At 38.1% G+C, this 62,091-nt stretch overlaps 3 protein-coding genes across 3 annotated transcripts; 2 read left to right on the forward strand and 1 right to left on the reverse strand.

The window, feature by feature from the left end:
- The first annotated feature begins 4,708 nt into the window (after nucleotides 1-4,708).
- On the forward strand, nucleotides 4,709-5,795 carry LOC103141944 (C-X-C motif chemokine 11-like). Its single transcript, XM_007557778.2, has 4 exons — nucleotides 4,709-4,883; nucleotides 5,038-5,167; nucleotides 5,271-5,348; nucleotides 5,458-5,795. The coding sequence occupies exons 1-4, from the start codon at nucleotides 4,829-4,831 to the stop codon at nucleotides 5,546-5,548; spliced, it is 354 nt and encodes a 117-aa protein (XP_007557840.1). The 5' UTR covers nucleotides 4,709-4,828; the 3' UTR covers nucleotides 5,549-5,795.
- Nucleotides 5,796-7,692: 1,897 nt separating this feature from the next.
- On the reverse strand, nucleotides 7,693-21,985 carry ppm1f (protein phosphatase, Mg2+/Mn2+ dependent, 1F). The gene is made up of 8 exons (XM_007557779.2): nucleotides 21,665-21,985; nucleotides 20,279-20,488; nucleotides 15,952-16,082; nucleotides 15,018-15,214; nucleotides 14,752-14,940; nucleotides 14,517-14,660; nucleotides 12,460-12,553; nucleotides 7,693-11,001 (listed from the first exon to the last, which is right to left on the reverse strand). The coding sequence occupies exons 2-8, from the start codon at nucleotides 20,443-20,445 to the stop codon at nucleotides 10,670-10,672; spliced, it is 1,254 nt and encodes a 417-aa protein (XP_007557841.1). The 5' UTR covers nucleotides 20,446-20,488; nucleotides 21,665-21,985; the 3' UTR covers nucleotides 7,693-10,669.
- Nucleotides 21,986-27,268: 5,283 nt separating this feature from the next.
- top3b (DNA topoisomerase III beta) lies at nucleotides 27,269-49,423 on the forward strand. The gene is made up of 17 exons (XM_007557781.2): nucleotides 27,269-27,580; nucleotides 29,155-29,286; nucleotides 30,469-30,650; nucleotides 30,821-31,017; nucleotides 31,345-31,501; nucleotides 31,836-31,949; nucleotides 33,675-33,765; nucleotides 35,688-35,842; nucleotides 35,999-36,104; nucleotides 36,642-36,788; nucleotides 38,233-38,406; nucleotides 38,848-38,976; nucleotides 39,495-39,644; nucleotides 43,568-43,668; nucleotides 45,484-45,685; nucleotides 47,338-47,525; nucleotides 49,058-49,423. Exons 1-17 carry the CDS (start codon nucleotides 27,511-27,513, stop codon nucleotides 49,337-49,339), a joined length of 2,577 nt encoding a protein of 858 aa, XP_007557843.1. The 5' UTR covers nucleotides 27,269-27,510; the 3' UTR covers nucleotides 49,340-49,423.
- Nucleotides 49,424-62,091: the final 12,668 nt, after the last annotated feature.

The raw sequence follows: 62,091 nt of genomic DNA on the forward strand, positions 1-62,091 counted from the left end.
AAATATTAGTAACAAGTGGTGATTTTTTGTTGCACTTGTCAATTTTTAGATGAAGTACTTGAAGTGCTATAGCCGAAGTGCTCCACTTAGCCAACCAATGCACTTTTTAAGCTATTCATGTCAACTTGAACTTATGTTTATCACAAATTATAGCTGATGTCAAGGATTCAGATGCTTCCACATACATTTTGCTGTAGCCACGTCCCCGAGTCAACAGTGCACTAAAACTGTTGAGTTCCAGAGACAGTCCATCATAGAAGAAAACATGTTTCTTTCTTCTATGAAGAAAAAAAAAGTTTTTTTTTTTCATTACCTATATTCACTGGCCACCTATTACTTTAGGACAAAAACCTCTGCTCATCAGAGAAAAGTTTAAAATCAAAAAAGGCAGAAATGTGTAATTGCCCAATGCAGATATTTGAATTCTTATTCAGAATTTACTGTTTACTACCATTTTAGATATGTTCAATTCAGTACACCTTAATGTTTGTGAACACTGGCTTCCTGATTGTTCTTTAGTAGTCAGGTGTTTCACTGCGTTACTAGATTAGCTACTTTGGCATTTTCTAAATATTGCTCTATTTTTGAGAATGGGTAGACTGCAAATGTTTATAGAAGTTATTTGTGGCTAAGAAGCACAAAAACCATCATTAGACTTAAAGAAATCCCCTGTCTGAAACATCATAAAGAAGAAGGAATACACTGCTGAGCGCTGTAATAACAGCGCATCTTTGTCGAAGTATTCATTGAACTTCAGAAACAGAAAGCTGCAAAAAAATAAAAAATAAATAAAGAAACAAACAAAACCTCTAGTTAGTCCCAAAAGGGTCAGTATACATTTTATGAAAAACATTATACAAGAATCCCACAAAATTCTGGGACAAAAAAGTGTTCTGGACAGACAAAGGAAAGCCCAACATCAGAGTGGTGGACAGAAAAAAAAAGCCAAAAGTCTAAAGTAGATGAGATCATCTGTTGAATTTGGTGGTAGTGATAAAACTTGGGCTGTTGGTCAGAAGTGCCCATGCTCTCACTTCTGTCAGACTGCCCCAGGGCAGCTGTAGCTGAAAATCAGTAGCTTTCATCATTAGTGTGTGAATGTGCCCTTTGAAATTCCCATTTGAGATTTAAAGGGCATTATAAATACTGCTTCTTCCAAACAGTTTTTTTCCTCAAATTGGGACATAAATATAGCCTCAACTAAAACTGCTGGGTGCATTAACACAACACTGCTTTGGCCCATTTTAAGACACAATACAAACAGTAAACTTTATTCTTGACAATTCATGTTTTATCAATAAAACTGCTGAATGATGATTTTTTTTTCCAGCCTGATTTCTGATTGCTACTTGTTCCATTTCTCCTAAATGAGGAGTTTATAGACAAAGAATGAACTCCGCCCTCTAAAGGCTGACAGGATTAACACTGCGGGTGGTGTTTTCCCTCCATTTACTTTTAGTTTCACATCCTATTTCTGTAAAACACTCTACAGAATTCACAGTGAGGGATGACAACAAACATTTTGGTGTTTGGAATGTGGAGTGGAGCCAGATTTGTGCTGACATTGAAAAAGTTATTCTTTTTAGTTGTTTTTTCTAAATATAAAACTTAACATGTATAAGTCACTTGTATGATAAATTTTGCATTTATTGCAAACCTGAGTAGAAATTAACCACACATGTTCATTTTCGTCACATCCTCTGTAGAAAGTCCTTGTGAATTGCAAAAAAGCATTATAGTACTTTGACATCTTACAGCTTTTTGAACATGCAGTTTAAAAAGACTCTTCTGGCTGTTTTGCTTGAGAATGAGTCACTACATTGCAGTTCTGTGGTTTATGTAGCAAATCAAACAAAACAGGTAAATCACTACTGGAAAAGGGAGATTTTCTGCAACATCAACATTCAGTAGGTATAGTTGTCCTTGCACTTCAATATAAATATCCGCTGTGGGGTATGGCCTTTCATCACCATGCACACATCGGATAGGGATTGTGTCAGATGTACAAATTATATTAGATGGAACCAGCTCTCTTTCAACAAGAGTCTGAACACTCCCAGTGTCAATTAAGGCCTTCACACTTTTCCCATTAACTTTAACATCACTCAGCTTCAGACTTTTCCAACACTGATGCAATTGTCACTTAAGTGGGACAACACACAGCTGAGTGAGTTTGGGAGGGTTTTTTGGACACATGGGTTTTGTATGGCCTTCCTGACCACACAAATAACAAACAGGCACTTTATTATATTGCTTGGGTGTTGTGCTTACTGACTGATTTTCCCTTAGGAAGGCCTTACCCACAGCAGATACACCCTTTTGGTGGTGTTGTACAGGTGCAGCTCCGCGTGTGTCTTTAGCTGCCTTCCAAGAGGAGCAACTCCTCTTTTGTCTTGCAGCCACAAACACCTCAGCCAGTGAAGCAGCTTTGGAAACTGTTGGAGGATCATGTTCCCGGACCCAAACCTGAAGCTCAGGAGACAGCATACGGAGATATTGCTCCAAAACAATAACTTCACCAATGGCTTTCACTGTTTTACCTCTAGGTTGGATCCATTTTTCATACAACTCTTTTAACCTTACATACAGCTCCTTGGGAGTTTCTCCAGGCTCCACTTCTGTAGAACGAAATCTCTGACAATAGGTTTCTGGATTAATGTCATATTTCTTAAGAATTGCCTCTTTAACAGATGTATAATCATCCACTTCATCAATGTCCATATGCACATAAGCGCTTCTGGCTTTACCAGTGAGCAAAGGAACCAGACGGAAGACCCAGTCATTCTCTGGCCAGTTACATGAAACTGCAATCCTCTCAAAAGTAATTAAAAAATGTTCAATATCAGTTTCTGTTAATTTTTCTAATTTAGGCTCCAAGAAGGAACGAAACTGACCTGAAGTGGAGATGACTTTGCGGTCCCCTGGCAGCAGATGTTTATCCTGTGGTTCTGGTTCGTCTGAATCAGAGTTTTCCAGCTTAGCAGGTTCAGGTGTTGGAGAAGTTTGGGCCTGCACTTCTGATTGCAAAAGAGAGATCTGAACCGTTGATCTTGGCGAGCTGCTTCCTCTCTCATCGTTCTATTCTGTTCCTCCTGCTGGCTCATGTGGGCACGAAGAATACTGACAAGATCTGTATATGTTGGTTCTTTTACCTCTTCACCCTCAGTGCCTACATGTCCTCCAGATGCTCCTGCTTCAGTGCAATCAGCCTGCTCATCAAGGTCTGCTGTTCCTTGAGACTCCACCAAATTGCCTCGTTTACTCCTTCCTCCACGCTGCATGTTTCAATCATCAGGGTTGGTAATGGGGGGGGGGGAACTTTGTCCTCCTGGCTAGTAAGATCCCACTTCTGACACCAACTGTGAGGGTTCTCACATTAACCAGCCAGAGAGACGCTGAATGGAATTCAAAAATAATCTTAATTTAAAGTTCAAAAATAATCAAACAATGAAGAATTGGGCCCAAAACTGAGGTCAACATAACAAACTACAACTCAGGTGGTAACACAAAGAACTTGAGCACAAAACTGACCTAACAAACAAGACATGAGGGGAACTTAAATAGTGGCTGATCAGACCACTGCTGACACACAAGGGGTAATTAAAACATACAAAAACTTAAACAAATACTAATCAATACAATACCAAATCTTTAAATTAAACAAACATTAGACTGAAACTACCAAATAGAAGAAACATTAAAGAAATGGCCAAAATAAATTAAAGAAAACCAAATTTCCTCGTCCCTTGGGAAACAAATGGAACGGCCTGCAGAGGAGGTTTTGCCAACCATATATGGATGTCAATTAGCTGGAGCTCTTCTGTGACCCTCCAGCAGCTCCAAAGGAAACTGGTAACTCAAAACAAATAAATTAATTTGTTGCTTTTAACAAAAATATAAAGAATTGACAAATAAAGTTAACTAAATGTGTGCACTGCAAATAGTTAACTAAAAGGTCAGACTAATGAAAATCATTTTTAATAAAAATCTAAACTATTCACCAATTAATGTCTAAATTAATGTAAAGGATAAACAAACAAAATGATCACCATTCAGGTCTGTGTGACAGTAGGGTCAGCTGTCACAGTCCTGTTTTGCTTTGTGATCTGCATAAACAACAAAATGTGACTTTGGGGTGACTGTATTCTCCAGCTCACTATATACAAACTATTTTAATCGTACAATTTCTTTGGACAGAATTGCAAAGAAGCATTATAGTACTTTGACATATCTTACAGCTTTTTGAACATGCAGTTTAAATTTTGTTGTGCAAGGATAAAAAATTACTGACAATAGATGCATGTCATGGATGACTTAAACCTTCCCATGTGGAAACTAATTACAGTAATGCATCTATGGAGAAACTTTATTTTTGAGTTTAATTTGCTTCATTGCTGCAGCTCCTGCTCCCTCAACAGCTCTTAATGATGATGCAAACAGTTTAAGCTGATCTCAAATCTCAGTAGGTTTGTGAAGTGTTATTAATCTCAGTGACTTACTGATTTTTAAGCTAAAGGCTTTAGACACAGCCTTTGCTTTGTTGGTAAATTGTATGTCTAACCAAAGAGTCATTGTGTAGGCAAAAGAGATTCACATCAGAGTTTGAAAGGAAGGTGCAGTTCTTGGAAACAGACTTTGTAAATGAAAAAGGAAGAGGCAAAGAAAGTGAAACCCAAAAGAGGAAAGTGAAACTGTTGCATCACGTTGTACAGCAGTGCTCATAGTGGCAATGCTGCTATAAAACAGGACTGCCTGCTGCATCAGAGCATCAGCAGCTCAAACCAAAGACAGACGCTGAGGCTGACCCTGAAGCTTCTAGACCCACAAGATGAAATCCGCTGTGATTGGATTTGTGGCCTGCCTGTTTCTCCTCTGTGCTCAAGGTACTTTGAGTTTTTTTTAGAATAATTGAGTAAGTGTGTGGTGGGAAAAAGGATAGCTTGCATGTATGAAATGTCACACTTTTGGGTTCTTTGTTTTTCTGACTGACAGAAGATCAGGATGTAATGAGACCATGCTTCTTCCTTTCTTCCACAGCTCAGCCAGCCAACAGGTCCAATAAATGCAAGTGTTCCAGCAGCTTCCTGAACAGGGTCCGACTGCAGAGCATCCTCACAGAGCCTGTTGTTTACCACCCAAGTACCTTCTGCCCCCGCACTGAGATCATGTAAGTTCTGTTTTACTTTCTGAGTGATGCAAAGCTCGGGTAAACCCACTCTGCACTGTTCATCCCTAATGTGGGTCCTTTGTTGTTTTTTTCTTTCCTCTAGTGTTACACTGGGAAACAAGGAAAAGTGTGTGGATCCAAAGTCACGAATTGGACAGCTTATCTTGAATCTGAAGAACAGGTAAGATCAAGTGAAATGCTCCGTCTCTGAGGAGATTCTGTGAAATTATTCAATGGGGTATGTTTCAGAAATCTGCTGTGTCGTCCTAACAGTCTGGTCTTTGTTTCAGATCCAGAAAAACTGGAGCTGTGTACACAACGATGGTTCCAGCTCACACTTCCACTTCAGGCTCAACACAGCAGGCGACATCCAGACTGTAGAACTCAGTTCTGAAAGCTGAAGGTGCCGAGCACCAACTGTGCTTTTCTGTTTCACAATAACACCACTCTAAATGCAGCAAATGTAGAAAATACCCAGTGATTATGATGGCCAGTTTCTTTACCTTCTGTATACTTTATTATTCCTTGTTAAAAAGTCTTTATATAGAGATACAACTGTACAGTTTTTATATACTCTACAGCTTTTAGAAATTTTTCTACTATGGGAAATAAAAACAACCTCATACTTTTTGTGTCAACTCTTTTTGCACTCCTCATGTTGAATGTGTTTTCAGCTGGAGTGGAACTGAGCTGCAAGGCCTCCAACGCTACTTGCAGCTTTAATTAAAATGTTATCGTTTTTAAGAAGTGACGGAGAGCAGAATGTCACACTGAGATCAAAGCAATGCAGTTTATAATTAGATCAATGATCTATTTGCTGAGGCATTCGAGGTCCAGTGAACATGCAGTAACAGCAGATGTTGCAAGACGTTCATTGCGCGTACTGTTTATACACATTACTTACTGTAAGTATTGGTTTCTTGAGTTTTATGTTTAAAAATTGACTTGTAGAAGCATTCCTGAATTTATTTTATAATTATTTGTATTATTTTTGGATTTCAGTCTTTAAAATATCAGAATGTACAAATAAATATATTTTTCTGTCTGTCCGGATCCATCATTTTCAAATACTAATCAGATATTATGATCAGTTATACAGTAACTAAGTAATTTCTTGGACAGACACTTTTTACCTTTACTTGAGTAAACGTATGTTGAAATAGTGCTACTCTTAGTTGAGTAGAACTTTTGAGTAGTCTACCAACCTCTGATCAGCAGCAACCAGTCATGAATTTTCAACCAAGACAACAAAAATAAGAATTAAAAGACTGTAACATAAGGGCAAATATACAGCATAAGAAAAAAATGTAGTTATTAGACAGGTGTCCAACAAGGATCATTTTCTGAGTCTTCATGCTAAATAATTTCTAAAAAGTACAAAATCTACCTGAATAATTGCACATAAAAACAATGAAATACAAAGAGTATGGTAGAAAATGTAGAGTGTAGTTGGTCATAAAGTCTAAAAGCTGCTGGAAGGATGCATCAGTCTGTCAGTAGATGGCGCTGCATCAGTAAACTCCTTTAAATCCAGAATGAGAAAAACTCCTTCCCAGGTTCATGGGAAACAACAGTTTCTTTTCAAAGGTAACTGCTGAGGTTCTGACATCGTCTTAGCACACCTGAATACCACAGCTGCAACCTGACAAAACTGCAGCATTTGTAAAATAGTTCATGAATGTTAATGCTTATTAATTAAAAAAATAATTACTTTCTCTCTTTTTCAATAGCAGTATGAACTTCAGACCTAGCTTTGGCTAAATAAACATTGACACATTTATGTTTTGCCGTTTCTGTCATACCCCCCTCAACCCCACCCTCACAGTTTCTTGGAAACACATCTGCTGGAGGAAAAACGAGAACAGAAAGTAAGATGAACTCAGTGAAAAAGCAAAACAGTTGTGTCAATTTTTCTTATGGCTCTGACACTTTCACCACCTGATAATAAAACAACAACCTGCTGTTATTTTGGATTAAAATAAAAAGTAAAACAAAGCAACTTCAGTCAACCACTTCAAATAGCCATATGGCACAAGCTTCTGAAATTCTTTCAAAAGGTAAATTACATGTTGAAGGAAGAAGACTGAAATGTTTTTTTCACAAGTCCCCTTAGTATTTTTCTAGGAGCAAAATATATTTTATCTTAATCAGCTGACTGCTTTGCTCTGTTTGCAAGGAAGAGCTAAATAGTTTTATCAGACATGTCAGATAAGAGGAAATATAACATAAATCTTTCATATAGTTTTGCATAAATTACACTGTACAACTGATATTCCTGTCTCTTTACATGCCCATATCTAGGCATGTATTATAAAGTTGACTGACAATGAGATTCTCTAAAATTCCTGCCAAATGGACAAAAAAAACTTATAAGGGTAAAAAAAGGGATTTTTATTTAACTTAACTGAGTTTCTTTTAACTCTGAGGAAACTTTACACCATTATACTCCCAGTCAAGCAGTGTCAGAGAGATTGAAGTTCTAGTCACACAAAGTGAGAACAGCAGCCAGATATAAAACTGATGAATGTCTTGTTTGGAGTCTTTTATTTAGTCATTAGTGAATACAAAACTGCAAAACCAACCATGTCAGTAATCCACAGTGTAAGAGAGTACAATGAGATTCTGACATCACATCCAGTTGGATATGGTTCAGAACCATTTCTAAAAATCATTCATTTTTTTATAAAAGAATCATCAAACAGGAGTAAATATTAGAATACCAACAGAGTGAGAATCAGTACACAATCCAACATGCTTAACATCAGCATTTTCTTAGTAGATAAAAGACGCATTTAATACTTTGTCTCAGAACACAGTTTGGAGTCTGGCCATCTTTTACACGATGGTTAAAAAAGTTGAGCATTCCTCACAACTGTAGCCCCTTTCAGGTCATAATTTCAATCTGTAATCTAGCAACTCTGATCTGAAAGAGGTTCCAACTGATCTATGTGGCACATGAGACTTTTAGTTTACTCACCTCCAAAACATACAAATCCATCAAGAAATAGCCATCAACACTGACAACACCAACAGAAAAGATTAAGTAGATGAAGTCTGAAAAGCATTCAGATTAAAAATGTAACAGTCTCACCACCACAGATATGACTAAGCCTTGGTAAAATAAAACTTTCTAAACTGTAACTTAACCTCCTCTAAATAAATCAATATATTAAATCTGATAAAGTTGGCTGAAGGTTATGTAGGTTAAATGTATATGTGTTGTATATAAGTGTGGCTGCAGGCCCAACATGCCTGTGTGGGCCTGTCAAAGCAGGAAGTCTCTGCTAATTCTGCCAGTTTTGCAAACAGCAGCAAACTGAAATACTGATCAAGCCTAAGCATGTTGGCTTTGGACCAACCATTAGCTGCTGGCATCACATTTCTTAAAGAGAAATCACATGGACACACACATGCATGCATCCTCTGACATGCTCAGACTGAACAAATGGGACTTCCTGTTTGGAAAGTCCCTGAAGAGAGTGAGATGTGTGTGAGCTGGACCGCTCAGCGCCTCCAGTGAGAGTCCACAGGACATTCAGAGGTCAGTGCTGCTTCCTGTCTGACTCACTGGAGTCAGACAGGAAGCAGCACTGTTAGTAACAGATATGTTAGCAACATTTCTGTGCCAACGGGTAGTTAGCCAACAGGTACAGATATTAAGTACCTGTTGGCACTTGGGTCTGCCAACAGGTACTGGTCACATCATCACCAGATCTGGTCAGAGCAGATCAGATCAGAACAGATCAGGTAAGGACCTGAAGGACTCCAGCAGGGGGCTGGTTAACACCAGTAGACCCTGCATCCAGAACCAACCAGGCCAAAGCGGTTTCTTTGGCCCAGTTAGTTTGGAACCTCAAGGCCGAGTCAGGACCGGACGGCCGAGTCGGACCCCAATGAAGGAGTCAGACTCTGAAGGTGGAGTTGGGACCCAGCGGCAAGTCGGACCCTGAGTCTGTCCCTAAAAGCCTAGTTGGACCCTGACAGCCCAGTCGGCAGGCAGCAGGCGGGACGCGGCCATCGGGACAGACCCTGACAGTTAAGTTGGGAGTGTGTTGGTCCCTACTGACCTGTCTGCAGTGGGTCGGCATGGTCTCCCTGTGCATACATGTTCTCACTGGGTACTCCAGGTTCCTCCCAATGTCTAAACACAAAACACTCTCAACTTTCCTCAGGTGTGCGTGCGTGCTTGCATGGGAATGTGTGTAAGTTCCTTTGTCTGTGTTGTCCAGCGACAACCTGATGACCAGTCCATCTTTCAGGCTGGGATGGCTTTTAATTATCTGGGTTTGATTTATGGGACTATTAGCACCAATATCCCTATATACAACACACAATACACACATCACCCGGCAAAATTAACAGCTGTGACTCTCAAAAGTTTACACGCTCCTGTTAAAAAGTTAAAATATCAAAATGAAACCATGATAAATTGTTTCAAAACCTTTTACATCTTCAATGTGACATAAGGCCTCTATAATGCAAATGTTATTTTGGTGGGGACAGGGATGGGAGTGGGGGGAATATAAAACTTAAAAAAGGACAAATAACCTAACATAAGTGGACACACGCTGACCTAATTCTTTTAATCCAACAGATGATGCGGTAGGACGACTCCTACCGCATCATCCAGTCTGCAGTAGGAGTCTCTACAGCAGCCACATCTTCACTTAGCAGTATTTACCCTGACAGCCTGGATCTGAACTCCGTCAGATCCAAAACGTTCTGTGTCTGATAGTTTACACTTCAGTTGATCTGGATCTTGGACTCACAGCGGGAAATCTTGGCAGCAGAGACCTGAAGTTTTTGGGTAAAGGTTGACTGCTAACTTGATCAGTCACCTTTTCAAAAATCCCTCTGCCATCTAAAGAAAAGCAGCCCCACAGTATGATGCTGCCACCTCCATGCTTCACTGGTGTTCTTTTGGTGATGCTCTCTGTCCATGGAAAATTCAAAAGACAGCTGAAGTCACAACATACAGCTCCAGTAGGGAGCTTCAGGTAAATGACGCAAATGTCAGGACACTCCTGCTAGGACAGCTGAGCTGCATCAGGTTCATCAGTGTTTGGTGGATCAAAAAGTGCACAAAACAAACATTTAGTTTAACAAGGTGCACACTTACAACCAAGCTACTGAAGATTTCTCCACTAACTGATGCATGTTTACCATTGAATTGTACAGTATGTATGTCTCATAGTGGTGGAAACAGTTTTATCATTATCTTTTTATATATGTGTTGATATAAATGTAAAACACTGTCAATTCCACAGGACTGTGTATATTTTGATATCAACAATAATTTCCACTTAGAGTGCACATAAGTTCATATAACATTGAATTTGCATGATTTCTTGAGTAAAAAGCCAAGTCATGTGCCAGTCTAGCACAGATATTAGCTGTGGATATGTCAGATGTGAGGATTCTGGGTTAGTCTGGCTGCCTGTAGAGGGCTGAGTGTGTCCTGAGGCGAGCTGCATGGTTCCTTTCCTCTGGATGCAGCTGGGTTTATGAGTTAGCCAGCAGCTGGCCAGGCGGACGCAGGAACACCACCATCACTGTGATGTTATCGCTGGACCCTGCCGCCTTGGCATCACCTACCAATCTCTCAGCAACTCTGTGTCCCACTCCATCTTCAGCATGTTCTGGTGGAAGACTCCCTCCAGTCTCAGAGTCATCAGCACCCCGGAGCGCCTCAGCAACCAGATCTGGGACCTCGGAAGGTTTGATGGCATCAAAGAAGCCATCACACGCCAGCAGCACATAGTCCTCGTCCCCTGACAGCTGGATGGTTGAAGAATCAGCGTCCCCAGACACATACGGCTTCTGGTCGAAGTCGCCTGGATTTAGGGATGTGAATGGGATTAGCAGGTCGGAGCAAACTCACAGCAGATCAGGCAGACAGAAAAGCCTCTTCACTAAGGAAGCTTTCAGTTGCTCTCTTTGTTTCCCACACAGAGCCTCTTCAGGCTTCTTCAGCAAAGAAAACTGGAGCAGTTCATTCTGAGGCTGGAAAAGCTCAGCAGTGCCACCTCCTGGTTATTATTAAAGGTTTTAGAATTAATGCATGGTTAATCGTTTGAAGGTGTTGTTCACTCCACTTTAACACTTCAGTTGCTGTTTAATTTGAAGTTATTTCTGTCTGAAGTTAATGAAATTATTTTTGTCTGAACTGCCCAAGTCCCAAATTGTTAAAGAGGAATACTTATAAAAATATACATAGTTTTACATCTTAAATAGCAAGTTTGTTGTTTATATCTCAGATTAAGACTTGACTCTAAATAGAAAGTTAAAGGATAGTTCAGACTTTTTGCTGTGAGATTCTGTGACGTCATTATTAGCAACTGTTCTACCTGATGTAAAAAAATGTCATTTTACTGCGAGCATGTTGGAAAGAAAATCCTTTTTCAGAGTGTTGAATGCCAACACATCATCTGTTTAATCTGACTTTTAAAACAACTCAAGATGACAAATTTCAGATCATTGGGATTTAACACTATGCTAACAGAGATTAACAGTCTACAATTTCACAGCAGAGCGTTGCTGCTGCATGTTAAGCCGAGTAATGTCTGTATTCCTGTGTGAAGCTCGGTTAGCTGAGGTTTCCGGCTGCATCAATCCACCAAACCAGATACAAACCGTCAGGAAAAACTGGGTTAACTTTTGTGCCAGTGGTGCAGCTACATTGAAAAAGTTTTGTTGCTGTACTTTTCTAGGTCTCATTTGAGGACTCGTGAGTAGTTCATTCATCAAGATTTCTTATTATCTTTATGTTCAACAAATCACAAAAAACAGTGTGGAAAAAACAACCAATCAGAGCCAAGAGGAGAGTTCATGAGTATGACGACATGTCCCTTTCTAAGGTTAACTGAATGAATGATGCTGGAAGTATTTTTGGGCTCAGGAGTTTCAGAGTCTCTGTAAAATCTGTTCATGAGATGCAAGGATGCTTTGGTTTTCTACCTTTGGCAAGTTTTCAACTTGGTATTTGGGCCTGGTTGTTTAAAAAAGGCCTTCATTTCAGACATCAGTGTTCTCACTAACATGTAGCTGCAGGAGAACAGCAAGTTTTACCTACTTAATGATTTTGATTCTTTTTATCACCTATCAAATAAAAATTGACTTTTAGTTATAAGGTTCCTAATGAATAAAAATATGCAACTAGATAAAAATATTAAATATTGCAAAGGGTACATTTTCAACAACATAGTCACAACCATAGCTAAAGCTTTTTCTAAGTGTATTGTAGCTTGGCACAATTCCGTGTTCTCCGTTCTGGTTGGTTGAGGATGTCTTACCAATGGCTCTGGAGACAGCATAGGTGCCATTAACTCGCCAGCAACCCATGAAGGTGATACAACCCCCAAGATCTTCTATTCTCTGTTTTTCATCCTGTAAAACAGAGAACAAAAATAACATGAACATCTGACTCCTGATTACTGCTGGATCAGCAGTAATGTGCTTTGATCCCAAACAGTTCAGAAAAAACAATGAGAAAATGTCGCCATTCAATGAGGCTTGAATGGCGTCTTTAGTTTATTCAGAAGTAAACACCTCGTCAATAATCAAATTGTGTTTTCCTGATGATGAAAATACTAAACATTGCAAGTTATTTTGTTTAATAAGATTACAGAGAAACCACCAACTTAATTTAATGATGATGTTTTGTTTTGAGAATGAGCTGGTAGAATCTTTGTCAAGTTATGTCAACTCTAGTTTATTTGTATAGTGTATTTCAGCAACAAGGCAGTTTAAGGTTCTTTACATCATAAAAACACAAAATACAAAGTCATAGAACACAATTGCAATTGAAACATTACATTTTGTCAAGTGCCATTGTTACACATCAGACTGTTGATAATGTTTCTGATGTTTCAAAGCAATCCCAAACAGGTGGGGTTTTAGTCTAGATTTAAAGTTCTTTTTAAATGGAAGGTTAATTGTGTTGACCTTTGGTAGCTTCATGTGGCACACGAGTCCTGCTAAAGGAGATATTATTATTATTATTATTAAATACACAAACAAAATTAAAAGCTAAATAGTGGAGTCATATCTATTAAAATGTGGTGAATCAAAAGTTAGCATAGCTGACATCTGAAAGTAACAATTGTCTCCTGTGAATGTTTCAAAAACTTTGCATCTCGGTTTTGACTAAGGAGATGCATGTTGACTGATTCTTCTCTAGATATTAGGGACGCCAAGGCAGGTAGAACAGGTTCCAGCAGTGACCAATTCCAGGCCAGAAAAGGCAAAGTTCTAACACTCAAGAGTTACACATAATTGTTGGTTCCATAACCATTTCCTGCCCTAAACAGATTCATACATAGAATAATCCATAGCATGCCATAATTGGTGGATGTTCCAATTAAATACTACATCATTATCAACATACATCGTCTGGGCACCATTCAGAACAATCTACACTGAGGGAGCCATCTTCTTTGTGCGCCTGCTGGTGTGAGGAGGCAGACAGATAAACTGGCCAGTTATCAGCTGAAGTCCTGTCTGGTCTGACCCTAATGGTCGTTATTATCTAAACAACAGAGTCACAGATGATTTTCTACACATTTCTGTCCTTTTAAACTAGCACTTAGCTTAAAGTGCTAGTGGTAGTTTAAAGGGGACTTGGACCAGGCATCCAGGACCCACTTCTGAATGATAACTTTCCTACCTCAACACCTCAAAAAGGGGATTTAATAACCAATATATTCATAAATCTAATAAATGTTGTTTAGATGTGGAACTACATGCTCTGTGTTTGTGTAGAAAACACATAGCTCAGTAAAAATGTGAGAGGAATTCAAAGACTTCTAAGGTCACTGTTGTTAGGAAGAGTGAAAAATAAATTCCTAATTGTTTCAAATTTAAAACCTGACTGATTCAGTGTTATTTAACTATATGACAACCAGAAACAGGCTGAGATAGTGTCAGTGACTTTGTCTCAGACATCATTGTTGGATCTGTCCCACATCCCATATTTGGAATATGAGCTCTTGCCTTCTTGAAGAAGGTACATAATCCCCAAAAAAATAAACTCAGTTTTTTAAAATTCTCTTCGGTACATCATTACTATTTAAATTTTAATCAAAATTTTAAATAGTATGAAAGGTGTGCAGTAACCTGGGTAATCTGTTGTTGTTTTCGATCTGTGTGTAGTCTACGTTTTTAGCTGTTTATATGTGTTGCATGTTATTGTTAGTTTGAGCAGCAGCAACTATTCAGTGCACACCCTTGAGTCCACTAAAAATTTCTCACAGGGAACAATAAAGTATATTCTATTCCATTCTATTGTACCAGTGTCATTTGTTGTTGGCAGAGCAGGAAACAAAGCAGGAAGAATTAGTAGAACAAGTACCTCTCTCTCTGGTTTGTGGGGGTCCATGAGTGTGACAACCTGTCCTTTTCTAACCAACATTGCCTGAGAGTCTCCGAGCCAAGCCACGGTCAACTGCTGGCCATGAATCAGCACGGCCACTCCTGTGCTCCCACTCCGCAGACGCTGTTGACACAAAACTCCACATATAGATTCATCTGAAGCATACAGTGTGGTTCATGGAGAGAAAACAACAGCTTGTAGAACATAACTATACCTCTCTCTTGGCTTTGTGTCTGAACATGTTGTCTGTTTTCTTGAAGGCAGTTTTAAAAGCCATGCTGGTGTTACTCTGCAGTGTCTCCTGTTTGCTCAGAGTAACATGGAGATGAGTGGCAGCGTAAATGGCAGCATCCACTCCCCCGTGACCGTCGAACACAGCGTAGTAGGCCCGCTCTACTCCATCCTAGATCAGGATCACAGCCAAGCTGAGTGACAATGGAGAACACTGGCAAAGCAGTGTTTACTTTTCAGGGTGTTTACCTGAATGCCAAAGAGCTGGTTGAATTCAGTCAGCGCCACATGCTTGTCCTCCATCTTCCTCCTTGTGTTCTTGATAGCATGAACAGAACACTGAAAGCTGGGAGGAGGCAGGGAGGAAGGGAGCTCCTGGTTCCATCTGAGTGCTACACCTATCAGATGGTTCAGGAAGAGCCGCTGGACTGCTTCCGACTCGAGCACTGGAAGTAGCGCAGAGCCAAAAATAAAAATTTGAATAAATAGCAGCAAACAAATATATTAGTAATTGATTATCCTATCAATTGTTATGTAGATTAATCGAGTAATCAGATAAAAAAATTTGACTGCAGATTTTTCATTTACCCAAACAAGTCTTTTCATACAGTATTAGAAATGCAAATAAACAAATAATTGAATTTTTTTTTTAAATAAGACAATAAACATTTTCCAACCTAAAATAAATAAATAAAAACAATGTGAATTCTTCACCTTTTGTATCAAGGGATGCATCTCCAGCTAAAAAAAAATCTTCCAATATTGACATGTGAAAGCTCAGGCCTTTCTGCTCAACTTAACATCAACTCGACTTACATTGTGGGACTGATCTGGTCATTAATTACTGGCTCATAATTGGAAAGTAAAAGATGCTTAATAGGAGATCGTTTTTTTACACAATTTGAACCACGTAAATCAAACAATTCCAATTGGGAGGTTTTGGATAGAACACATTTACATGCAAGTAGGGTTTTTCATCTTAAAACCAAATGTATATACCTTTCGTGTAGTTTTGATTTACTTACTGCCCTGAGTATGTTGTTCTTTCACCAAATGGCATTTATTTTTTGAGTCTTTATATTACAGTCAGACAATGATTAATCTGACTAATTGCTTCAGTCCTAAAATAATACCCCATTCTTATTTTTGCTACATGTAACAGGCAACTAAAAAAACAACTTACAGACAACTTTTTCCTCATCTTCCAGGTATGCCTGAGCTTCCGGTGGACAGTGAAACGGAGACAGGTCGTCCTTCAGAAGCTGGGTGACCGCTGCTTGGCAGAGGAGGACCCTGAGGCCTGAGGGAGCTCCCCTGAATCACACAGACATGCACATTCAGATCAAGTTCTGAACTTGGGCAGCAAACAGCTGGACAGATAGATGGACATAAAGCCCAGAATAGAAATGTTTGCTCCAGAAAGATCTAGACCCTGAAGAAGTTTCATCAATAAGAAGCAGCAGGTAAAGTCAACAGTGAAATAAGTCATCTAACACTCCTGGCCCTTTACAAAATGCCATATCTTCGAAAAGAAAACCGAGTTTAGGAAGCAGGAAACTGGTGAAACAATGGTGTTTCTGTAGACAGGATATAAGCTCTTCCTGACAGGGTAAAGTGGAAAACATATCGGCATGTCAGAAAGCACATGAGCTTGTGATACATTTTCTAAATTTTACATACTTATTTTACTCATTGTTTTCCAACTAAGGACTAATCAGTTGCACTGCTATCAACAAGCAGCACCTCTTCAGTGTGAAAATTCTTATTCCTTAAAGACGACTTAAAAGTTGGCTTAAAAGTTCACTTCCACAGATGGAGGCAACATATGCTACTGCTGCCACAAGATGGCATCAAGACACCATCTTGTGGTGTTGTGGTGGTGCAGGAGCAAAGCACGACCCGCATATTGAGGCCTTAGTCCTCATGGCAGTGGTTGCAGGTTTGATTCCTGGCCTGGTGACACTTGCTGCATGTCTTCCCCCTCTTTCCTGTTGACCTACTTTCAAATAAAGGCTACTAGAGCCAACAAAATATAAAAAAAGACACCATCTTGTTTGGCGTTGGCCAATCTTTTTCAAAGGAGGGATTAGTGAGAGATCCTACCAGCAAAAAAAAACATTCAGGCTAAGGTGGTGCTGCTGGGTCATTCCGTTCATTACTGATCTCACCTGGTTTCATAAACTAACCTCAATAATCAAATAAATGAAAACTAAGGAACTCAACCGGAGTTTCTTTTTTGATTCTCCAATCCAAAGACAGAAAAAGAAGGTTGGTTGGAATGATGGAATGAAAAAACAAAAACTAAAAATCACTGGGATCCATTGAATAAATTTCACAAGTATTCTTAAACATATTTAGTTTCTTTTATTCATTTTGTTTCAGCCACAATATTATTCATGTTAGCATTCAATAAAGGCTCTATGTATATGGCAATTTATGCAAATTAGGTGATGATACTATTTAGCAAATTTTAGCTATTTATAGGACAGCCAATAAGCAATCAAGAAAAGGTAACTTTATTTATGAAGTATATTTATACACAAGTAGGGCTAATTAATCATTATTCTACTGATCAGATAAACAAATTGGCACATTCTGCAGATTTATCAATTAACCACTTCAGCCTTGTCTATGCAATATTAGAAATACACTAAAAGATGCAAATAAACAAATAAATCATTTTTAAGACAATAAAATAAACATTTTATTACCTAAAATGCAATAACATTAATCCTTTAGTGAACACTTGATCATTTGGAGCAAAGAATGGATCTACAACTAAAAGAACACTTTTAGCATCAACATGTGAAAAGCTCAGGCCTTTCTGTTGGCTGATTATCAATACAGTGTAGGGTTGATCTGTTGACTAGTTCTTAGATTAATCATTTAATAATTGAATAGTGAAAGGTGCATAATAGGAGTTTTTTTGTTTTTGTTTTCAAGAATTTGAACCAGGTGAAGCTAAAACTTGTTACATGAAGAGTTTCGGGACGAAAACAGAGCACTTTTTTATCATAATGAAAAATGTATACATTTTTGTAAAGCTTAGGTTTAATTACTGCTCTGAGTTCAGTAGTAATTAAAAGGCTATTTGTTCAGCAAATGGCCTTGTTTTGAGTCTGTACTCTCCAGCTAACCATTACTCAATTAATAAAATAGTTGACGATTATTTTAATAGTTGGTTCATCATGATTGTCTTAGCACTATACACAAGTTAATCCAAAGTTACTCAAAGAACATCAAAGGAAAGTATTAATGAAACGTGATAAAATACAGAAATTGAAACTAATTCAAACGGAACATTAGCTAACTCTATCCTCAAAAGCTGCAGTAAAAGAACAAAACAAATGGAGCTGTAAACAATAGTTAGAGTTGCTAGCCTAGGAGTGATTTAGCCTAGCTAAAGAATCAGAATCAGAATTCCTCTTAATGTCATTCTACACAAATAAATCACAACGAAATTTAAAAAAACAGCAATTCTCCAAGAAACATCCTGAACAACTAAGATGTTAAGAATAAATAAATAAATAAATGCTCCAGTTCCACCTCCAGTCTGTATGCAGCCTCATCTCCTCTAGATATAAGCTCCACCACAGTGGTATCATCAGCAAACTTCATGACGGTGTTGTTTGGGTGGGTGGAGCTACAGTCATAATTGTAGAGGGTACATAGTAGGGAGCTTAGCACACAGTCTTGTTGAGAGCTGGTGCCGGTGCTCATTGCTTAGGGCTGGTGGGATCCTACTCTCATCCTCTGGGAGCTGTCTGTCAGGAAGTCCATGATCCAGCAGCAGATGTTGTGGAGAAGATCCGGGTTCACCAGTTTCCTCATCAGTCTGCTCGGACTAAAGGTCTCAAAAGTCGAGCTGAAGTCCAGGAAGAGCAGCCTAACACAGCTCCTTTACTGTTCCACGTGTGTCAATGTGGCGTGCAGAGCGGAAATGATGGCATCGTCTGTAGAGCAGTTGGTTCTGTATATAAACTGGTGGGGGTCTAGTGTGGATGGCAGACGTGAAGTGATATGACTCTGAACCTGTTTCTCAAAAGCACTGCATGATAATGGGGGTTGGTGCCACTGGCCGGTAGTCATTGAGACTGCTAATGTTCGTTTTTGGAAGAAGGATGATGGAAGACTTTAAAGCATGGTGGGATGGAGCATTGGGTCTCTCCCTCAGCAGTTCTTTGACCTCTTTGTTCATTCAGGCCTTCTGGTTGGGAAACACCAATGCAAGCTCTCTGAATATTTTGGTTCGTCAAATGGAGAAACTAAAAACAACCAGAGATTTTCCATCTTCAACCCCTTTAACAGTCGAGAAACTGATAAACTGTCTGTCCAAGCTGATAACATAAGGCATGTTCTCTGCCAGCTCTGCTGATGGCAAATGTTTCTGAGGTTTAGAGAAGTTAACACCTGAATTTTTTCTTTGCAGGACAATAAAAGCTATTTCTAATAAATCTAACAATCTCTCTTTACCTTAAACCCAAAATATAAAAAAAAAGCCGGCCAGCATTTCCAAATCAAACAGAGGTTAAAAGTTAAAACAAACAATACAGACCAGCTTTGTAGTATTCTGTTCAGCCTTCCTGTTAGCTGCTGAAAAGTCTGAATCTTTCTCAAAAAAGAAAAGCATACATCACGTCACTTTATATTCTGACTGTTTACATAGCATAAGTAGCTTTTCTTTTAGAACAGTAGTGGCTTCCCCAAGCAGAGTTAACAGTGGATCATTAATGAGCAGTGCAAGGGAGAGCTGCTAAAGTATGTGAAGAATGCAACACACAGACAAGTACACGTAGGACTGGTGGATAAAGGATAAAGGATTTTTTTTTAAAAAGCTCAGGGAATCTAACAATCTCTGTCTAACCAGGTGTGTGATGTGTAGGCTGAAGTGTATTTAACAAACATTTAAAAATGAAAGCTAGCTTTTAAAGACATGGGAAATGTCATCCTAAGAGGTTTGAGAGATAAAGTTTTTAAAGGGTATTCATAACTTGGTGTGGTGTAGTGTCATAAGCATGGTGGATGAATGCTACAAGCAAGAGCAGATTTGGATGTGATTTCACTAGTATTGACATATGAGGCAAAGTCAGGAATTTAGAGTATTTATGAATGCTGATAAATACTTCAGGAAATGGGAGGTTTGTTCAAAAAACTTGGATAGTCCTCTTGAAACCATTCTTCAAGAGGAGTGTAAGGGGTTATGGTGCATATTACCCACAGTGAAAATGCAAGAGGTGTGGTACACCCTGGACAGGACCCAGTGCAGCCCCTCTTAAAGACAGCGGGACCAAATAAAGAAACACGACTTGTGCTTCTGTGCTTTGATCACATCTTAAAGGCAAGACTCAGGTCCTCCCAGTGGCTTCCTACAGCAGCATGCATGCAAGCTCCAAAACTGTTTCTATATATTATGTTGAAGGTAGCAAAGCTAAATTCCCCAGCTGGCATGTGTAACAACCAGCAGGTATTGAGGTCCAAGCCAAAAGAATGAATGAAGTGTATATCCATACCGAGCAGCCAGCAGCCTCTGGCCCAGCTCCAGGCTCTCTCCTTGCAGCTCCTCCAGTGAGACTCTCCGACTCAGGGAGCTGACCGGCAGAGGAGCGTCTTCTTTCAGAGCAGCAGGGAATTCCTCCACAAGCTTCTTCAGGAAGCACTGGGCCTCCTCCTCCTCCATTCCAGCCACTTGGGATCTCTGCAGACTGCAATCTGATGAACAGCTGATAAAAAAAAATTACTTTATTGAACATGTTTAGGTCAAAGATATGTAGACATTCATCATATATTAAAACAAAAAGTTGTTTTTTTCATTGCCAAATATTTGATGACAGTTAACTAGCAAATAGCCAAATGTATGCTTCAGTTCAGAGATGATAGTAACTCAAAATGTAAGGATTTATTAATCGTGTATTATTAAAATAGATTATTATTTTTACAAGTAAATTACACAATTATATAAGCACGTACACAGGTGGAAACATGGCTTTAATCATAAATTAAGCATAAACTGAAATATGAATACAAAACAAACCATATCTGTGTCAAATGTAATGTAGAAAAAAAACATGGTTATTACTGTGATGTTACAAATTAATAACTTCACTAAAATGATCCAACAACATATATGTTAGTTAAACTGGTAAATCTATGTCACAAACTCCAGCAAAAATTGTCCAACCCAGGTTTTCCCAAATTAAAGATGGGAAATAAATTGGGATGGGGAAACGGTCCTGCATTGTTCATTAGAGCAGCAGGGCTGAGCTCAAATCATTTCAGCTTGATGTCTCTCTATTAGAGCTTAATCTTCAGAAACGCCCGTTTCCTGGGAAGATTCTGTGATATGACAAAAACTTGATAAACAACTTTCAAGCATTTTTGTGGAGCAGAATTGCCGAAGTGGCTCATATTGCTGAACAAAAATAAATTACAACCATGTCGGTATGCAGGAACAGGAAGTCGTGTTGCTTTTTTTTTTTTTTTTTACTGTTAAACACAAGCTTCCGTAAATTACCCAGCAGAGACCCAGCCAACACCTTTCAAAGTGAGCATGATGCTATCCCGTATCGGAAATCAGTTTTGAAAAACTTAAAGTGTCCTTAGAAAACAACAAAGGAAAGCCTTCGAACGCGTCCTTAAGTTCTCGCTGTGGTTATCAGGTGAGCCTAGCTCACAAAGCGAACAACTAAAGATGGATAAGTAACGGTATAGTTGAATCTGCCTTAGAAAGAGAAGAAAGCTGGAGAAACTCGGCGAGCGGAATACGGACACCTTAGAATGCTTCTTTAAACATATGGTTGGTCATGTTCACACAGAATTGTGTCGTCAGAAGCTAAAAACTCGAATGGGTGAAGAAATGCTCATTTTTACCCAAGCAAAAAGTTGTGTTTTCGTCTTACCCTGAGATAGAAACAGTTCCTTTGTAGAATAGTGGTACAGAAACACGCCCTTCAGTTACACAAAGACGAGAGGAGATGCATTTACCACGCTGTCTACTTCCACTACCCGCAGGGACGATGAAAACAACGTCTGAACTGAGCGAGTACTATCCATGGTGTTTACAGATCTGCAAAAAAAAAAAAAAAAGCTCCGCTTTACGTTGGACCCTTCTGCTGAGAAGGACCTCGTTGCAGCAAACAGTAAGGGGTGGGGACAGACCACATGGCAGACTAACACCATATTTGGAAATGGGACCATTGCACTCCGGAAGTGAAGGTGGCGCTATTTTCTATATTATCCGCTGCCTCCCGTTTTAATTTTCTTTTGAAATCTGTGATATATTCACCTATAGGAAGCGGTAGTGTTTTAACTTTTCCATCTCCCCGGTTGGTATGGATACATGAGCTACAGACAAATTAAGAATACTTTAAATGGCAGGTAAAATAGATGGTAAACAGTGGTGACGTCAAAAACAATTCTGTCTCAACTGTTTGCTGAAAGAGAGTGGAAGATCGCCAGGAATATTTTGGCAAATAGCATCCATTCTTTTTTCATGAGTTTGAACCGCTGAGCTCAGGAAGGCGTTATTGTGTCTCTGACAACTAAGAACATCAATATGATGTCATTTAGTCACAGTGTAAAAACCATTAACAAAACTACGTGACAACATTTGCGTCATGCAAAGTGTTGTCATGTTACTTGTGGTAATCTGTTTTTGAGTTAGTGCCATAATCACCTAACCTGTGCAAAGGAGAAGAGGTCTGGACTGTCCTTTTTTCACAGTTCTGGAGTCAGATAAAAAAAAAGAGAAAGGCAGCAAATTCAAGCTGCCTGAGGTTCAGCATTATGTTTCACAGTCAGTGATGATTTCATATGCTGCTGTAGTGTGTTTGGAGCCACATGCTCCGTGCCACGCTGCTTTGGTAATATGATTAATATAAAAGAAGACCTGAATGGGTCCTGTGTGCAACTACTGTGTAGTAGAATGGGATATTAGTGCATGTTTCGGTTTTAAAAATCTGTTATTTATTGTTCTAATGTAATAATGCAGTTTTTCAAGACACTGAATTTTACGTTTTCATTAGCTCTAATTAAGGCAGATGCTGCTCAATCACTTAAGCTATTCAAATCTACAACATCATCTCAATATAATCTCAGTGCTAAACATTTCTAAAAACAGATTTGTTCAAAGAAGTTCCATGATTGATGAAGAATTTCTGAAACACGTCACAGATGAGTGACTAAATAACACTTTGCAGCATGTCTGATGGTCAAATAACCTGAATATCAGATTCAAAACAGGAGATATCTATTTTGTTGAGCTCATTATTCAGCTCATTTATTTCTAACATCAATAAAAAAGTTTTATTAATTTAAAATGTTGCTTTACTTACAGTTGTTAACCAAAATGCAATTAATCATTTACAGACCCTGCAATTAACTTGAAGAAGAATCTTCATCGAGTCTCACCACCAGGTCGAATCCATTATAATCGAAATGAACAAAAACAAACTCTTGAAATATATCATTCTGTCAAATAAATACAAGTTTCACTCCACATCAACTGTTTAGCATTTTATTAACTAGTATATTGTTGTTTTTATGCATATTTATGCTGTGACCTAACTGTTATTAAAACAACTTGTTCAATACAACAATAATGATGCAGATGAATCTAACATTTACAGAGCTAATTAATTTGCAGATATCTACTGAATGTTTACTGTCTTACTGATGAACACAATGGTTTAAAAGAGATAGTTCTCACTAATCACAGATGCCACATCTTTTTTGACTAAATAAAGATTTCCAGATGTCTGACTTCAACCCTGTGCTATTTCTTCCTGTGTGCGGGCTGAGGCACATATGCATGCGACAGTAATGTCCTCAAATTCTACAGAGTAGCTGGGTAGGGGGAAGCATGCCGAGTTTTTCCTCAGAACAGGCATCCTAAGGGTAACGGGGATGACCTCTAGTCCCAAGGCACTGTTGCACCTCCCGCCAAAGTGGTTATCCTGGCACCTGGCCTCACGGATCACCTGAGGTTCTCGGTTTAAGTCAATTTTGTCTCTGTTGACAGAATAAAAACAAGGAGAGCACAAAATATTTTTTCATCCTATGAAAGCTCTTTGCCAGGTAACTTCAATTTGCATAAAAACAGTGTCAGATGAGATCAGATAAGTCTTATCTCATCTTTTATTGTTATAGTTTAAGGCCTGAGCAATTGAAAATCATGAGTCAAATGTGATCATTTCAAAAATTTTACATGCATTGTAATGTGGACATTATATTCTAAAGTCATGTCACATGACATAAACACAAAAAATAATAATCTGCTCCACTTCTCAAGGCGGCATAAAGAGAAGAATTGTGTACTGTGAAGCATAAAATGTCATCAGAATCTAAGCAAATATTTTATTTTATCTTTTTACTTCTGCTTTTCACCTCTCAGACTCCGTTTTCTACCCTAATTTTTACAGTTCATGCTAGCAGCACCCCACTAGTTTTGGTGTAAAAGTGTCATAGTAAGTTAGGTTTGCCCAACTGGGGTGATGATGCAATACGGAAGAGAAGGGACAATATTCATTTGCTTAAATACCTATTAGATTTAAAGTGAAAGATTACATTTGATCTAATCACTTACCATTACTTGTTTTAAAATATCATGTTTTGTAAATACAATGAAACCCGCTTGTGTTGAGCATATTTAAAACATAATTTTAAATAGTAATTTGAATAACCTTGCAAATAACTGTTTGTTTTACTGAAAAAAGTGAACAAACTATGACTGCTTGACCTTTTTAGTTTTTGTATAAAAACTGCCATGTTTGACTTTACTGTTCTTAAATCTAACTTTTCAAAATAAAGTTTAGTGGGTAAAATTTGCTAGATTTGTTTAATTAATCCTTTGAAACATAAACATTTTTAATGTTTCAATTACTTAACACAGTCATGTCAACTGGTTCCACTAAACTAGTTATTTAACTTGAACATGAGAATATGAAGTTCTGTCAACAAAGTTCAAGAACTCAACAATGTTGAATAAATTGAACTAAACTGGCAGAAGTAGATTCTATTAGCATCTAGTAAATTTAACTTCACAGCATTAAATTGAACAAACTTAAGTCTGGATTTACTGAACTGAATGTATTTGTCTTTAATGATTAAGTTGAAAGTAAATGTGTAATACTCTTTACATTGAATTAACTAGGTTTAGTGAAACCAGCTGACATAACTTGGTTAAGCAAATTCAACATTTCATTTCTTAGAGTGAAAGGTGCTCAGCAAAATTGTAAAAATTATGCAATATTATTTCACATGTAAAACCAAGTCATCCGTGGCTTTTAGTAAAGACAGAAGCAATATTTAATGCCTGCCAAATTGGGAAGAGTTCCAAACTATTTGGAATTCATTGTTTCAGAGGCAGAAAAAACAGTTGCCAAGTGTACTCAGATTCTTCAGGCTTCAGTAAACATTTTTACATTTCTGGGGATTATAGCTTCTTCCACAACTCAACAAAAGACAATACACTGTAAAAACACACTCACTGGTAAACCCAGGTTGCAAGGCTGCGTGTATTGATATCTTCGGGAAGGATAGTCATCTGGTTGTAGTTGTCTTTCAAGGTGAAGGAGCACAATGTTTCTCCAACACACTGGTTGCTCAGTGGCATGGCCACACACTGGTGGAGGATCAGCAGGCACAGCAGGAAGATACACAGCTGTTGCATATACACAACAACCAAGACTGTATGACTGTATGAATTCCAAAGGAAGAAAACAGTAACCACATCAAATTTCAACACATGACAAATGAATTAGGCTCCAGCACCCCAGTAGCATCAGTAAAATGACCTATTAAGTAACAAACCACCCCAGTATTTGATTTGTGGCAAACGATCTATAAATGTTGATCATGTCGGTTTTACTTTGAACTCATTTATAAACTGTATGTAATGCTGCCAAGATAAGTTTCATGCTCTAATCAGCTGACTGGCAGAGAGGGCCAATCAGGCTCTGGAGAATACCTCTTACCCAGAGGTAATGGCTCCAACTCCTCATCTGGAAATGACAACCAACATGCTTTCACTTACACAGCAGTCTAAAAAGGAGTTCAAAAAAAGATTTCCATGTTTTCTAGAACATTTTACTAATAATTCATGAAAAAACAAAATGTGCTACAGAACAAATGAAACTGGAATGATCTGCTGTGGGATTCCTGTTTTCACATGTCACAACTGCAATTTGTCTTAAAAGACAGAACATTTGAATTCATGTTATTTAATTTACTTGTCTAGTAATTTTTATTGGATACTAATGTGAAATCATTATAATTACAATTCTCAAACAGGTACATTTCTTACCTGAAATTTTTCCATGATGTAAGCCCGACTTCTGTTTCTTTCAGATCTTTATCAGTTGTTGGCTTTGTCCTTATGCCTGGCACCAGCTTGGAACCTGTGCCTGGACCTTCCTCTATTTATATGCCATGGTCTTGTCATTATTGCTCCAAATCTAATCAGATTGGTCAAGGTATTAATGAGAACAAGTAGGCAGGACTTTACATGTTCCAAAACTTAGGACAAGATGTAACGACATATTAGTCACTATCATTGTGCTTTTTCTGTTATTAGCATTCAGCCTTGATGGTGTACCTTTATGCTAATTAAAGTTATTGAAGCATATGCTGATGAGGCCATGTAACTATGTGGAGTCCCCTTCATTCAACAGTATTTCAACCTCCTATCAAGTGTTCACTTGTGAGTCATCAGATTGTTCAGTTCTATATAGCTTCAAATTTAATTTATAATGGACATGTACACATTCACACATAAACATACACAAAACATACACAGACTTTGATATTACTAAAAGGAAAATGTCAAGGTACGCACAGTGGTACAGTAGTAGTAGCTGCAGGCTACTACTACTGTAGTAGTAGTAGCCTGCAAATGGCAAATGAGCCCAATGTTTGGGCTCATTTGCAGAAACTGGTCAAGTAAAGAGGAAGGCTATAGCAGTGGAAAAAACACAAGAAAGAATTCCATGGTCAATGATTTATGTGTTGCAACAACGTTACAAAAAACTCAATTTCCCCTTTCTCTGTGGATGTCCGCAAATGTGGGCTTTCATATGATCCCTTCGACTTCCTCTATCTGTCTGTTTATATGTAACACACGGCACTGAAAGTAAATGCAAGACGGAAACAGATGACATTGAAGCAAACTGTGCCAGGAGTACAAATAAATGTAGAAGTTTAAAATAAAAACGATTTCCTATAAATATTTTAGGAAATGGAACAAAATCTATTAGAAATAAATAAATTAGATAAAAAAAATTACTAGCTTATTTAATGGTATTTAAAAGTATATATATATGTGTATGCATGTGCATATATGCGTGTGTGTGTGTGTGTGTGTGTGTGTGTGTGTGTGTGTGTGTGAATTTGCACAATGCACGCCATTAGGTGTGTATTACTAAATTCGCTCTGTGTATCATTGATGAGCACACTCCAAGCCGGTAGGTGGCGGTAAATGCCGCTTAAGTTGGTTGCCATCCGCCAATAAATCACAAAGGAAGAAGGAAGTAAACGCAAATAAACAAGCTTTTCCTTTAGCAAGTGACTTTACTTTGCTGTATGACTATATTTTATTAAAGGTTTAAACGATTTCTAGGCTGTAAAGTATTCTTTCTTTGCTGCCTCTGGCTAAGTAGTTTCGCCGAGTGCCTATTTCTTCCAAAGTGTTAGTATTTAACGGCCAAGACAGAATTTTTTTAGAGGAGCAGCTCTTTTCTAATCATTCAGAATGAGAACCGTTCTGATGGTAGCAGAGAAGCCTTCTTTGGCCCAGTCGATCGCCAAAATTCTCTCCAAAGGTAAATCGGAATTAATTCCTTACGTTTACACAGTCATATTTATTACAATATTAATAAAAAGTTAATATATTGCACTTAATGAAAAAATAATTAGGTAAGTAATTACTCAGGCTGAACTGTTCAATCCTTTATTACTGTTATTTATGATGATTTTCTGTTTACAGTTGATGAAAACATGACATTAAAATATTACATTATTCAACATATTTTTAAACAAAAATGTGGACTTAATGAAAAATATGTTTAATACCTGCTTGAAGGTTTTCATTTTCAGAAGGTATACTTTTAACCCAAGAAGCCTAATCGGAATACATATTCAGATTTATTGAATATGATTGTATATGCGGTTGAAACCAGTATCATACAGCGACAGTGTTTAACAAAAAAATTACTTTTAACATCATTTGCTGTATGCTTAAATGTTAAACTGAACTGAAGAAAATATTCATTGTAACTAAACTAACTTCAAACATCTGTGGTCTGGAGGTCCATATGCAAGTTTAGAATATAATTCTACTGAATAATTTCTAAAAACATATATTTTTAATCGAAATATTTAGTATTAGCTTGGGTGCTATTTTTAAAAGATATACAAATAAAAACTTAGCGGCAATAAACAATAATTTGGCTTATTTAGCCGTTCACGAGAAGAAAAAAATAGATTTATATTTTCACCATATTATTTCATTTATAAATATCACAATTTCAACTTTAATAGTTAGCAAGCTAAATTATTAGTTTGTTATCTAAGCATTTTGCAAACTAAAGAGCTAGCTCCAGGTTAAATATTTAGCAATAAGCTAGCTAAATATTTATAGTTATTTAGCTTGAAACTGTGACGTTTATCAATGAATGAAAAACATGGTGAAAATATTTGAAAAATGAACCTGAAACAGTTAGAAATGGCAGCCCATAATGTAAGTTCTAAAAGTTCACAATTTCTAAATAGACTGTCATCAAATACCTTGGTTTGTGATTGTGACAAAGCCTATTTTAAAGAAAATTCAGAGGGAAATCAGGTCCATCACTCCCTTTCTGATGACTTGTACTGAGAGACAAAGATATGTGTGTGTGGTCAGTATAATTTCCCCACAATGATAGCGTTATATGCCTGTTATATATAGATTATTTATACACTTCTTTTATTTAATTTCAACATTGAGTCAGTCAGCATTCCATATCTTGGCATGGTACACATATCTCTTGTCCACAGTCCACTTCAGGTGACCCCTCAGGTTTTCTGTTGGATTTAGTTTTGGACTCACTGAAAAATGCTGAAAAATGAAATCCCTGTTCAGTTTCCCAAATCCTCCAGTTAGCTGGATGATTTGGGTACGAATCGACAAGTATCTAGAACCTTTCATAATTTCGTCCGTCTAAGCTGTTGCATTAACATTGTTTTGGAGTTTACTTCATGAGAAGTTGACCAGTGAGAACAACACAGAGCTGCTCACCAGTTGTGCCAACCCTGTGTAACAGATGGCAATTATTATTAAAAACCAAATGTCAACTGGATGAATCTGCTGCCTGAATAATTAGTCTGCCTCTGCTGTTGTGTTGTTCTTCTCTTTCAGGAAGCTGCACCAGTCGGAAAGGGCTCAATGGAGCATGCTCAGTGCATGAATACAACGGCAGTTTTCAAAGCCAGACCGTCCGCTTTAAGATGACCTCTGTTTGTGGTCATGTGATGAGTCTGGACTTTATTGGTGGGTGTTCTCATATTGGATCCTGTTCTTTCTTCATCTTAGTCTTGATAGTATTTTGTTGCTTGGAGAACATAAATGTCATCTTCTTTAAAAAAAAATACAATTAAATGGAATCATTTGAACTCTTTACAGAATACAAGTGCTCAGGCTACATCTCATAGTAAGGGAAGCAGAGAATTAAAGTTTTATGATTTTGTTTCAGAATATTTCTTTGAAGAGAAAATTCTGTTTATTTTTTTTCTTTTGATTTTGTTTATTTTTTGTAGTGAGTAAATTGTGCTTTTCCCCCTCTTTTTAAGTAACTGCTTTTGTAATCCAGTCAGTTTGTTGATTCAGCAATTCTTGAGTCATGACAGGGAGAAGAAGATGGAAATTAGCGGTTAGAGAGAGACAACATAATCTATTATGTTCTAAATCAGATTATGTTCTAAAAAAGAGCTTTCTTTTTTTTATTAAATCATTTAAATGCATATTATGAATATTGGAGTTAAACTTGTAACTATACAGTTTGTGGTGCCTGCAGTTTATCTCTTTTCCCTGCAGGCTGACTTCTTGTAATGTAATTCAAAAATAGTGGAGAAATTTATTTGTAGAGCTGCAGAAAATATGACTCTGCAGTCATCTTTTCAACATCAGTGTATGTAATCTTACAATGCAAAGGACTGCTTTGATGCACACTTAGCTGGATTACATATTTTACATGTAATTCATTTATTCTGTGCATATTAACATTATATATTTTGCCAGTTGAATGGACCCTAACTGCTGTTTGTGCCCACAACTGATAAAAAGAGTCAGAAAGATGTTAATTAAATGCCATTGATATTACTGTTACAATATTATTGCAATTATGTATCTCGATGTCATGCTAGCTGAGTTTAATTCTTCTTGTGAATTTCTTTGTGAATGGAGGAAGATATAAGTTAATACTTCTTTCTGTTCCTTTACATTCATTTCTTATATTTGTTATGTGAAATATTCATATTCATAGGGAAAATAAAATAAAACAAAATGTAATGTTTACAAGCTTTTAAGTTCTTTATTATTTTTAGGTTAAACACCAACTCCTTGTGGTCCCTAAAATGTTTGTACGACTTCTTTTTAAAATAAGTTTGTTTTTTTTTGCAAGAAAAAAAAAGTCTAGTGGAATCAGTATCTCAGTGCATATTTTTCTCTTTCTAGGAAAATACAACAACTGGGACAAAGTAGATCCTGCAGAGCTGTTCAGCAAAGCTCCAACAGAAAAGAAGGAGGCCAATCCTAAACTCAGTATGGTGAAGTTTCTCCAGGTTGAAGCTAGAGGCTGTGACTATGTGGTTTTATGGCTGGACTGTGATAAAGAAGGCGAGAACATCTGTTTTGAGGTAGCTTTCCTCATGGATACCAAGTCTCCACAGAAAATACATATTTTAATTGAGGTTGAAAACATATTCACTAATATATTTGACATAGACTGAGCTGACAAGTATGTACAAGTATGTTAATTAGGACGTTGAACCTGTTGCCATTGTTAAAGGAAACCTTTCACCTGCAGGTTCTGGATGCCATCCAGCCAGTCCTGAATAAAGGCATTGTCAGGGATCAGAGTGTGTTCCGGGCCAAATTCAGTTCCATAACCGACACAGACATCTGGAACGCCATGAACCGGCTGGGAGAACCCAATAGGAACGAAGCGCTGTCGGTGGATGCTCGTCAGGAGTTGGACCTGCGAATCGGCTGCGCCTTCACACGGTATGCTTCCACCTCCAGCCTCATACAGCTGGCTTCTTCCGCCAGTTTGTCTGTTTTCAAGTAACTTTTAAAGTTCTGATCATATTTAGAAATTATAAAATTATTTTCTAATTATATGTGTTCTACAAAAGTACAATCAAGCTGACATTATGACATTTCATATACAGTAGTATTTCAGTATCATGTATTTTCCAGGCATATAGTGCCTTAATTAGTTGTTCTAACCAACAACTAATTGTATCTGTTAATTATAAAATTATTTTCTAATCAGTACAAGTCCTGTCTGATCTTCATACTGAATCTTAACCAGTTTTTTTTTTTTTCCAGATTCCAGACAAAGTACTTCCAGGGCAAATATGGGAATTTAGACTCTTCCCTGATCTCTTTTGGACCTTGTCAAACCCCAACACTTGGTTTCTGTGTGGAGCGCCATGATAAGATTCAGTCCTTCAAACCTGAAACATACTGGGTTCTGCAGGCAAAGGTACCAAGAATCCCTTTTTGAGTTTAAGTTCTTGCCAAATAGATCAGTCATTACTACTTAGTGTGGGTTCTACACATTTAATGGTTCATGTTTAGTACTTTGCCAGCAGCCGTCTTGTGTTTTATGTGAGTAAGGAACGGCTCTGGTTAAAATATATCTGCAGACAGCCACACTTCCCAAGAAGTCTGGGAAGTTGTTTTCCCAGACTTCTTTGCGGTCAGATCTCTTTTTGCACATTGTTTGCAGTGGTGTAACTCTTTACATGGCGTAGCTCTGTGCTGAACTGTTGCCTTATTCTGAGCCAAGGATGCTGAACCTGCTGTTTGTCGGTCAGGTGTTCAAAGGGAAGGACACCCCTCTGACTCTGGACTGGAACAGGGTCAGGGTCTTTGACAGGGAGGTGGGGCAGATGTTTGTCAATCTGGCCAAGATTTCCAAAGAAGCCCAGGTAAGATTCAGAACATAACCATCCTGAGTACATTGGTGTTTGGATCATTCCTGTCAGTTATCAGTGTTATTATATTTCAGCTTTGTGTGGAGCAACAATACATGTGATAGATAAAACTTTTTGAAGCTGATTAGCTGAAAATCATCTGGGGCCTCAGGCATAAAAGAGTGTGCAGTTTTCACATGAAAACTTGGCATACGGAAAAATTTAGAAAAGTGTGGTGCACAAAAAAAATCGGATGCATAAAGCTGTGCACACGCAGGTGGCTGCGCACCTTTCCTTTATAAATCCTAATTTGCGGGAAATAGAGCACAGCTGCTCCGCCCTGTTGCCACCCTTAAATACATATGTAAATTAGTATAAATACCCGGAAGTCTGTCACCACGTGAAGCCGTAACCATGGCAATGTCCTTGTTTGTAGCAGCGTAAGTATTTATAATAATAATGATTCTGTATTTTATGTAAAATGTGCTTTCTGGGCACAAGGTTACCTCTCAAAAACAAAAATAATACATTTTAAAGAAAAAAAAAAAATCCAAATTTAAAAAATAATAATAATAAATAAAGAGATCACGCAAATGCCTGTTTGAACAGCAGAGTATCCAGCACAGATTTAAAGAATGACAGCGAGTCAGAGAGTCCTTTGAGTGGGAATGTGGACGTTTATTCTAAATAGTGGAATCATGTGCATATTGTACATTTACAGAATAAAGATGCTTTATGTCCATAAGGTGCATTCACAAAGTGGGCAGCTCGACTGAAGGATGACTGCAGTTGTAGCGGTACCGCACGGCTCCTTCTTTAGGTTTTGCTCAGAGCCCCACGATGATCAGTCCAGGCAATTTAAACGCTAATAAACCATCATCAACATTTCCCAGCAGATCAATATGATCTCTGATCAATCTCCCTCTGAATCCTTCCATTGATGATGTTCTCCACCAGAGCCAAAGCTCTGGTGGATGCCAAAGCTCTGTGCCACAATTACGCAGCACAATTGTGCTGCGTAATTGTGGCACAGAGCAAAGGTGTGCCCCTTTGTGCAGCTACTTATGTACATGTGATTGTCTTACACACCTTGATCACCTTAAAATAATCAAACCTGTTTGGAGTTAATCTGCTGATCAAACCTGTTTTCTTCATATAAGTGAGAATAAATTACCCCATAGATGCATTTCATGCGCTTCAGCACACAGACCAATGTGTTGCATCTTTACGAGACAAAAACTGAGGAAATGTATTTTTTACATTTGAGTGAAGTTTTCATGTCCTTTTATTTTTATTTTCTTTATTTTGTGTGCGTGTTAGCTTATTGTCTGAGGATAAATGGGGTTCAGTTTAATCATTTACGTTTAAACAATAAAATATTAAAACCATGAAAAAAACATTGGGTTTGGTGCTTCTTGGTCTAAGTAACAATAAATGTAGTCAGACTTCAATGTATTTAGGTGAGTTTTGACGCTTTGTAGTTTGATATTGTCCACAGAAAACATTTGCGTAGCTTCTGCACATTTTCAAGCCAGTGAAAAAGTGTGTATATATTTACGCCAGCTTTGAAGCAAAGTTAATTTTTATACATGCCGACTTGTGCATAAAATACGGCGCCGCACATTTTTTGTGCGCACGCACGTTTTATGCATGAGGCCCCTGATGTGACTACTCGGACTGAAGTGCCTGTTTGATTTTGACGGGTAGTATTAATAATCTTTGTGTTGTTTCTGGATGCAGGTGGAGTCAGTGAGTAAAAAAGATAAGGTCAAACAGAGGCCTCAGGCCTTGAATACTGTGGAGATGCTGAGAGTGGCCAGCTCTGCCTTAGGTAAGTGATGTTTTCCTGAACCATCAGTCATCATAATACACATTAGACGGCTTTGCTTTGACATCAAGCCATAGGGGGGAGCTAGGGGATTACGACCCCACCAATCTAGGAAAAGTCTAGAACTGCCCCCCTCCAAATAAATCATTAAAAGAAACTTTCTATTTAAACAATATCAACGAGAAAAGGAAAAAAAAATTAAGAAAAGAAAATAAGGATGAATTTTTAGGTCCTCCCCACTATTGTTAGAACAATGGTTTAGTCCAATATGTGAGAGGAGCAGCCATCTGAAATGAGCAGCTAGCTGTGGTTCTGCAGGACAAACAAAAAACTGTCCAGTAAGTAACTTTTAAAGAAAAAGTCCTAAAATCTAAAAATGTTAGTTTAATATTTTTAACATAAATAAATGTTTTATTTATGTTCCTTGCCCAAAAGGATGAAACACGCTAACAATAACACTCAGACTGCAGCACGTTCATTTCATTACTTCGACTGAGTTATGATAAACTGCCTTGTTATGCCTTGGAAGTCAAAACTAACAAACCGGCTATATTATGTTATTACAAAACTTTGCTTTAGTTCAATCAATCAATTAATCAATCAATCAATCAATCAATCAATCAATTAATCAATTAATCAATTAATTTTGTCTATAAAGCACCCTTCATGTTGGAAGCAGCACATGATAAATGGTATTTCTGAACTGGGTTTGAACCATCCAGGGTCACAGTCTGATAAACATTGGAGGAAGATAGCTAACTGTCCAGATGATGCGGTCACTTGATTGAATGAAAAATACAATTGAATGTCATCGGCGTAAATGTGATAAGAGATGTCTGAAAAGGACGGAAAAGTGTATTATAAGCTTGGCGGTCAACCAGGCTTATAATGCACTGGGGGAAATCCTGAATACTTAAGCACAACTATAGAGTTCAGAAGCCCCTAACATTTTAACACAGACCTTATAACATTTGTTTACAGAGAATGACAATGCAGCAGTTTCAGCAGAGACAGATTAAAATATTTTAAATTAACATTGAAATGAAACATCTAAAGGAGCTGGGAAGTTTACTATGCAAAAGTACAAAGAACAATCTGCATAGTTTGATTGTTTTGTTACCATAACTACAATCTTATGCTATGAGTTTAATCTTTGTGTTTGGGCTCTGTTTGTTCACAAATACATCTCAACAAATAACTATAATCATTGATTGCTTTTAAGGTTGGCCAGTTAAACTTGGCGCCCCCTCCCAGATTTCACTAAATCTTTATTGAACTGCATGAGGAGCTAGAAGTGTCATTCAGTACTTGGCAACAGCATTGCCATCTCAGCTGAATGTGAGAGATATGAAGCACAAGTAGGAACAAGGCTTTTTCATTTTGTAACTGAGTATATAATAAGCACCACAGAAACTGTTCCACTCTTCCTCTTCCTTTTCTGCGCACTGAGATCTGCCTGACAGGAGTGGAAACAGTGAAGCAAAGAAGCATGTTGTCCTGGGTTGTTGGTGTATAAAAAAAACTATTTAAAACAAAAACAAGCAATTCCTCACTTGGTAGAGAGGTAGGGGCTGTTGGGGTATTGTCCCTTTACTTAATACACTGGATATTTGATATGTTTTATGTAAATTTTCTGGCTACTATTTTCCATCAATATTTAATCTTTAGATTTGGTCCAATAAAATCCCAGAATATCTAAAGCGCTCTTTCAGCAAAAAGTTAAACTCTTTCTTTGTGGAGTTGCTGGATATACAAGGTAGTGGTGCGCATGTCCCTGAACATTCTTACTTTTGAGTAATCTTTTAACTTTAGTTGTTATGATATTTGTTTCTCACTACGACATTAAAGAAACTTTAAAGTGGAGTTCTCAGTTTTGTGGACGAGCAGGTTTAGTTGGGAACAGATGTACTGATGGGATGTTACAGGTATGGGTCCCCAGCATACCATGCAGATTGCAGAGCGCCTCTATACGCAGGGCTACATCAGCTACCCACGTACTGAGACCACCATCTACCATGAGAACTTTGACCTGAAGGGAACCTTGAAGCAGCAGATCAACAACACTATCTGGGCAGAAGAGGTAGGACCAAATGGGTGCTGAGAATACAAAATTAGTCAGACTAGTATATTCAAGGATGAGTGCACACATAATTGCATGCATTGTGTTGCATTTGGACTTGGCAATTGGAATATATTTAGATGATTTTATTCAGAGTTTAAAAATTCTTTTCACCAGGTAAAAGCGCTTCTTTCAATCGGCATAAACCAGCCCAGGAAGGGGAAGGATGCAGGAGACCATCCACCCATTACCCCCATGCGTTCTGCATCAGAGGGGGAACTGGGTGAGTCACTCAAACCTCAATTTAAAACACAAAGGTAAAAAGTCTATTGACAGGAAAGGAAAGACTCTGTATGATGGCTGAAAGGAAAAGAAAGACAAATAATAAAAAAATAAATAAAAACAATTAATAAAAAGAAGAGAAGAATTAGAGGACCTCTTCTGATCCTTTTCTGTAGACTTGAAGCAGGAAAATGGAGAAATAAAATCAGATATTAAAAAGAAATATTATAGATGAAAAATACTCAACCTAAACATTCAAGAAACCATAAACCTTTCTTTTAATGTCAACTATTTATAAATTAGGTCTATAGTAATTTAATGACCCATTTTCTATGAAAAACAGACTATTAATTTGGTTGAAATATGGTTGAGTAGTTAAAAATAAAATGATAAATTTATGTTTTGCATTTTTAATGAAAATAAAAGATTTGTGACCCACACAAATACCAAATACCAAAGTTTGAATATCACTAGTGTGGAATGCATCTGTTCTCGGTCCTTTGAATCTCAGAGCTTCTTCCTCTCCTCTGTCCTGCAGGGAGTGATGGCTGGCGCCTGTATGAGTACATCACACGACATTTCATTGCTACTGTCAGTCAGGACTGCCAGTACCTACAAACCACTATAGACTTCAGAATTGGCACCGAAGCCTTCTCATGTAGCGGCAAAACTCTCATCTCACCAGGTAAAACCAGGCGTCTGCACTGCTCCAATATGGAGTTCAAAGCAATCATCTTTAAAACACTTGGATTTTTAATTCCTTAAACAAACTTGTCTCGTCTTTGTGGGAAGAAATCTGGTATGAGCTAAAGTCTGATGTTTTTGCCTGTTACACATCGTAGCATGGTAAACCTTCGGTCTGCATGGAATTGCTTGTCATCTTGTCTTTTTCTTTCCCCTTTCTTCTTCTTCATCAGAGATGAAAGAAAAACAATGATGGTAAAAATTAGTTGTTTAAAATGTACCTGATGATAGGCCAAAGCTAAAGCTTTGATTCTATTTAATTAGTAAGAATGCTGTATACATTTCATGTTTTAAATGCCAGCAAAAGGCCTCTGACAGTGTCTGCTCCTCATGCAGCTGTAACTCACACACTCAGAAGCGACACTCTATTTACCAGCCTTGTGAGGACAGTGGCTCTTTTACAACCATATGGCTGTTAATCTACCCTATGCTACATTTACTGATAATGCTGCTTCTACTTGTACTTCTACTACCTTTGTTCCAACAGCAGGACAAAAGGACATGATGACATACTACTCAAAAATTTTAGCTTTTACCCAAGTATTTTCACTCTGTATGGATGCTAGGACTGACTTACAGTCCTAGCATTTTACTGAAAGTCAAAATGCTAGGACTAGCCTCGATGTTGTCATTAGTATTTTAGATAGTTTTAACCATTTAGCTAATTTTACCTTATAAACTGCTGTGACCTTACAGTTTAGCTTTGTAAGCTACAATTTTTAGTACTTTGGGTGGGATTTTTGCATTGTTCAAAGTTTTTACTCCTCTACAACAGTTTTCCTATAGGCACTTTGCAAGATTATGCTTTGTTCTGCTCCTTCTGCCCATTTCTTACATTTGCCCAAGTCTTCTGCAATTGACTTCAAATGCTTTTGCAATTTTCACCAAAAACATTCAGCGTACAGCATTCACACTGCATTTTCACAGGAAATGCAATTTTTTTCTTGTTACTTTAGGCTTGTTAAACTGTCTTTATGATGTCTGATCAAAGAACTGCACATTTCTGGCATTTAAAAGACAGTCTTTAGCAATGCGAACTGCTCTCTATTTCACAGTTACAGAGAGCGTGATTAGTTATGGATTTCTAATCAATCAAGCACTGCAACCTCATATTTCAGTGCAGTGCCTAAACACTATTGTTTAGGCACTGCACTACACCTATGTGTTGCATTGGAGAAAATGATTGCATTTGAGAAATAGGACCAGAAGAACATGGTCATGAAGTTTCATTGCGTCAGAAATTCTGTCCATATTTTTTGTTCACTTTTAGGAATACTGCTGTCTTTGTTTTCTGCAGTTACAAAATAACCTTGTTTTAATACGTTATCCAGTGAAGACATGCTGAAACAACTGATGTTCTTCCTCTGGTTGGAATGTGTCCACAGGTTACACCACAGTGATGCCCTGGCAGGGCATTCCTCTGGAGGAAGCGATGCCCGCCTGCGAATGTGGAGACACTTTTACAGTGGAGGAGATCAAGCTGGTAGAGCGGCAGACGAGTCCTCCTCACTACCTGACCGAGGCAGAACTCATCACACTCATGGAGAAACATGGCATTGGTAAAGGCTTTGCCTGCAGGACTCTCCCTCTGACACTAAATCACTTTAGTGCCTACAGATAAACAGCTGTTTGACTGTAGACAAACAGCAGTCTACAGTCAAACAGAGGCACTAAACCTGTTGTTAGTTCGACTACAGTAAAATGTGAAGGACCCACTTTGTGACAAACTGCTTTTAGAACCTTAAAAAACTCAGTGAAACAATGTTGTTGTATTTAGCAACTTTTCAGGTCAAACTTTTTAACGATCTGTAATTGACCAGAAAACTGCAATCAGTTTGCCGCTAATTTTCAGGAAATGTTATTGGTAGTATTTTTAGAATTATCATAACTAGATTCCACTATGTTAATTGTTGCCCACTAAATTATATAAAAAAAATCCATGATGACATTTTTGAAAGCGTAATGTAATAATAGTTTGAAAAGTATCCTCGGCCTTTCAGGTACTGATGCCAGCATCCCCGTCCACATCAACAACATCTGCCAAAGGAACTATGTGACAGTAGAGAATGGACGCAGACTAAAACCCACCAACCTGGGCATTGTCTTGGTACATGGCTACTACAAAACAGGTACATTTCTTTCATTCCTTTTACTCTCTCAGATGAAAACTTTTGGTTTCGAAGTGCTATGGTAACTGATGCAGATGTCCTGTCTTGTTCTGAAGGTTTATAAAATCAATTTTGGGACTTTAAGGCAGCCACTCTTTCTTTGAAAATGCTTGCTTTATTTTGCAAAGTTTAATAAATTAATAAAAATAGTTTGGGTGAACCAAAGTCTGTTTTTGAGTGACTAAATTGACATAGTTTTTTTTTGTATTAAATGTAAAAAGTAAAAAGTGTAGTTATTGAAAGACATAGGAAATACTTTTTATTGAACCTAAGATTTTATTTAGTTGTCATAATTTTGTTCTAATTAAAAATAAAGTGTCCATTTGCATCAACAACCTTTGCTGTATTATTCTTGAATCATGGTCAGGAGACACATAAAATCAGTCCTGGGGCCATTAATGGTCAGGCTACACTTTGAACAGCCCTGTTTTAAGTGGTTGACATTAGAAAAAGCATATTTTGTCTGTGTGGGAGTGCAGATGCAGAGCTGGTGCTCCCTACCATCCGCAGCGCTGTGGAGAAGCAGCTGAACCTCATCGCTCAGGGGAAAGCGAACTACCAGCAGGTGCTGCAACACACACTGGAGATCTTCAAGAGGAAGTTTCACTACTTTGTTGATTCCATCACCAGTAAGTTTACCACACTACCTGCAACTATCTCCGTATGCAGCAGTACATGGACAGTTGAGATCTGATGGCAACAATCACTGTATTGGAGACACTTAAATACTTTACATCAGATTGAATGCTTCCTGTTTGAAGTCAGTTAGGAATACCCAAATCATTTCTATTTTCTGGAATATTGAGTTTGCATTTATTTCCTCAATACTGCCTTTTAAATTGAATGACTTGTGTCAGGTGTTCTGGTTTTCCTTCCTCAAGCTTCTCACAGTACTTTACTGGAGTTCAGGCCCATTCCTCCTGACAGAACTGCTGGAGCTGGGCCAGGTTTGTCGCTCTCTCACACCTTTTCAGCTCTGCTCACAAATGTTCTGTGGGCCTGAGATCTGAGCTTCTTGATGGACAGTCCAGAACATTGACTTGGTTGTCCTTAAGACACTTTGACCATATGAACAGAGTCATTGTCCATTAGGAAGACCCATTTACAGCCATCTAAGGTGTATGATAAAATATGTGATTATAAAATTTATTTAAAAAAAAAAAATATATATATATATATATATATATACGTGAGAGCCACTGTCCAGGATGAAACATCCAAGATCCATAAATACATCAAGGACAAAGCCTCAATGGACGATGTGCTCAGCGAATGTCTCAGGCAATGGGGAACAGAGGACGAGGTGCTGGAGGAACCATCATGGGAAGACAAGCCCCTACATGGGATGTACCACCGACAAATAACTGAAGTGGCTGATATCAGGAAATCCTACCAATGGCTGGAGAAAGCTGGACTCAAGGACAGCACAGAGGCCCTCATCCTGGCCGCCCAGGAACATGCCCTAAACACCAGAGCAATAGAGGCTCAGATCTACCACACCAGACAAGACCCAAGGTGTAGGTTGTGCAAGGAGGCCTCTGAGACAGTCCAGCACATAACAGCAGGGGGCAAGATGCTGGCAGGGAAAGCATACATGGAACAACATAACCAAGTGGCGGGCATAGTGTACAGGAACATCTGTGCAGAATATGGACTGGAAGCCCTGAGATCAAAGTGGGGAACACCCCCAAAGGTGGTGGAGAATGACCGAGCTAAGATCCTGTGGGACTTCCAGATCCAGACAGACAAGATGGTAATGGCGAACCAACCGGACATTGTGGTGGTGGATAAAGAACAGAGGAAAGCCGTTGTGGTGGATGTAGCAATACCAAGTGACCACAACATCAGGAAAAAGGAGAAACTGGAGAAATACCAGGGCCTCAGAGAGGAACTGGAGAAGGCCTGGAAGGTGAAGACCACAGTGGTGCCTGTGGTCATCGGGGCCCTCGGGGCAGTCACCCCCAAACTGGAGCAGTGGCTCAAACAGATCCCAGGAACAACATCAGACATCTCAGTCCAGAAATGTGCAGTTCTAGGCACAGCCAAGATACTGGAGGAGAACCCTCAAGCTCCCAGGCCTCTGGTAGAGGACCCGAGCTCAGAGGATGAGAGAGAGGGACCACCCGCGGAGGGTGAGAAGGGAATTTTATATATATATATATATATATATATATAAATATATATATATATACATGTGATATTGTAAGTAAGTTAAGTATGACTATGTGACAGCTGTCCCTACTGTCACACAGAGATCTGAATGGTAATCATTTTCTGTTCATCCTTATTAGTTTTCATATTGATTAGTGAATAGTTTAGATTTTCATTTTTAAAATTGTTTTCATTAGCCTGACTCTTTAGTTAACTATATGTAGTGCACACATTTAGTTAACTTTGTCTGTCAGTTCTTAATATTTTTGTTAAATGCAATGGATGGATGGATGGCAACAAATTAATTTCTTCTTGTTTTGAGTTACCAGTTTCCTTTGGAGCTGCTGCTGGAGTCACACAGAAGAGCTCCAGCTAACTGCTGTCCTTATAAGGCTGGCAAACCTCTTTAGCGGGTCATTCCACTTGTTTGCCAGGAGAAGGGGAAATTTGATTTTCTTTAGTTTAATTTTACCATTTCTTTAATGGTCCTTGTTTTTGGCAGTTAGTTTAGTTCTAATACTATTTATTTAAAGATAAATAAATAGTATTAGTAGTATTGTAATAGTATTGTGTTGACCAGTATTTGTTTAAGTTCTTGCTGACACAAAAATTACCCCTTGTGTGTCAGCAGTGGTCTGATCAGCCACTATTTAATTCCCCTCATGTCTTGTTTGTTAGGTCAGTTTTGTGCTCAAGTTCTTTGTGTTGCTGGCTGAGTTGTAGTTTGTTATGTTGACCTCAGTTTTGGGCCCAATTCATAATTTTTTAACTATTTTTGGACTTTTTGTAATAAATTAAGAATATTTTTTGGAATCCATTCAGTGTCTCTCTGGCTGGTCTGTGTAGAACCCTCACAGACTAAATGTAAGATAAAATACAATAATAAGAATCATGCACATGTAAAAATGTTACTCTAGTTCAGAGAAAACTTTGATTTTGAACCCACTCAGAGTTGGGTTGTATAGTCTGATGGCTACAGGCAGGAATGACTTCCTGTAGCACCAGCAGTGCACCAGTCTTTCTGCAGTAAAACAGCCCCACAGTTGGGATGATGTTCTTAAGGTTGAGCTTCTCCCTTCTCCCCCAGATCTAACAGTTGTCATTATGGCTGAACAGTTCAGGTTTTTGTTTCTTCACAGAATTGGACATTTCCCCAAAAGTGAAAATATTTTTCCTTAAGTGCATTTGCGATCTTACTTTTTATGTTATTTTTGGAGAAATGGTTTATTTACCATCTTTCAGCTTCTGTTGATACAGAACCTGTTTCACAGCAGCGTCTGCATGTGGTCACTAACTTTTACTTTGGGTTATCTCCCCCACGAACAGTGTGTTGGCTGCTCATTGCCATACTATTTATATTTCCATGTAGTTGTTTGAAAATATGGTCATGGAATCTTCCGGAATCTGGAAAATACAAACAAGACTGATTCTACAGCTCCATGTTCCTATTGCTGATGTCTTGGCTGATTCTCATTTTCCATGATGTCACATAAGCACATAGTGTGTTTAAGATGTTGTCTTAAAATACATGAACAGGTGTGGATCAAATACTTTGATCAAAAAGCTAGAAAACCAGGACTTCATCATATTGACTTCCCCAAGTAGTTTGAAGACAAAGTAGTCTTAATGTATGTAAACTTATGTTTTAAAGTCAAAACATATTCTCAGAAATGTCTTTCTGTCATTATTTACTCATAAATAGAAATTATCTTTGTAATTCTAACTGACCTAAAACAGGAAAGTCAGTAGATTTTATGATATACAAAAGGTTCTGAGTATTATAATACAGTGTATGTAAATATCTGGTTTCAGGTTTACTGACTGTTCATCAAGTAATAAAGTACAAGTTGTTATGTAATGCATGTTGGTTGTAGTAAGAAAAAGCAAGCTGTTGCTAGGCTAGTTGTTCTGTTGTGATCCTGTCCAGACTGTGTGTGTGTGTGTGTGCGTGCGTGCGTGCGTGCGTGCGTGCGTGCGTGCGTGCGTGCGTGCGTGTGTGTGTGTATAGGTATGGATGAACTGATGGAGGTCTCCTTCTCCCCCATCGCTGCCACTGGGAAGCCCCTCTCCCGCTGTGGCAAGTGCCACCGCTTCNGTGTGTGTGTGTGTGTGTGTGTGTGTGTGTGTGTGTGTGTGTGTGTGTGTTTGTAAAACCATGTGAGGACCATTTTCTGTGGGGACTCACTCCTCCTTGTGTGGACCGAAGCTTGGTCCACACAAGGAAAAGTGCTGTTTTTGGGTCAGGGGTCAGATTTAGGACTAAGGTGTGAATTTAATTTTAGTTAGGGTTAGGTATGTGATGGTTAGGGGGTAGGGCAAGTGTTAGACTGTAGAAAATGAATGGAAGTTGATGTAAAGTCACCACAATAAAACACGACTGTGTGTATGTGTGTGTGTGTAGGTATGGATGAACTGATGGAGGTCTCCTTCTCCCCCATCGCTGCCACTGGGAAGCCCCTCTCCCGCTGTGGCAAGTGCCACCGCTTCATGAAATACATCCAGGTGAGTGGATCTAGTCAAAGTGTCCATGTTCTGCGTGTCTCTGTGTTGTCCTGCGATGGACTGGGAACTGTCCACTGTGAAAACTTTGGACAGAAAAATTAGGTGCTGGAGCCATCTCTAATTACTGCTGAGGATGGCTCCCCAGAGATCCTGCAAGGAGAAGCCGTTATGGTGGATATATGGGAATGGCAAAGTATTGCAGACCTGGCAATAGTTTTCAGATTAATCAGGTTTAGCATGTGTGGAATTTTGGAAATGAGCATCAAGATTTTTGCTCCTCTCTGGCTAGTTTCTAGATTGATAGTTTGATCCTCCAAAATATAAATGTGATTCCATCCTTCACACAGTTATGTATCATATTAACAACAACATGAGGCCATTTTTGTTTCAGCCATCAGTGAAACAACACTGTGGAGTTGAGCGCCCCCTTCAGATTGAGAAAACATGAACACCTTTAAACTTTTATCTGACCCCTTGTTTTTTAGTTATGTTGGTTATTAAAGTAGGAGTAACAGTTGATCCTTATTAGAAACCTCTGATGAAGTCATTGTTGTTAGCACTGAGTGAAATTATTGTTGTTACTCATGTTTCTGATGTCATTAGGTGGTGTTCTTTTTTCTGCTTTTACAAAGCTATGTTTACATAATGAATTTTCTATGTACAGTTTTATTTCTGTAACTAAAGTTGACAAATTATATTATATCAAGTAACCTGCTTGTAATCATGAGATTCACTGAAAACCTGTTGTCCCCTCTTGAGGCCATTGTGCCTTCCACCCCTGTATGTAGGATTGAATAAGGAATTATTTTAATTTGTTTTTAGCACTTTATAAATTTGGAATGTAAAAAGTAGAACTGAGCCTGAAACTCACTTATGCCTCCACAACATTCTTGGTGTGATGTAATTTTCATATGTGCAATATATAAAGCGTTTATAGAAGCCAGCAGCAACACTCAGACCTGCAAGGATTTATTGTGTTTTCTTCAGAAACAGGAAGAAATCTTAAGCAGAACCACACCCTGGCTCTGTGTGAACAGCCACTTCTTGACTTAATAAGAATAACTGCAACAAGACAAACTCAAGGTTATAATGCATGGAAATTGTGTTGTTACTGCAAAATCTGTTAGCAATATTTACATCAGGCAGGGCAGTTTGGAATGTTATTTTGTTGGCAGTTGTATTCCAAGTGTTGTGAGTTCTTTGCATGCCAATACATCGTTGAATCAGTTGGATGGAGTCTCAGCAAGCATTGGAAACATTGTTATGAGGAACATAATATATTCTTAATTTCACACAATAATGGAACAGTTCAAATGAGCTGCAGGTATTTTCTCCAGATGAGGTCATAAAGCACAAGTTGTGTTTTTGTTTAACTCCTGACTGAAAGCCTGTAGAGATATTAGTTCATACAGCTGGTACTTTTTAATGTTTAGCATACTGATATATAACCACATGATGCTACTAGACATCAAAAGTTTCTGTAACAGTTTCTGTATTAGAAACTTTGTATGACCTCAGAATGTAAAATCAAATGAGCTATTGATTTTCTGTACCTGGTCAGGGTTTAATTTGACATGATATTTAACATCAATTGTAAATGACACCTGGTCAGGTGTAACTAGTACCAGGTGCAACTGGCAACTGTTGACCAGGTTTACTGTAACACTCCATAGTTTTATACTCCCTCAAGAGAACAGGACATTATATCCATCATAGTATGGTGGCTGTGTGGAAGTGATGATACTAACCTGAGTGTGTTCTGGAGGTATCAGCAGAGTGACTGAGTTGTTCCTGTTCCTGCTCCTGTTCCTGCAGGCCAAGCCTAGCCGGCTCCACTGCTCCCACTGTGACGAGACCTACAGCCTCCCACAGAATGGAGCCATCAAGCTGTACAAGGAACTCCGCTGCCCACTGGATGACTTTGAGCTGGTGCTGTGGACATCTGGGGCCCGGGGCAAGAGCTACCCACTGTGTCCCTACTGCTTCAGCCACCCCCCTTTCAGGGACATGAAGAAAGGTACTCCTGTTTACTCCCATTCTTCACTTTTCTGCTGTTCGTTTCCAGAAATGCCATGTTTTCATTTTAATATGTTAAAGTACATAAGAATCTCTGATCTCTGATGAACCTTTAAAATTTGATCTGAAAAGCTGGCTTCCCTTTTGTCTGTAATGATTGTTTGCAAGTTGGCACCAGAATCAGGACTAAGTGAGGGAATAAAGACAAAACCAGGGGCCTCATGCATAAAGCGTGCGTACGCACAAAAAATGTGCGGCACCATATTTTACGCACAAGTAGGCATGTATAAAACTGAACGTGGCGTGAAAGTTTGCACAAATATACGCAAACTTTTGACCTGCCTTGAAAATGTGCGCCAGCTACGTGCATTTTCTTTGTGGACAACAACAACTACAAAGCACTATAAGTCACATATATACACTGAAATCTGACTCCATTCATTGTTATTTAGACCAAGAAGCATCAAACCCAATGTTTTTTTCATGATTTTAATATTTTATTGTTTAAATGTAAACAATGAAACTGAACCGCATTTGTCCTCAGACAATAAGCTAACACACACATAAAACAAAGAAAATAAAAATAAAAGGATGTGAAAACCTTACTCAAATGTAAATAGTACTTTTCCTCAGTTTTTGTCTCATAAAGATGTAACGTGTCGGTCTGCGCCAAAGCGCATCCATCTGTAGGGTAATTTCATTCTCACTAAAAAAAGAAAACAGGGTTGGATCAGCAGATGAACTCCAAACTGGTTTGATTATTTTTAAGGTGATTAGGGTGTGTATATTATCACGTATATAAGTAGCTGTGAGCCGCGTAATTGAGGAGCTTTGGCTCTGATGGAGAACATCATCAATGGAAGGATTCAGAGGGAGATTGATCAGAGATCATATTGATCTGCTGGGAAATTTTGATGATGGTTTATTAGCGTTTCCAGACTGATCATCCTGGATCTCTGAGCAAAACTTAAAGAAGGAGCCGTGCGGTACCGGTACCGGTCCAGCTGCAGTCATCCTTCAGTCGAGCCGCCCACTTTGTGAATGTGCTTGTATGGACAGAAAGCACCTCTGTTCTGTAAATGTACAACTTATGTCTTTAAATCCCGGCGGAACGCCCTGCGGTTTAAACAGGCATTTGCTCTTGGATTTTTTTTTCTTTAAAATTTATTATTTTTATTTTTGTAAGATGACCTTATGTGTCTTGAAAGCACCTTTTAAATAAAATATAGAATTATTATTATTATTATTTTAAATACTTATACTGCTACAAACAAGGACGTTGCCATGGTTATTACTTCACTTGGTGGCAGACTTCTGGGTATTTCTACTAATTTACATATGTATCTATGGGTGGTGACACAGCTGCGCTCTATTTCCCACAAATTGGGATTTATAAAGGAAAGGTGGGCATGTATGTACATACGGCTTTACACATCCAAATTTTTTGTGTGCCGCACTTTTCTAAATTGTCCATACATTAAGTTTTAGTATGAAAACTGCATACTCTTTTATACATCAGGCCCTTGAACTTTATAATCTGATAGTGTGAGAGTTTGATAGGACTTTACATAGGCTACGCTGGGTGATAATGTGATGACTGGTTTTCTACACACCAGTCCTGAGTGATGTGACCTTCATGTGTGTTTACACCAGGTATGGGCTGTAATGAATGCACCCATCCAACCTGTCAGCACTCCCTCAACTCTCTAGGCATCGGTCAGTGTGTGGAGTGTGACAGTGGCATCTTGGTGCTAGATCCCACATCTGGACCAAAATGGAGAATGGCTTGCAACAAGTGCAATGTAGTGGTGCACTTCTTTGAGCATGCACACAAAATCCAGGTAAGAGAGCCTTGTCTGGTGACTCAGCCTCCATATTGGACTCGTGTTTATAATTGCTAAATGTTCTCCTCATGTTGTTGACTTCATTTATTGGCAGAGCTGCTAACAATGCATAATGATGGAACATACATTCTGAAGCAGCATGACTGCATTCTGAACAATCTTGAAAAAAATCCTAACTTTAATTTTCAGTTGAGAAACAAATCCCACTTTAAGACACATCCATTATTATCAAATAGCTGTGGCCTAATTCTTTATATTTCTGTGGTACGCCTCATTTTGCCTACAGAAGAGCACTCCTTGAAAGATTTCGCTAAGTTGAAGCAGACACACACGCACACACGCATGCCCACACACTGACACACACGTGGTTCAGAGTGCAGGGTTTCTACAGAGTTCAGTTCATTAAACTGGGAGGAGCATGGAGGAAGACAGAATCTCTCTCTGATGAACCATTTCTGTGTTGATTTGGCTACATCTTTGAGATCTTTACCTAGCAGTGACCTATTTCTAGTTGTCTGTCACAATACACAATGTCTCTGATTTTAAATGTCCTGGTAGGAGAAACAGGCCCACAGCATCACAAACTTTCCACTATACTTAGTGAGTCTGAGATTCTCTGGCACCAGGTCCACCTGAATGTTTGCTGCTGAAAATCAAACTTCTCATCTGATGAAAGCACAGAGTCCAGGTTCAAATCTAGAAAACTCCACATGCTTCCATCTGGAGGACAGGAGATTTTTTCCAGTGTAATCCTTCCAAACATCTGCTGGGCTTTTAGATTGTGTCTGATGGCTATAGTGGAGCTTAGGGTTGGGTGACCCCTGACTGCTGTCACCTTTATGGACTTTATGTTTTTTAGCCTCCTGCACCATTTGCCTCACCATGTATGGCAGCCATATAAACATGAGTCCTCAGTCAGGCTAGTCAGTCAGTCATTGATTAAAAGTTCATTAAAACTTTTTATCAATTTAAAAAAGATACAATATAAATGAAGTAGGAAGTTTTCAAAAAGCTTTAGTTATATTTATTTGAATGAGACCATGAATAAGTTCTTAACGTGGGATTTTTTTCACAGTATAAATATAATCAAGTTACATTTTTTCAAAATGATTCACGAAAAGATTATCCTGCTGGAACTAATTTTTCCCCAGTTTTAACACTTCTTTATGAGACTTTCTCTAATAAGTGTATTATATGGTCCTAAATCAAGATAAACATGGCAGCAGTTCAAAATGTGGATTCAAAATGTATGGTTAACTTGTCATATTGTTGGAATTTGAATTTGGCCTCAATTGAAACAAACATAATTGGATATTAATAAAGTCAGACATCACTTAATGCAATATTGGGGAAAAGCAGGGGAGTGGTACATGATTTCTGCAGGTATAAACTCTGTAGCCAGTAGTTACACCTGCAGATCAGACATGTTTGGTTAATGTTCTCAGCTACATGGTTGGATTAAACCAAACAGTACAGTCAGGCTATGTGTGAACTTGCCCTCAGGTTTTCTGGCCTCTCACTCTTCTCAGGTGGCACAGGAGAGCTGTGATGCTTGTGACGCCTCACTTGTTGCTGTGGACTTCAACAAGACCCGCACTCCACTTCCTGACAACGAGACCCAACACACCGGCTGTGTTTTCTGTGATCCCGTCTTTCAGGACGTGGTGGAGCTCAAACACGCCACTATGAGGCACTCCATGCACCGAGGTGGGGGCGCGAGGCGAGGAGGTCGAGGACGAGGCAGGGGACGCCGTGGCAACCCTAAAAAACCCAAAGATAAAATGGCAGCTCTGGCAGCATACTTTGTGTAACAACCATAGAATACCAAAGGACATGGCCATATGAAGTCCTGTTTCTGGAGTTTAAAGATCTAATAAAACAAAGTTTACCATCCATGTTTGTTTGTCTTTGTGACAGTTGTTTGACTTTAACTAAATGTTTTCTAGAAAAAATGTTAATTATTTCAAGGTTTGCTCTTAATTAACCAACAGGTGAAGTAAGTGATTTATTAAAACCTGAAGGTGTGTGAGTAGTCTCATCTTTGTGTTGGCCTGGTGATGGACAGGTAAAGTGGAGACAAACTGCTTTAGAGAATGTGGATCTAATTTCCACACCAGTCTGTGCTATCTGTGCTCTTCCTGAAGAATCGTTCACTAGCAGTGTTCTGGTGGACCTCTAGATGGACCCATCATGCCTTTCTCAGATGGCTCAGGTCTTCAGTGTTTTTTTTTCTTCATTTCTCAAAGCAAAACTTATAGGACTTTTTATTTTTTTCCCCACAAACCAGATTCACCACACACCATATAGTTTGACAGGTTTAGACAATAATAATAGAATCCAGCAGACACAACAATGTTTATTGACTCAAATGAAGATTTATACATTTTGAACATCTTGTATTCTGTGAAAAGTTGCTGAGCAATTAAATTGGCTCTTTTCTGAAAGTGGTCATTGTATTTAAGTGTTGTAGAATTTGACTAAACAAGGGGGACTCAGGTCTTCAAGCTTCAAGCACGGCTCCCACTTTGAAAAACACAGATCTATTCTATGATCACGATATATTTCTGAACTTTCCTGAGATTTTTCAAAATGGGCCGAGGCATCATAATTATTATCCAGAAGATTCTCATTTCTTATTGTCCAGTTAGACTGTTATCAAAACCTCATTTTATGTCCAGCCTTACAGGGAACATAAAATATGTTTATTACAATTATCAACACTAACACCTTTCCTACATACAATGTGTTCTTTGTTCAATAAAGTTTTAAATGCAAAATGACTATTGGTTGTTTGAGTTCAGACACAGAGGGAAGAAAAAGTAGCCAACTTCACAAAAACTCTTCAGTGGAAAAGATCCTTTAAGGTGAAGCTGCTGAGGGTAATGCACTGCACCAATCTGATTTTATGATAGAAGCAACTTGACTTTTTCCTCAAAATACATTATACAAAGAGAGCCACAAATGTCTGGTCACATAAACCCAAAACTAAACTGTCAAGTATGTTGATGGAAGCATCATACTGAGGGGATGTGTTTTGGTGGGGTCTTGGTGACTAGTTCCAGGGGATAGGACAACGGCAACCAAACTCCAGAGTGCTAACTTGAACTATTCTCCTCACAGCAGAACATGGTCATAAAGCTGTTAAAGACATTAACATAATTTTTATTATAAAGTTTATTTGATAGGGACAGACACACATCGACATAGACAAACTGAATAAAACAGCAGTCCCATGTTTGAATCATGATGCAATAGCAACAGCTAATTCGCAGCACTTGTCCCTAGTTGGGCTTTTTAATGCCGTTTTGATTGTCACCCACGCTTCTTTAACTGTTTTATCATTTCACAATTTTGAAGTGAAATAATATTTTTGTAATTTCTTAATAAATTTCAGCCAATCAGAATTCATGTTGAGTAGAGTTTAATATATAAAGACTGCATAAGACTAAACGTTTGATCTTATAGAATTTATGCTTCAGTTACTGTAGCAGAGATTGGGGAGAGGGAATGAAGTGATTCAGTGTGTGCTCCAGGAATCGGCCATTAGACAGAACTATTCCAGTTTCTCTAGAGCCAGTAATTGCTCTACTAACTTTAGTGTACAGTTATTGTTCCCATTTAGTGTTGAACTGCAGTGATGCCACTTTGAGGCACCAAAGATTTAGATACTAAATAGAACTTTTCCAAATTGTGACTGGAGTGGAGGAAGTGGGTGACAGGAGAGTCTAATCTAGTGATGGGTAGAGGAGAAGATATTTCTTGTGATCCAGAAATATTTGTCATGTTTTCTCTGTCCTGCAGTGTTACATAATGAATAATAATAAAGCAACTTTTTTTATGCACTTCCTGGATTCTTCCTGGCCTGCAGTTTGTTGGACATTGCTGGTCTTAATCTTGCCTCTGTAAACTGCAGATAGACAGAAATTTCCCTTTGAGATTTTCTCTCAGGGAAATTGTAGATATTATAGTCATGTTTTTCTGCATTTCCTCTATCAGTGTGACCTTCAGCCCGCAGGTCCAACATTAACCGAAGGAATCAACTCCACACACAAACTTGATATGAGCCCATATCATGTTTGTGTGCCGCACTGTGTGAATGTCTCAGATAGGCTCCACTATGTTGCTATGGTGACTCATTTTCCTCCCAGAGGCTGAATCCATTGAATCCATTCGGAATGATGCTTGGTTTGCAAGCTGCAATCCAGAGCTGCCTGAGGATCAGAGTATTTTATGCTGTTGATCCTCTGCTCCTCTGCAGACAGGTGTGTGTGTGTGTGTGTGTGTGTGTGTGTGTGTGTGTGTGTGAGGGGATTTCAGTGGTTTTATCATGCAAGTGGATGTGATGTTTCTCATGGATGACAGTGGTTAAATGACTGAACTGCTTGCTACTCGTAATCTGTCAGTATAATAGAACCCATTTCAGTCTAAGTGAAAGTATATTTTAGTCACCATCTCCTAAAATGCACCTCATAAGCTCCATCCTTCAGTTGATAACAGGTTATGGAAGAATATTTATTTTTTTAAGGATAAATTTGCACATTTATGAACCTGAAATATGTTTCATATTTTTCCTTCAAACACACGAAAAAGGTGCCCATGGAGTTATCGTCAAAAATTTCCTTACATTCCCTGTTGAGGTCAGATCACTGGAGGCAGTTAGAGGTATTCTTTTTTATACAACATGGACAGTTGTCCTGGACGTTGTTAGAAAATTAAAAAAGAAGAGAGAATTTTATCTCTTTTGATGCCTTGCCTTCAAGGCAGCAGTCCTCTATGCTGCTAGAGGACAAATTCACCACTTCTCTCACCAATCAGCTAATTTTTCCTCCTTTCAAATTTCCTAAGGCTTATAAGTCAGGCAAATGTTAGCATCCATTATCATACACACATATCTTTGGTGGGGTTTGGAGGGGTGTTGGTGCCTATCTCCAGCAATCAATGGGTGATAAGCGGGGTACACCCTGGACAGGACGCCAGTCCATCTCAGGGCAACACAGACAGGACAAACAACCATGCAAACACACACTCACACATAAGGAGAATGTAGATAAACCACTTAATCTAAAAGTCATGTTTTTGTGAGAGAACCAGACAGGGAGAACATGCAGTCTGGGAATCTAACCCAAGACCTTCTTGCTGCAAGGCAACAGTGGTTTAAACAAAACAACTGCAAAACTGTGAAATTCTCTCAGGGGTTTCAAAGAAAATAAAGAAAATAAGAGCATTATGATTGAAATAAACTTCAAATGGACTTTGAGCTTCAAAGTCCAGATGACCTCTAAACACACTTTACTGTAAAAATCACAATCACATTCTCTCTCTCTCTCTCTCTCTCTCTCTCTCTCTCTCTCTCTCTCTATCTCTCTCTATCTCTCTCTCTCCACCCCTCATAGTGGCACACAGTGTTTTTGAATTTTTGACTGTTTTTGTCTGCAAATCAACTGCTGTTTTATTTGCTATTTTAGTTTAACTGATCTTTTTTCTGATATATCTTTTTTTTCTTACTAATAAAATTAGTTAATTTTACAGTTTATATTGTTTAAAAAAAGTATTAATTATAACAGTAAGTCACACCCTACAAAAAATAATCCTGAGAATAAAATAAAGCAGTTTATTATGCTTGCTAAGAATTGTCAGAGGACTTTATTTCAAAAAGTTTTAACTGAACAACTTGTGATTAAAGTACTTCCTGGATCCTGAGTGAAGGTTGGGTTTAATTTTTTTTCTTTATTAAGCACCTAACCAATTGTCAGTAGATATAAATGTTAATCAATGAAGAAGAATGATTCTAACAAAATATGTCTGTCTTTTAGGGACTTTAATCATTTGTTTGGTGATTTGTTATGATTTTACTTTCCAGATAATCATTTGTATTCATTATACATCTGAAAAAGGTTTTTTTTAAGCAAAGCTAGCTTTTCTATCAGTAAATTATTATTCATTGAATCTGCACAGCAGACTGCAAATACTGACCATTTCAGTTTATATTCTTTAATTGACAATATGTGCAATGAATGAAAGAATGAATGTGAAATAAAAACAAAACATACACAGTTTTTAAGATCATTAGAACTGTGACAGAACTCCATCCTGATTAAAAGCATTTAGATTTTTAAGCAGAATTTATCAGTTTGTAAACAAAACACATTTTGAGTCATTAGTAATTTTACTTTAATTTTTATGTGCATTAAAACCTCTCTCCAACATCATTTCTTGAGATATTTCAGATCAGTGGGAGACCAGAATGTTTTTTTTCTGATCAAATCACCCAGATTATAACATAAATTTAGCCAATATCCACATATCCATGTTATTCATCAAACCATATGTAGAGCTCTACTCTCCCTTTAAACTGTTGGTTTAAATAAGCTATTTGAAGGAGCTTCATTACATGATTTTTGTTTTTTGTTTTCTGAGTACCAATCAACTTTATTAGATAAAACAAGTTGGACATTTTTAGTCAGTTAAAACAATTAAAATGTATTTTCTTGTATTAGGCCTGGTCCAGGCTGTTTGGATATGAAGGCCTGTGGAAAAGACAGTTTTGAAAAATTCATGAGTCTTCTTTTCAGTTTTGAAACAGTATACTGATCCATCTATATGAAAGAAAATGGGCTATTTTAAATATATTTACAGAGTAAAAGTAGTTTTGTTATTAGAGAATCCAAGAAGGCAGACACGTTTTTATTTACCAATCCAGGGTAAAAGGAGTAGGCCTAACAGGAGAAAATATTACAAAAAATTCAGATAAAACTCTGGGACTGTGTAATTCGTTAGAAATGACGCAGTCACGCACTGTGACCTTCAACCCCGCTGTGAAAGAGTTTTTTATTTTGTTTCCCCCCTCCCCCCCACGCTTTTAGCTTTTATCCATGGCGGTAATCCTCTCAGCTTCATTAGTTAGCTTGTGTCGGATTAAGTGAGACTGCAGGTGATGTAAAGAAGTGTGGTCAGCGCTCAGCTCCTCCCAACATGTATGGTCCTATCCCCGGCTTTAACTCCGCCGGGACGGTCCACGGCTCTGCTGCTAGCAGCAATAAATTAATGTACCAATAACTGCTTGGGTAGTTCAACTCAGAGGTTTGACACAGCGAAGTGTGTGTAGTAATGCGGATAGCCTTTTTCAAACAAGTGCGTCGACGTCGATTCAATTCAACGTCTCACTCCACCGGGAAACTAGTCCCTATGCGGAACACGCTTTACCAAGCTCCTATATGTCGGCGCACTGATCCGATTTTGCTGCTCGCTCCTCATACTTTAATGTTGCATTCAAGGAACACTCCGCCTATCGGTAAATATTAATTAAATCGTAAATTAAACAAATACATTAGGATTTGGTTAGAACTTTAGTGCATTCTTCAAACGTATTAGTACAGCAGTGTTGACTTTATGTCTAGTAGGCAGAATAACCATTTAGTACTCGGGCAGTTACTATAAGGAAGGTGACCAAAAGCATCAGTTTATTAGCATTATGAACATAAAATGCCTTTTTTTTTTGTTTCTGCTGTAAAAAAAAAACTGCTACGTCAATGTACACCATTTTTTTAAATTGTTATTTTAACAACAGCAACAACAATACCAATAATACCAATAATAATAATAATAATACATTTATAGCGATTCAGTTGGGTAAGAGATTGGTCTGAAAACTGATGCAATCTAACTAGGTCCAACAACCTGAACGCATCTTGTATAAATTAAATTAGGTTCCGCCCTCTGAGAGTCAACCCCTCTCCCCCATCTGCCCTCCAACCTTTCCCCTCAGCATTCCAGAGGGTCGCTCTCTACCTCTCCTCCCCCCCACACACACCAGCCCACACCACCCTTGCCTCTTCCTCCATTATTTAAGACCTTCCCATTAACCAGAAGAGATATGAATGAATGCAAATAAAATGACAGATTAAATTCAGATAAGCTAAAAATGAAAAATGTCCAAGAATTCACAATGGACAACTTACTTTTTCAGTTTTCTTCAGCATAATTTAAGAATAAATTAAATTAACCATATGCTTCTACTTTCTTTGCTTGACCACAGTATAGCATAAAGTTGCTCCCTTAATAAAGAGTCCTTAAGAAGCAATTTGTTTATCATAGGTTATAATAAATATATTTGTTGATACTTTGCTAGGAAAACAATAGTGCTTTTTACTCACATGTGCTGATAAAATCATTTGAATTGTGATCTAATTGCATGTGGAGCAGCGTTGTAATCGAACATGTGACTGTAGTTAAAAAAAAGTTTGCTGCTTAGACCATGAAACACTGAAGCTCCATCAGGCCCAGCTTGGCTTTTGAGCCAAGCTGGGCCTGATGGAGCTTCAGTTACATAGGAGACCAAAGAACAGAGAATATGTTCAACTGACTAGTTTCACAACATGTTAATAAAACAGAATGCTCATAATCCAAGTTGTCCTGAAATGTTTTTATTATTTTGAATAGTAAAAAACAGTGAATTGATATAAAATAGTCCTTTCTGCAGTAACTGATTTTCTTTTCATTCAGAACTCATGTTTATGGGCTTATGACTCTCTAAAGTAAAAATTGTGCTTTATAACAACTAAGTTAAAAAAAAAAAGGTACCATATTATAACAGTGCTTCCAAAAATTTACAATATTTCAAATATACCTTCATGATAAAACAAACTTAACATGTTGTTAGTTTGCTGTAATGCACACTGTTGCAAAATTTGTTATTTATGTTTTCTTTTTCCTACTCTGCCAATTGGGAATATTTAGGTCTGGTATTTTGTGTTTAGTCATCTTATATGTACTGTTGGTGTTTCTTACTCATTTGTATATTTATCTTATTTATGTGCTATTTTGTGTCCTAAAATGTTTGATGCAATACTTTCCTATTACAACAAAGTGAAATTCCCTGCAAAGGGACACAAAAACATATTCTATTCTATTCTATTCTATTCTATTCTATTCTATTCTATTCTATTCCACACTGTGTGCACAACTATTATGCAAGTTTTAGTTTTGACCATATCATCATTTTGTGCATATTTTCCAACTCCAAGCTGTATAAACCTGAATGCTTATTGAATATAAACATATCAGCTCATACAGCTTCTTTTCCTCAAGCAAAATGGGCCAAAAAAGAGATTTAAGTGACTCTGAAAAGTCCAAAATTGTAAAAAGTCTTTTAGAGGAAAGCAGCCCTTTTAAAACCCTAACTTTAGACAGAATGAAAATAACATTATGTTATATGTCTTTCATTGACACTTGATATTGTAGATTATTCAGATTAATAATCTGAATAATATACAAACTGCAGGTCAGGAACACATTATTCAGCAAACCAAACATTTTGACAGGGTTGCTATTAACAAGAACCCAAAAAGAAAAGTCATGTTTGTTCATTTCTACTTTGTACAACATAATTCTATCCATAATTCAGCTGTCTTCATTTCTCATCTTCAGTGAGAAATGAGAAAATGTGTCCAAAACGTGTGACCTTAATAAATGACAAGGTTATGAGTTTAAACGTTTAAGCTCCCAATCAATTCTTAGTGACCAAAATGTGAAAACATGGAAGGTTTGATTACAACTAGGACAACTCAGCTTAGAAGGAATACAACTTAATTTGTTTTCAGTATAACTTGAACGTTAGATGAATCATAATTAACATATTAAGAAGTTAAAAACAACAGATAGGTTGTTAATGCACTTCAACTCTGTAAGAACATCAGCCACATTTTTTTTAATTAGAAATGTTTTATGAGCGCATGTGATCCTGAAGGTAAACACCGACAGGCAGTCAGGAAGACGGACACTAGTGAGACATCCTCCAACTCAGAGGCTACAGGACGAACCACGGTGATCTGCGGCGGCAGTTTACCAACATCTGAAAACACATTGGATTATATTAAGAACGTACGGCGACAACATGGACAATTCTGACACTACAAGTTATTTGCAACACCCTGGATAAAATTAGCGCATGTATATTCAGCACTGTATTACAAGTTTTATAGCAGTTTAATACAAAAATCATTGTTAGCTTACCCTGTAATGTCTGGGCCACCTGCTTTCCTCTAGCTGCAGGTGGAGATCAGCTCCACCCTGCAGCCTCGCCACATTTGCATTCCTCCCACTGCACATTTTCTTCAAATTTCAGAAAAAAAATCACAATCAGGCCATAAAAATTTGCTCTGCTCTTTCTTCTCATTTTGTCTCGGAAAAACAGCAACTCGCGTTATGTCGCATATAGTAGCAAAGCACAGCACATAGCACCCGGAGGTGGGGCGCTAACCCCCATCGCCAGGAGGCGTCACCCTGCTGTCCGAACAGGACACCGGGTCTTTCACTTTGAAGTAGAGCGGAACCAGGCCGGGCTGAGTAGAGCAGGGCTGCTGAAGTAGAACCAGTCGAAAGGGGCATAAGACACCGGGACCACATACCTTGAACAGGAGCAGTGTCTTATGGCATTAGATTTACAAAAATTACAAAACACATAAACCTTTTCTGCTTTAGTTTTCTATCTGAGTCAGCAGGTCATTTCATGCTGGCTCAGGGACAAAATGCTTTTGTTAAAGCATTCATTTAACACCAATCCCTTCATATTCTTGATCTTGTGCTTACATTTTGGTGCAAAAATCTGGGTTACAACTTAGTGATATTATAGATGTCAGAGTGGAACACTCTGACATCTATAATAGGTCAGAGTGTTTGTCCTGTCAGAGTGTTTGTCCTGGCAGTCCAGATTGGCAGTCCTGGACTGCCAATCTGGCAGTTTGAATTATATTGGGTAACTAATGTGGCTAAACTTCCTATTAGTTAACATAAGATATATGTTAACTAATATATCTTATGTTATATTAGATATATTAACTCAAAGGTCTAATAACCTTTGAGTTTAATCTAATTGACTTCACCTCCCATAAAATAATTTTTCATTTTGATAGATCTTTATTAAACAAGACTGAAACTGCTTCAAGTAGTTTTCTTCAGAATAAAGCAACAGTACAGAANAAACAAGACTGAAACTGCTTCAAGTAGTTTTCTTCAGAATAAAGCAACAGTACAGAAGAGAAGAGCAACATTATTTCTACCCCATCATAAATTAAATATGTTTTGATACTGTTATAGCTTCAATGTTTGTAGCCCTAGACAATGATTCTCCCCTTAAAAGAAGAAAATAGGAGGCGGTTTCCTTGTCTAATTCAGAGAAAGATAGACAGATCTCTAGCATGTTGGATAAAAATGGTGCTCCACATATTCAGAGAATTCTTACTTAAACTGGAAAATTGCTTCTCAGACTCTAAAAACAACTCTTAGCAAAGCTAGAGCAGCATGAATGAATACAAAAGTTTAGGAGAACCAATGCCATTCTAGGATTCTTTTTTCAGTGCAGAAGATAGACTGATACCAAGTCATAGCCATATAGCTGTATATTTCTTGACAACACAATAGTAAAAATTCCAGATTAATAACATTGAAATATTACATGAATGCATGAGTTTTTCTGGGTACATCTGCTTCTTACCACAATCCAAAAACATGACTGCTAGGTTAAGTGCTTGGTGTGTGTGTGTGTGTGTGGGTGTGTGTGTGTGTGTGTGTGTGTCTGTGTGTGTGTGTGTGTGTGTGTGTGTGTGCGCGCGCGCGCACATGCATGTTTGTCCTGTGCGTCTCTGTGTTGCCCAGTGATGGACTGCCAACCTGTCCAGGTGTCCCCTGTCTCATGCGCAATGACCACAGGAGACAGACACCAACCCACCAGCTCAAACAAAGGACATTTTAGATAACTAAATCTATCCAACACTTTAGACAGAGGGCAAAACTGGGCCTGCACAGTGGACTAACACAAACTTCAGTATATCCAGAAAAGTTCTGGCTTGGATTTGAACTCAGGACCTTGTAGGAGCAGGACAAAAACTTTACCAAAAGTAGTAAACAAACCACCCAGGTTAGGTAGACCTAAACCTAAACCTAGTTATAGGTTCATGGACCCTAGCAAACCCTGAATCTTTGCTACATTTTTTTAAATATTCTTTTAGATTAATGTATGCTCAGCTATTAACAGCAAAGTCAACCAATTCTACAATCCCTTCTCAGGGATGGAGTAGGATGGAGATCACTAAAAGATTTTATATTAAACACTTCTTCTATCATTAACAAATTATATTTTTACTTGTGCCATAAAGTCTATAAATGCTTCATACACTGAACAACAATATAAACACCCCATGTCAAATATAAGAGTTTTATGAACATTTAGGTTATGCAATATATAGAGAAACTCAAAATATATTTTCAGTAATTACTGATCTTCATATCAGCATTGATAATATCTTGGTATGGCCATTTGTAGCAGATTGACAGTCTTTTCAACATGATAGGGGTCAGGTTGAGGAATTTGATTTTGACCAAGTTGGCTTCTCAGGTGGTTATGGACAGTCTGAGGAGTGACGCATCTGTTGTGCAGACCAATAGTCTCATCAGCTGTGTGTGTTGCTGGTCTTAGCCGATCTCACAGATGGACTAGCTGGATGTAGCAATCTTGTGCTGGAGTGGTCACTCGTGGCCGACAAGGATGAGGTTGATTTGCAGTACTGCCAGTCTGTTGGAAACAAACTCTTCAACAGATGGACATTGACCCATGCAGCTACTGCTCTTGTGGACATCCCTGCGTCCAACATGCCAATGGCATGCTCCCGCATAACTTGCAGCATCTGAGGCATTATGACTTGTGACAAAATTTGATATTGTGGGTGGCCTTTTATTGTCCCCAATCCAAGGATTGTCCAGCTGCTGCTCATTTTGTCTGATCACCCACTGGACATGCCCCACCCATGCACTGAATAACTCATGAGTAATGCTCACTGACAGCAAGTTGGATTGAAAATTATACACAAATCAAGAGAAATATTACTTTTGTACAATAACATGTCAGTAAATGCTCATTTACAGTTCTTAACTCCACATGGCAATAATATTTGACATGGGGCGTTTATATTTTTGTTCAGTGTAGTTTGCTCAAGCAACAGATCCACCTGTGACTGAAGTTGGCTGTTCATTGAAATGTTGCTGTGTTTTAATCTGGCTTTTATCTGAAAAAAAAGCACTGAAAAACATTGATAAAAGAGAGATTTCCATCACTGTGTGACTTTGAGGAATGTCTAACTTAATGAACTTATGCTGATCTCTTTTACCATCACCTTACCACCACAGTTAATAATATTATTGTCATCTTCAAAAGGTACATTCTGATTTAGATCAGATGAATGTTCATACACACACAAACACTCACAAAGAATGAATAACTAAAATAACACAACACACTCATTTCAGGGGACTGGTCATGTCAGAGTTTTTAATTGTGAGTGGGTTGCTAATCCTGGCAGAAAAAGAGGAGTGGTCACATTTCTGACATGCCTCAGAATTCAAAGAAACTTTTGGACTCTCCAGTCAAACTGCAAAGAAGTTTGGGAACTACTGCTGAACACACCTGGGTTATGACATTATTCTGAACTTATGCTGGACCTATACCAAACGCTGCTACTGAAACTGATCGGTTCTATTCCTGAATCTTGTGCTGCAGCAGTTTCTGTCATGTATAGTATAGCTACTTGACACCATCATTTCACTTTCTGTGGTCCGATGATCTAAATCACCCACCTCCTGCTTTTAAAGTAAATCTGTGATAACTTGACTGCTTAGAGATAAATGAATGATTGAATGAATGAATGAATGAATGAATGAATGAATGAATGAATGAATGAATGAATGAATGAGGCTTACTTAGCTTTGCTTGTCCCTGCATTGCGTCAAAGGCGAGAAGCTAAAGCACTGTGTTAAACTCGGTGCTTCCCTCTGCTGTGTGTTGCAAACTGTGCACTAAAACGTCTACTCTCAGAGCTAAATAGATACTGATCTTTTAGTGTCACCATCTGATATGCTGACATTAATAGGCTTCAACATATCAGACCATAAATAGGATTCAATTTTAAAATATCAAGGAACCAACTAATTGGAGGGAAAACCGTCAACACTTTAGACTTAGGCCTGAAGGATCTGTTATTACTAAAACTAACATGCAAAGTTATACTAAAATAAAATTTATCAAAATTATTTCTATTAGTAAAGTCAAGAATATTGAGAGGAACTTGGAGAATTTATTTTTTTTTTATGTATTTTCTTCAAATTTGTTAGTTTGAAGTACTAAGGTTACCAAGCATTTAAACAAGTCCAGATGATGCTGTCATTTTCTAAGCTGCTGTACATATAGGGACATTTACAATACCTGACCAAATGACTGTAATAACCCTGGCCAGCTATATGATGGGGCAAGATGGGGCAATGCCCCCTCAAACAAATGTCTTGCCTCCTCAAATAAAACCTCTAACAAATAATGGAGTATCTGACTGAGGTTCTGCTGCACTCCGCTCAAACTCTTCTACTGCTACTAGCTCATTTACTAGTAGCTTATTTGCTTATTTAATCACAAATAAACATCAAACCTAAAAACTTAAAACTGTGACAGACTACTTGTTCTGTTCTTTGTGTAGGAAATGTTTGCATGTTTGGTGTTGAATCCTGATACTTGAATGTAATC

Source organism: Poecilia formosa, unplaced genomic scaffold (genome assembly GCF_000485575.1).
Source record: "Poecilia formosa unplaced genomic scaffold, Poecilia_formosa-5.1.2 Scaffold91, whole genome shotgun sequence".
In the NCBI taxonomy this organism is placed as follows: Eukaryota; Metazoa; Chordata; class Actinopteri; order Cyprinodontiformes; family Poeciliidae; genus Poecilia; species Poecilia formosa.

Coding starts and splice junctions, on each gene's coding strand:
- top3b (XM_007557781.2), top strand. CDS start 27,511: ATGAGAACCGTTCTGATGGTAGCAGAGAAGCCTTCTTTGGCCCAGTCG. Junction 35,843..35,998: donor ACACTATCTGGGCAGAAGAG/GTAGGACCAAAT, acceptor TCTTTTCACCAG/GTAAAAGCGCTTCTTTCAAT. Junction 38,407..38,847: donor CATGGAGAAACATGGCATTG/GTAAAGGCTTTG, acceptor TCGGCCTTTCAG/GTACTGATGCCAGCATCCCC.
- LOC103141944 (XM_007557778.2), top strand. CDS start 4,829: ATGAAATCCGCTGTGATTGGATTTGTGGCCTGCCTGTTTCTCCTCTGT. Junction 4,884..5,037: donor GTTTCTCCTCTGTGCTCAAG/GTACTTTGAGTT, acceptor TTTCTTCCACAG/CTCAGCCAGCCAACAGGTCC. Junction 5,349..5,457: donor ATCTTGAATCTGAAGAACAG/GTAAGATCAAGT, acceptor TCTTTGTTTCAG/ATCCAGAAAAACTGGAGCTG.
- ppm1f (XM_007557779.2), bottom strand. CDS start 20,445: ATGGAGGAGGAGGAGGCCCAGTGCTTCCTGAAGAAGCTTGTGGAGGAA. Junction 16,083..20,278: donor CAGAGGCTGCTGGCTGCTCG/GTATGGATATAC, acceptor TGTGTGATTCAG/GGGAGCTCCCTCAGGCCTCA. Junction 14,941..15,017: donor ACCAGCTCTTTGGCATTCAG/GTAAACACCCTG, acceptor ATCCTGATCTAG/GATGGAGTAGAGCGGGCCTA.